The sequence below is a fragment of the Papaver somniferum genome, chromosome 2 (assembly GCF_003573695.1).
Source record: "Papaver somniferum cultivar HN1 chromosome 2, ASM357369v1, whole genome shotgun sequence".
NCBI classification, from domain to species: Eukaryota; Viridiplantae; Streptophyta; class Magnoliopsida; order Ranunculales; family Papaveraceae; genus Papaver; species Papaver somniferum.
In genome coordinates, this window is record NC_039359.1 from 12,790,595 (window position 1) to 12,862,683 (window position 72,089).

The 72,089-nt window shown below is 38.4% G+C and overlaps 3 protein-coding genes and 2 non-coding genes across 5 annotated transcripts; 1 reads left to right on the forward strand and 4 right to left on the reverse strand.

Annotated features, from left to right (window-relative positions):
- The first annotated feature begins 11,231 nt into the window (after positions 1-11,231).
- Positions 11,232-17,957, forward strand: LOC113346934. The gene is made up of 16 exons (XM_026590487.1): positions 11,232-11,564; positions 11,659-11,853; positions 12,327-12,401; positions 12,529-12,699; positions 12,856-13,019; positions 13,422-13,640; positions 14,050-14,176; positions 14,271-14,459; positions 15,032-15,118; positions 15,231-15,385; positions 15,891-16,010; positions 16,250-16,475; positions 16,995-17,054; positions 17,143-17,316; positions 17,428-17,537; positions 17,666-17,957. Exons 1-16 carry the CDS (start codon positions 11,379-11,381, stop codon positions 17,829-17,831), a joined length of 2,424 nt encoding a protein of 807 aa, XP_026446272.1. The 5' UTR covers positions 11,232-11,378; the 3' UTR covers positions 17,832-17,957.
- A 1,826-nt stretch (positions 17,958-19,783) lies between these two features.
- Positions 19,784-20,766, reverse strand: LOC113350656 (B3 domain-containing protein At2g33720-like). Its single transcript, XM_026594789.1, has one exon. The coding sequence runs from the start codon at positions 20,288-20,290 to the stop codon at positions 19,784-19,786; it is 507 nt and encodes a 168-aa protein (XP_026450574.1). The 5' UTR covers positions 20,291-20,766.
- Positions 20,767-21,299: 533 nt separating this feature from the next.
- On the reverse strand, positions 21,300-22,640 carry LOC113350657 (FHA domain-containing protein At4g14490-like). The gene has a single exon (XM_026594790.1). It carries the CDS (start codon positions 22,638-22,640, stop codon positions 21,300-21,302), a length of 1,341 nt encoding a protein of 446 aa, XP_026450575.1.
- A 26,727-nt stretch (positions 22,641-49,367) lies between these two features.
- Positions 49,368-49,452, reverse strand: LOC113354893. Its single transcript, XR_003362094.1, has one exon. It is a non-coding gene; the product is annotated as a small nucleolar RNA snoR118 (small nucleolar RNA).
- Positions 49,453-49,569: 117 nt separating this feature from the next.
- Positions 49,570-49,640, reverse strand: LOC113354787. Its single transcript, XR_003362003.1, has one exon. It is a non-coding gene; the product is annotated as a small nucleolar RNA R66 (small nucleolar RNA).
- Positions 49,641-72,089: the final 22,449 nt, after the last annotated feature.

Here is a 72,089-nt window from a genome sequence, read left to right on the forward strand (position 1 = left end):
TGATGGCTTTCATCAAATGTGAATGATTCTCCCTTTTCCTCCGAGTAGTGTGCTTACGACTTCCTCTTATAAACACACAAACTTACTTTGTTATTATGGTTTAATTAGATGATTAAACAACTTAGATTATGTATAATAAACTCTAAAAACACTTACAAATTATCGCAGAGACAAGCTTAAATGGCTACGGTTAAAGATCCTTTGTTGGATAGCTATAAAATCAACTATCACATTTTGGATAAGTTGATACCTATCATGTATTTGTTGTAGAGTTCTTCTCTTTGCATTTCCATAAGATCACACATATTGGATATATATCCTCCCCCAATAGGTTTCGGGATCTATCCTTTCGGTTTGAACATCTACACGTCAACTTTCGGCGTACCATGTTTTGATTATGGCCAAATATTCACTTGAGTCAAATGATACCATGCTTGTAGAGGTATGAAATGTGTGTTTGTAGAGTATATGAAAGTATATGTGTGTTGTTTGAGTATTGGATGAAGTATAATATGAAAGTTTAGGCCTAATTGGATCTAGGATAGAGGTCTTTCTTATAGGAAGAACCAACAACTAGTTTTTTTGAAAAGAATGACATATTGTGTATAATCAGTTGTCGTTAATCAACAACTAGAATCAGTATTTATTGTTGTCAATATCTACCGATTATGTCTTTGAACATTCCTCCTGCCAAAATCGGTTCATATTGTAATACCCGTTACCGCAAGTAGGGTTCATCGATCAGAATAAACGTAATGATTTGTACTTTCCTAATACCGGGGCCTTTTCAGCACCATTGGTTTCAGAGTTGGCGAAGAGCCCTGTAGTTAAGCGTGCTCGGGCGAGAGTGATCTAGGAATAGGTGACCTCTCGAGAAGCTGTTGTTGGATGACCGTGGTGCCCGTTAAAAATCCTACATTGCTGGATAACCGCAGTGTCTAAGTGGGGACAATATCGGTGGAAGGTCGGGTCATTACACCACCAACAACATTGAAAGCATCAGCAACAACACCAGTATTGGAAGCTTGCGCAGCAACAACTTATGCTAAAGCTTCATCACCGAGTTTAAACAATTTCTCAATCTCCAGCTGATACAAATCTTCATCACCAAGTTTAAACAACTCCTCAATCTCCAACGGATCTATAATTTCTTGTCTCTTCCTTTCTGCAAAGCTGCCGAGCACCCCAAGTTCCTCATATGCAAGCTTATCTGCATTTAAAATCCTGCTTTAGTTTGGTCTCTCGACCAAACATAACATTGTATTGCTTTACACATATTTTATCTGGCTCCCTCTCAAGATCACTTACTTGGATTTTTTAGTTTCAAAATTCAACATGGCTGAAATCCATTTGAAAATAAAATATCTAGTTAGACATCGGTACATAATGAAAAAGCGGGGGTCGAACAACACCACCCAATATTTCGCTTAGCAATCTGTATGGACAAAATCGAATACACTTTTAAGAGAATCAACAAGACTCAATCAATTAAAAGTACATCAACGAGTTTATATCTCTCTCTCTTGATTTGAATTCCTCAAACAGAAACTGCGAGTACTAATCAAATACAAGGAATAACTTGGATGGTACCAAAGACCAATATCCAAGGATCAATCAATAACAATCAACAACCAAAGGTTGGATTACTCTAATTGATGATCTAAAGCACAACCTGTATTATTTCAATTATAAAGATAAAACAATATAATGCGGAAACTGAAATAACACAGACACCAGAAATTTTGTTCCGAGGAAACTGCAAATGCAGAAAAACCCCAGGACCTAGTCCAGATTGAATACACACTGTATCAAGCTGCTACAGACACTAGACTACTCCAAGCAAACTTCGGACTGGACTGTAGTTGAACCCCAATCAGTCTCCCATTGATCCAAGGTACAGTTGTACTCCCTACGCCTATGATCCCAGCAGGATACTGCGCACTTGATTCCCTTAGTTGATCTCACCCACAACTAAGAGTTTCTACGACCCAAAATCGCAGGCTTTAACAATAAAAAAATCTGTCTCCCACAGACAAGTCTATCAAAGGATCAATCTGTCTCTCACAAAAAAACCCTAAAGTTTTTGTTCCGTCTTTTCATAATAATCAAGGTGAACAGGAACCAATTGATAATCCAGTCTTATGTTCCCAAAGAACAGCCTAGATAAATCAATCACATCACAACAATCTTAATCGTATGGTAGAGAAACAAGATGTTGCGGAATCACAAACAATGAGACGAAGATGTTTGTGACTACTTTTTATATCTTGCCTATCGGAGATATTAATCTCAAGCCAATCAATCTGATTGTACTCGTATGATAGAAGATGTAAGATCAGATCACACAACTACGATAAAAGTAGTATCGGTCTGGCTTCACAATCTCAATGAAGTCTTTAAGTCGTTAACCTGGTTTTAGAAGAAAAAAACCAAAGTTTAAAGGAGAATCGACTCTAGCACGAAAACTAGTATCACACGTAAGGTGTGGGGATTAGTTTTGCACAATACTAGATATCTCTTTTATATAGTCTTTCAAATCAGGGTTTTGCCTTGGTAACAAAGCAATCAATATCCACCGTTAGATGAAAACTTGATTTAGATTCAAGATAATATTTCTCAACCGTTAGATCGAAAACTTAGCTTGTTATACACACTTGACAATGCACATTTCTAGGTTTGTTAACCGTACCCAAACGTATGCACGTGTTGGTTCAACAATAGTTAATCAATTGGTTACCCATATGGGCATTTCATATCAACCATGTTCTTCTTCACCATAACTAATTCAAGTGACTTCAAATGAACTAGTTATAGAGTTGTTCAATTGCAAGGAAATCTCATGTACTACACAAGATACAATTGAAGCAAAGATGATTTGATTCACTTGAATCGGTTCATGAACCTTTATAGCCACGGTTTGCAAACTGCATTCCTTAGTCTTTTTAAGTTTAAGTTCAAAAATCATCTTTAGATATATAACCTTCTTAAGTTCGCACACTAGGTTCGCGGACTTAAGCAATCGGGTAGAGTTTACAAACTCCAGCGAAAAATCTCGGCAAAAGACCTTCCGCCGGTTCGCGGACTGGGTTCGGTACTCACGCAACTAGTTTGTCAACTACAGCAGAATTTCTCGGGATGAGAAGTTCGGCAGTTCGCAGACTGAGTTCGCGGACTTGGCAAAAAGCCATTCTTCCGGCTTCTCTTTATCAACAAAGTTCGCAAACTTTGGTTCAAGGAATAGGACTTATGCACATATGTGTTTCCACAACAATACTTATGTCCATCATTGGTTATGTAATTTAAACTCTCATTCCAATCATTGAAACATTCCTAGAGGACGTTATATAGTTGTTACACCATTTCTCGTCAAAGCAATTTTCAAGATGATTGAAACATACTAGGTAAAGATAAACTTGATCGAAGCGAAAAGCTTACCAACACATATGTCGAGATATAGATAGACGAGGTATACTTGGCTCGAAATACCAAATGTGTATAATCCAAGTCTATATATATAGCATACGACTTCTTGTCTCAAAGAGTAGAATATAGAGTAGGTAGACTTTTGAGTGACAGATAAGTTCAAGTCTTCACATACCTTTTTGTCGAGAAGTTCCACCGGTTCCTTGAGTAGTTCTTCTACTTGTATGATGAATCGCCATGAACTCCTTGATCTCAACTACACTTTCTATCCTAGTCCGAGACTTAGCTATAATAGACTAGAAATCAAGACTTATAGTTTTGATCACTAACATTGACAAACATGCTTGAGATAGCAATGCATGCGAGTTCGACCGAGCAATGCTCTAACAATCTCCCCCTTTATCAATTTTAGTGACAAAACTATCAATACCTATGGAATACAAAAATGATAAAGAAACTTTTGTAACTCCTATTCCACATGTATAATCTTCGACATTCCTCGAAATCTTCGTCACTTCCAAGTACTCCAATGATCCCAAAGGTTGTAAGTTTAGCATCACCGTTGTTGAAGATCCGTAGCTATAACAATGAGAAAGCATCGGTCTCGATCATTGTTATACAGTGTCATAGTATTATTACACAACGTCAAAGTTCAATTGTATCACAACTTCAACAATAATACTATGGTGATATGTATCACTCCCCCTTATTCGATACTCCATCTCACATGGAAACCACTCCCCCTTACACAATGATCCGAAAACCATATGTATTTGTAGTATGAACTACATATTAATTCTCCCCCTTTTTGTCAGTAAAATTGGCAAAGGTATAAGAACGGTATCATAATGAAATTTCCGAAAGAGACATTTCATGGCTTAAAGAAAAAAGTACATACCAACTAATTTAGATGCAATCATAAAGCCGAAGCTAAATGCATTCATCAAGGAGTATAAAGATACAAGATAACTCCTCTAAAATTCCACAGCCGCATACCCCTCAAGATATGACCATTAAGCACAAGTTCAAAAGAACTCTCCCCCATTTGATGTCATTCCGAAGGGAACAACAAGAGCGACCTTAATTTCAAAAGAAAAAAGGATTTTGATTGGACACCAAAAACCATGAGAATGTTTTTCTATATCCAAAAACTCAATCAAATTAATCACAAGTAAACCCATGATTAATTTAATCGGAATACGCAATCAAATTAAACACAAAAGTGATCAACTTAATTGATTATTCTCAACATAAGAGAACTTACGGAGCATACGACTAACATAACCATTAGGAAATGAATAGGATAGTCGTTCATATACTCAACATAAAAGGAATCTTACGGAGTATGAAAATACTCAACTAGATTAATTACAAGAGAACCTATAATTAATCTAATTGGAATACAACCAAACTAATTATAAAAGTAATCAATTTAATTGTCATTTGTTTTGCTCGGCATAAAAAGACTTATGAAGCAATAACTAAATAACCAAACAAGATGATTAATTTAGTTCAATATGCTCTACATAACATATCCCACAGAACACCAACTAAGCTAAAAAATCAACTTGGTTGTATAGTGCTCAACATAAGATACATTACGGAGCCTCACAGTAATACATAAAATATGGATCAGGGATGATCAATACTGCGGAATACACAAGGATTCATTCTATTTTCCTCCACTATTTGCATAACGATATTAATAGACATGATCCCTGAAAACAAAAGATTTTGAACCTATCTTCCATCAAATGTTTGACAATATAGGCTTAACTTTTGTATTTTTCAAAAGTCTATTCATTATTTTATCAATACATGCATATCGACATACGAAAGACTTTACTTTTGACAAGGTATGGTACAATCATAGTTCACGGACGCAAACACACATATCCCATAAGAATTGCAATATATAAAACCATAAGGATTAATACTGCAAAGATCATCTTCCAAATAAATTTAGAATTTAAACCAATAAATCTAAAAACATGAAGATGAAAACGTTGTACATAGCTATGTGTAATCACAATAATGGCTATTCCAAACTCTAGTAATCCTTCTCAAAAGAAGAATAAATTCTCATAAGAAGTTTCCTAGGCATCAATACAAACTCGTAATGCACATATAAGATGATTTGTCCTTTGAGGGTAGAATCAATCTTTTTCGCCTGGATTTACACCAAGAATAGCTACCAAAGGCGTATAAATAGATTTTCTTATCAAAGAAGAATATACAAAGTCATTAACGACCATGCACTACAGTTCACATAAGATGATTGTGAACATTCAAGAATCCCATAGTAATGCATACTACTACATGTTCTTGAATTTCCTTCTTTGTGATTCACCAACAACATTCTTGTAAAAGCTACAATGAGCTTAGAAGAGTAGTACTCAAAGAATACAAGTGCCAAGTCCAAGAGAAGTGGAACAAGTGCAACGAAACTGAGCAAAACACTCAAAAACAAGAGACAGGAAAAATACCAATCTTAACTCATCCAAATACAATAATTCTTGTATCCATTTTGAATATAATTCAAAGAGGAAGAGAATGCAAAAAGAATGTGGTCATTCCGAGTTCGGACGAAGAAGTTACGGACAAAACAAGTTTACCGAATATCGACGTCAAGTATGCATACGGGTTTGCAAACGAATTTTCAAGTCCTCGAATTTAAATCCCTGGATTATGATTTTAAAAGATGTTATGCATACCTGATAGGTGTACCATGAAGTCCAAACATCCCGAACCAAACCTAAAAGGTTAAGAACCTTAAACACAGATCAAGATAGGTAGAAAAGAACGATAAGAAAGATACGTGAATCATTATAAGTTCTCTAAACAAATAAAAGCACAAATCTTGCTCAAGTTTATAGACATACCTTTTTAGATGAATCCAATTGAATTCTACAGCCTTACCGAACATAATCTGTGCGCCCCAATTTTCGTGCTTCCCTCACCGTATACATAGCAGGGCATTCCTTGGTGAGGATGCACTTACAACACAATCAAGTTGTGTTGGGGCGAGCAATGTCTTGTTCACCACAATTGACCTTTGGATTATCATGAAAGGGATCACTTTTAGAGCCTTTCACATCCAATTCCATTTTTCCTAAAAACTTGTTAAGTTCCAACATCATGGATACTGCCTTCTCCATAGTCATGGAATTTTCTGGAAGATCGTTCCTTTTCACACTCAAAGCATCATTAGATTTCTTTGGTACCCACTTCTGAGTGCGTTTAGGAACAACCGGAACCTTCTTCCCATTACTCTCTTCAAGATTTCTCGGAAGAGAATTGGATTGACTATTCTTTTGCAAGTTAGTATTTCTCCAATTGGGAGCGTCGGATCTTATCTTCGTCTTTACGAAGTTATCCTTTTGATAACCATTACGATTATGAAAAGGCTTCGTATAACGTTTATAGGAAAATCAAAGTTTATCACATCAACGATTCCTTTTCTTAAAGGTTTCGAAAGTTACAACCTGTAATGTTAAGGGGATTAGCCTTAGTATATGATCTTGGTTTCACAACTTCTTGTGATTCCCAAACAAGAACATCATGAAGTTTCTTATTCCTTATACGAAAACGACATCTCCTTTCCAGGTGACCTTTATTTACGCAATAGTGGCAAACATAAGGAATGTTCTTACCTCGATCCGTATGTGCTGACTTTGGAGGTTGATATTCTTTGCTCTTTTGAACCTTAATTTCCGGTGAAGGTATTTCACTTTTTCCATCAGTGGAAACCTTTTTTTTTTTAGAAGAATCACTAGCCTTGACAAATTTTACCTCTTTACTAATACTTGGAGCATCTATTCCCTTATATCCCAATCCTCGTGTATCACGATGATTTTTACTTGATCCTAGCATAGTGGTTAATTTGCTTGAACTAGTATTGAACTTTTTCAAGTCATCTTCCAACATCTTGATTTTATCAAGAGCAGCAGCTAAATCAGCCTCAAGGCGTTTTTCTCGAGCGAGACAAGCACTTTCTCTGTCATCAAAACTAATTTGTTGAGAGTTAAACCTTACTTCATGTTCTGCAAGTTTCTCTTCCAACAAAAAGTACTTTTAATAAATATTATCACATTCAAGTGACTTCATACGTAGGTTTTTCTCAGAATCCTTGAGGATCAATTCGTTAGAACGATTCGAAAAGTAAACACCAGCGTAACATCTTCTCAATTTCTTGTTTTCTCGACAAAGAAGAGTCAGAAGAAGTGAGACACGAGAAGTTGTAATCTTCTTCATCTTCCACGAATCCAAAACCTTAACATACTCTGAGACTTCCTCATCAACATCTCTATCAATATCTGAATCACCTTCATCAGAAAGTTCATCCAACTATTCTTCTAGGAGAGTTTCCCAATCAACAGTTTTTACATCAAGAGAATGTTTAGATATTGAGTTAGATGTGATAGTTCTCTCAGGTGAATCCAAGCTTTTAGGATCATCTGGTAATTTCTGAACTGGTACGTTATTAGAGATAGACTCGTCCATAATCAGATCACTACAAACACAAACTTATAAGGTCTTTAACATGTTTGCCTGCTCTGATACCGATTGAAAAAGCGGGGGTCTAACAACACCACCCAATATTTCGCTTAGCAATCTGTATGAAAAAACTCGAATATACATTTAAGAGAATCAACAAGACTCAATCAATTAAAAGCACATCAACGAGTTTATATCTCTCTCTCTCTTGATTTGAATTCCTCAAACGGAAACTGCGAGTACTAATCAAATACAAGGAATAACTTGGATGGTACCAAAGACCAATATCCAAGGATCAATCAATGAAAATAAACAACCAAAGGTTGGATTACTCTAATTGATGATCTAACGCACAACCTGTATTATTTCAATTATAAAGATAAAACAATATAATGCGGAAACTGAAATAACACGGACACCAGAAATTTTGTTAACGAGGAAACTACAAATGCAGAAAAACCCCGGGACCTAGTCCAGATTGAACACGCACTGTATCAAGCCGCTACAGACACTAGCCTACTCCAAGCTAACTTCAGACTGGACTGTAGTTGAATCCCAATCAGTCTCCCACTGATCCAAGGTACAATTGTACTCCCTACGCCTCTGATCCCAGCAGGATACTACGCACTTGATTCCCTTAGCTGATCTCACCCACAACTAACAGTTGCTATGACCCAAAATCGCAGGCTTTAACAATAAACAAATCTGTCTCCCATAGACAAGTCTATCAAAGGATCAGTCTGTCTCCCACAGAAAAACCCTAAAGTTTTTGTTCCATCTTTTCATAATAATCAAGGTGAACAGGAACCAATTGATAATCCGGTCTTTTATTCTCGAAGAACAGCCTAGATAAATCAATCACCTCATAACAATCTTAATCGTATGGTAGCGAAACAAGATGTTGCGGAATCACAAACAACAAGACGAAGATGTTTGTGACTACTTTTTATATATTGCCTATCTGAGATACTAATCTCAAGCAAATCAATCTGATTGTACTCGTACGATAAAAGATGCAAAATCAGATCACACAACTACGATAAAAATAGTACCGGTCTGGCTTCACAATCCCAATGAAGTCTTTAAGTCGTTAACCTGGTTTTAGAAGAAGAAAACCAAAGGTTTAAGGAGAATCGACTCTAGCACGAAAACTAGTATCACACGTAAGGTGTGGGGATTAGTTTTGCACAATACTAGATGTCTCCTTTATATAGTCTTTCAAATCAGGGTTTTGCCTTGGTAACAAAGCAATCAATATCCACCGTTAGATGAAAACCTGATTTAGATTCAAGCTAATATTTCTCAACCGTTAGATCGAAAACTTAGATTGTTATACACACTTTACATTGCACGTTTCTAGGTTCATTTACCGTACCCAAACGTATGCACTTGTTGTTTCAACAATAATTAACCAATTGGTTAGCTATATGAGCATTTCATATCAACCATGTTCTTCTTCACCATAACTAGTTCAAGTGACTTCAAATGAACTAGTTAGAGAGTTTTTCAATTGCAAGGAAATCTCATGTACTACACAAGACACAATTGAAGCAAAGATGATTTGATTCACTTGAATCGGTTCATGAACTTTTATAGCCACGGTTTGCAAACTGCATTCCTTAGTCTTTTTAAGTTTAAGTTCAAAAATCATCTTTAGATATATAACCTTCTTAAGTTCGCACACTAAATTCGCGGACTTAAGCAACCAGGTAGAGTTTACAAACTCCAGCAAAAAATCTCGGCAAAAGACCTTCCGCCGGTTCGCGGACTGGGTTCGGTACTCACGCAACTAGTTTGTCAACTACAACAGAATTTCTCGGGATGAGAAGTTCGGCAGTTCGCAGACTGAGTTCGCGGACTTGGCAAAAATCCATTCTTCCGGCTTCTCTTGATCAACAAAGTTCGCAAACTTTGGTTCAAGGAATACGACTTATGCACATATGTGTTTCCACAACAATACTTATGTCCATCATTGGTTATGTAATTTAAACTCTCATTCCAATCATTGAAACATTCTTAGAGGACGTTATATAGTTGTTACACCATTTCTCGTCAAAACAATTTTCAAGATGATTGAAACATACTAGGTAAAGATAAACTTGATCGAACTGAAAAGCTTACCAACACATATTTCGAGATATAGATAGACGAGGTATACTTGGCTCGAAATACCAAATGTGTATAATCCAAGTCTATATATATATAGCATACGACTTCTTGTCTCAAAGAGTATGAGATAGAGTAGATAGACTTTTGAGTGACAGATAAGTTCAAGTCTTCACATACCTTTTTGTCGAGAAGTTCCACCGGTTCCTTGAGTAGTTCTTCTACTTGTATGATGAATCGCCATGAACTCCTTGATCTCAACTACACTTTTTATCCTAGTCCGAGACTTAGCTATAATATACTAGAAATCAAGACTTATAGTTTTGATCACTAACATTGACAAACATGCTTGAGATAGCAACGTATGCGAGTTCGACCGAGCAATGCTCTAACACATAAGATAATATATGCAATTTGATTCTGTCTTGAAAACTCTATAGAAAAATGAACCCTAGGAATTAGTGGATAAGACATATAAATATATACAGATTCTGATATGAGAATCTCAAAAGACAAGTGACTTAATTGGTTGATGGACCACATAAATAAAAATCGATTGTAAGAATACAATTTTTTCTTAAGAAAATAGTACCCAGATTTGGTCGATGATGATCAACTTATGAACCGATTCTGGCTATGTTATTAATAATTTCCGATTTTCTACCTAGAATTGGTGTAGTGTCCACCGGTTCCGCTGCATGTTATTCATGGACACGAAGAACATAACCCAGAATGGGTGGATACGGTGGGTTTAAAAAAACCGATTCAAGGTAATAATCAAAAAAATTGATTTTTAAAAATGGATTTTAAATGTGTAAATCAATAAATAAATTTTACTAATAGAACGGGTTGATGAGATTTACCTTACGTTAGATATTGGGTGATGGTTGAACAAAAAGATTTTCTTATTCTTTTTAGGGTTTATAGAATTTAGAAAGATTAAATGAATGTAAAAGTTTGTTCTGTTTTAGAAGGATAGATTTTTTAAATTTCAGCTGAAAATAGAAACATTCGTTTTATATGAGTCAGAATTAGAGTTAGTTCGAGGCTAACTTGGTCTTTTTGTCCATATGAAACACCCCATAACCATTTGTATAAATTGGGAGAAGAAAATATAGGCCTTAGATAGTTCTTCCAAGGCCCAAACTAGACGGGTCTCCCAAGATTCGTTACTAGTTACTACTAGTGTGCACTGTATCATTTAGAGAACCTAGACTACATATCTTCGTCGCTGACTCTTATTTCTCGAAAATCTAGACCTCCTTATTCCCCCATGGCGAATTCGCCCAAAATCTAGGGTTTCAACACACCAAGAAGGAGAGTGGGCTTGACCAAACTTCATCTAAGATCAAATGAATTCTTCCAATTTTAAATTCTGTTGTCTATTAATTTTAGGCTTGTTTGTGTTAAAATCTGAATCAGTACATCAACCTTTTAGAAGAGATCCAGGTCATCCACAATGGCATCATGGTGCGTTTCATGATATTAAAGAAAGTGTTCGATCAGATGTTCGTCGTATGCTTCATACTCGAGCTGAGGTAATAAGATTTAACTCAATTAATCATTCTAATTTCAATAATCTCATTAATTTTAGCTATTGAATTTCATTGGTGTTTGTAATTGTCTTTGTAGGTTCCATTCCAGGTCCCACTTGAAGTGAATGTAGTTCTTGTTGGTTTTAGTGGAGATGGAGGGTATAGGTATAAGTTAGATACTCATAACTTGGAAGCGTTTTTGAAATTGAGTTTCCCGACTCATAGACCAGCGTGCTTGGAGACGGGAGAACCACTTGATATCGAACATCATCTTTCATACAATGTGTTTCCAGTAAGTTTTCTGTAAAGCTGTTTATGCAATGGTTCCATTTGTGTAGTACTGAACTGGTTTCACGAGGTAGGGGCTTGTTTCAACTGAATTTTTGTTTATTCTGTGGTTTCTAGGGTAGTTGTGTTATTCAACTGTGATATATTGGATTTTGTAAGCAATGCCATGAGGTGTAACCATACCTGTTTAGCGCGCGACACTACATGTTGCGATCATTTAGCAATGCTGTTTGATCAGATGGTGTCCTGATCATTCTATTTAGTTTACATATGAGGAACATGTTATAAGTGCTGATTATGACAACCCATTGTTGGAATTAGGAGCTTGTGACTACCTTAAATCAAAGGTCTTCATTATTTATATTGTCTAGTATATGATGGCACAAAATATAAACTAATGTACTGTGAATTCAGATAAGCTTTTCTCTCTGATTTCAATAAAGAAAATACTAACATCTTTTTTTTCAATGAATGTAGGTCGGACAACAAGAGCTGATAGCACTTGAGAAGGCAGTTAAGGGGGCTATGGTTCCTGCCGGTACTGCTAGAGAGGTAAGCAGTATCTTGTTGTCGAGATGCTTTTTGTTTTCACAAATCCTCATCATATTTTATATATATAAATATAAATATGACATGAATATGTTCTTTGAAATGAATTTAACGCAAGTGCGACTTTCAGAATGAATTTGGGAGGGAGGTTCCTTTCTTTGAAGTAGACGCAAAGGCTGTGGAGCCTGTTTTTGAGCACCTATACTCCTACATCTTTGACATGGATGGTAGAAGTGGAGAATCTACAGAAGAGATGGATAGACCTGTTCCTAGTGCAATCTTTGTTGTTAATTTTGATAAGGTCTATTTACTGAACTCATTGTTATTATTCTTAATTTTCTTTCATGTTTTGCTTTATTGTTTTATTTGCTGAACTGCACTTTTTGACAGTATACAACTTGCGAATGTATGTGGTTGTGTGATTGCTTTGTAGCTGCTGCTAATACATATTTTTCAGGTCAGAATGGATCCAAGGAACAAGGAATTTGATCTCGATAGTTTGATGTATGGGACCATACCTGAGCTTACAGAGGAAGAAATGAAAAAACAGGAAGCAGAATACATTTATCGTTATCGCTACAATGGTGGAGGGGCATCTCAAGTTTGGTTAGGGTCTGGCAGGTAAGTTTGGAGCAATGCAAATGGATGGAGTAAATTGACGTTGATGTGCTTTCTGCTTAAAAGCATACCATCCTATTATTTTTCTCAAAATTTTGAATCTTTTAGCTTATCCAGATTTTTTTTATTTGTATCTCTAATATCTACACATCCCTTGGTATTCAATTTCTGGATTCTTTTGCTTTTATTTTAGTAGCTTAGGTGATGATATGCCTAGAATTCAGATCACCAGATAACATTTCTTTTTAATTTGAGTGCTGGGGAAAGTCATGAAATATATCCATATTTAATTGTCTGACGCTCTATACACTGCTTTGAAATACTACAACTGGTCACACTTGTGGCTGATATTGGTAACTTTTGTTTCCTTCCCTTTGGGTTTAATCATCTGTCTCTGTTTTCCAGATTTGTTGTTGCCGACCTCTCTGCTGGTCCTTGCACATATGGAAAGATAGAAACTGAAGAGGGAAGTGTTAGTTATAGAACACTCCCTCGGTTATCTAATTTATTGTTTCCAAAAGGTTCAATGGCTGCTAGTGTTTCATCTACTCATAATATCTTCATGGGTCAGCTTGGAGCTTTGATTTCGACTACCATTCAACATGTTATAGCTCCCGATGTTAGGTACTTTTTGTTTTATATATTCATACACTAAGAGAACATTAGGGCATTACTTTTTCAGTTTGCAAATCTCTGTAAAAGCTGTTTCCTTACAGGACTCTTCACATTTTTGGATTTACTCTATTTATGACTCGTCTTTTGGTCAATATTGATCTGACAAACATCCTGTTGCCTATATACCCCTATCTGTGTCTGATTCCTTCCTAATCAGTATTTTATTTTCTTATTTGCTGGTCTTTCTCTCCGGGCCCCTGGTAATATGGAAAGGAAGGTCATGTAACATTGAGCACTGTGTCCTTGTCAACACTTCGTATTTGGGGTTGATATTTTTCTTTGAGGATATTATGTTAGGATGTATATGTACGTCGTGTGCAAATCCTGCATTTTAAACATGTTTGCTTTCTTTGCACAGATTTGAAACTGTTGACTTGGCTAAGAGATTGCTCGTACCTATCATTGTTCTCCGTAATCATAATCGGTACAACATTATGGATGGAGGGCATAACTACAGTATAGATGTCCAAGCAATTGAAGCAGAGGTTAGTTGTATCCGCAGATGGAATTCCGGAGTGTCATAGTTTTTATGTTAAATTACTGTTTAAGAATTTCCACTCAATCTTTTTAATTTTCCAGGTGAAGAAAATGGTACATACTCACCAAGAAGTAGTTATAATTGGAGGTTCACATGCTCTACATCGCCATGAAAAGCTATCTATTGCTGTTTCTAAAGCTATGCGAGGTCATTCTCTACAAGAAACCAAGCCGGATGGACGTTTTCATGTCCATACCAAGACATATTTGGATGGTCCGATACTTAAAGAAGTTGGTGCATCTTTCTTTCGCCTTCATGTTTTTGTTTATCATCTAATCATAAAATACTTCCCATGCTATATTACATCCTGTCCTGCTTGTCACTTGCTAATCAACTCCGCAGTGAAAACCTATATAAGCGGCCAAGGAAATACCATCCTTTAGAGCTTAAAGAAATAGCTTTTATCATTTTTGGAAGGACTTGAATGATTTTCGAAAGAAGCCTACAGCTCTTCTCTTTGCGAAACAATAGTCTAGGAAAACATTTCCAATAGAGAGGAGAGGTCTAATTTTGATTTTTTAGATAATATACCTCCAGACATTCTAAGCTGGGTGGAAAAGGACTAGCATGTAGTGTCTATTTCTTAATAAAACTCATTTCTTTGGATTATGTCTTGCTCGGAAAATTTTATATAGCATGTGTTTTTCTTTTTGGTTTCTTTTTGTTATTTAATCTTATCATCTCTACTATCTATCACAGGTTATTAGGGTGTATTTACAAAGTCTGAGAAACATAATCTGTTTAAGCTTCCTAGTATAACTCCAAATTGCCTCTTCTTGATCTGTTGACTCCGATATTGTAGGAAATGGAACGTTCTGGTGATGTGCTTGCTGCAGGTTTACTTGAAGTTTCCGATCCTTCACTATCAAGTAAATTTTTCCTCCGCCAGGTTTGTCTATACGTTCCCTTTATGTATTTCTAGGTTTACCTGTTTTAAATCCTAATGGGCGCATAAACAATTCATGCGAATAGGATCAGTAACTTTACTTTGATTTCTTCAGAACTGGATGGAAAATTCCGATGGCGCAAGTGATTCCGTCATAAAGCACCGACCTATTTGGGAAACATACAGCCCTAAACGTGGCAATATAAAGAAGGACAAACAAAAGAAACTAGGAGATCTGTACAGAACTTACGGTACCAGAGTAATTCCTGTGTAAGCAAATGATGTCATCTCCCTTAAATTTCCTGCTCAGTTAGTTCTTTTGATGTTACAAACAAGAAAAGTGATGCTTTAGTTTTTGTTACACCGAATATTTTAATGATGGTAGAATAGTATAATTGCTATGGATAATGGTATAGCTTGTTGATGATGCTATACTAGTATGTAAGTGTTTCAATGATTCCGCTGGGTTAAAAGTTACAACTAGTGAAAATATGACTCCATTGTAGTGTAGACAAGACTGTTTATTGATTCAAATGAGAGTCTCTGTTATCTATTAACATCATTAAGAATGGAGTTTCCAGGAGTTGTGTAGCACATATCTTTATATGGTGTGATTTTGTAATTGCAGGATAGCTACCGAGTTATGATTACTTAGTACTTACAAATTTGATGATATGCTGTTATACATGATCTTTGTAGCTAGTGCGTTGTAATACTATTCAAATTGCATTATGTTCGGCAATAACTAGGATTCACATTTATCTTCACTTGGCAGCTTTGTACTGTCACTGGCGGATGTTGATGAGAACCTTCTAATGGAAGACGAGAGTCTTGTATGGACAAGTAAGGATGTTGTAATTGTTCTTCAGCATCAAACTGAAAAGATACCTCTGAGGTGAGTAGTAAATTGATTTTTTTTTTTTTAATTTTCGTTTTCTTTCACATGTAGTAGATGTAGACAGTGACCAAAAGTTGCCTAAAGATCTTTCTACATAGGTCCTTGAATGTAGCATGGTACAGTGTGGCATGTCCAAATTGGAAAGTTATTTCTCTTTGTAGAGCAGCATTTCTCTTAAACTTTCCTGTATCATTCCATCACAATAATTTTCTTCTTGATCAACGTTTTCCGAACAGTTATGTTTCAGAGACAGAAAGAAGGTATGCCTATCCATCACAAGCCCAACGCCACATTATAGCTGGCCTAGCTTCTGCAGTGGGAGGGTTAAGCGCACCGTACGAGAAGGCCTCACATGTCCATGAAAGGCCCATGGTCAATTGGCTCTGGGCGGCTGGGTGTCATCCATTTGGACCATTCTCTAATACTTCTGAAGTCAGTCAAATGCTTCAGGATGTTGCTCTGGTAAATGGAAATTCATCCTTGTCATCATCTTCTTTTGGTTGAAACTAAGACTTCATGTTATCCTGTCTCCAAGTCATAACTTGATCAGTGAATTCCTCGTCAGCAGTGCTGTCATATATACTATTTTCAACGAGAGAAATCTGGTGAAGTGAATATGGATTGATGTTGCACAATCTAAGATGTTAGATACTTGGATGTAATTCACGAGCGAGTCGTAGGAGTCACCCTTCCCTAGTTGTCAACCAGGGGATCCCTGAGGCCATAACTTTACCTGATACTGATATATGACTGCCTGATCAAATTATCTACTAGTCTATCGGTGAATTTCACTTGATGGTGAGTTGAAGTGAGCCATCAGCAAAACAGTTTGCACTGTGCTGATGGTAGATCACACTTTTGCCCAGATACCGCACTTAAACTCCTTTTATCCTCTACTATTTACATCTCCTTGTGTAATTTCATTAAAAGTGCACATGTTAACTGAAGCATTCCTTATTGATGAATTTCACTTTCTTGTAGAGGAGCAATATATATTCGCGGGTTGATGCTGCACTTCACAAAATTCGTGATACTTCAGAGGTAAGGACAGTGCTTCTAGGATTTTTGTTTTATAAATATTATCTATTTGATACACGTTAAGTATGCTAAAAATGTCTCATCCATTCAGACTGTCCAAAGTTTTGCTGCTGAGTATCTGAAAACACCTCTTGGTGAGCCAGTCAAAGGTAAAAAGAACAAGACAATCACTGAGCTGTGGGTGGAAAAGTTTTACAAGAAGACGACCCACTTACCAGAACCATTCCCACATGAGTTAGTTGAAAGATTAGAGAAATATTTGGATGTAAGTGATTTTTAAACGATTAACTATATTATGTTTAAGGACTCGCAATATCTTTACATATGAATCATAACAAACAACGGTATCCTTATTTCAACTGTTCTTGAATGACAGAGTCTTGAAGAACAGCTTGTAGATCTTTCGTCCTTGTTATATGATCATCGGCTAGAGGAGGCACACTTGAACAGTTCAGAAATCTTCCAGAGTACCATGTTTACCCAAAAGTAAGTATATTTTGATCTGTTCTAAATGGACCATTCTTGAAATTTAATTATTTATTCCTTTCCTTGATTAGAAAACAGTGTAGTGCGTAAACTTTGATGTTAAATTTTTTTCTGTATGTCAAATGCAGCTATGTGGATCATATCTTGGCTGCTGAAAGGGAGAAGATGAGGTGTTGCGAGATCCAGTACAATTTCCCAGTTCAATCGTCTCAAGCATTTATCTATGGGGGAATACTCATTGCCGGATTCTTTGTATATTTTGTTGTTATTTTCTTTTCTAATCCTGTTAGATGACCAGATTCATTCGAATTGTGATTAGAAAGAATTTTGCTAACATGTTGAAGTATACCATACTGTGTAATAGGAGTTGAATTTTAATTGAATTGAATTAGATGAAAATCAGATGTCTTATTGTCAGTTTATTACCAGCCCGTAAAGAGATTGTGGTGCACTCGGTTAGTACCTTGAGCTCTAAAGTAGTTGCTGAAAAAAGAAATTCGTTGAGCATACAAGGAAAGCGTGACGCTTGTTGGGTCCTAATGGAATTAGGAAAGTCTCTACAGTTCAATGTATATATGCTCAGCACAATAGGGAAATACAACTCGAGACAATATATGGCCGAGTTGGAAACACTTTCAGGAGTAAATCCCATTGATGATGACCTCGTCTCCAAGGGTTTAATTTTCTCGATTAGGTATCGCAACAACCCAAGGAGTTTGGAAGAATACATCTCTGGAAACTATTCCAGGTATCCAGAAACACAGCTTTACTATGCCGATTATGACGATATTGAGGCTAATACTGACAAGATGCATTCTTACGATGAGCTTTTAACATGGATCCCTCATCCTCCTATTAAAACACGACTCGGTTTCGATCTCATGGTCGGTTCTTGCAACGGTTTGGTTTGTCTTTCTTTACCTACTGCCAACATAAACGATCCTGTCTACATCTGTAATCCTTCCACCTTAGAATCTGTTGATCTGCCGAGATTAACATCACCCAGCAAAGTTGTGGTCAGCGGATTTGGTTACCATCATCTGACAGGGGAGTACAAAGTTGTTAGAATTTACTATACTGATGTGAAGGCTTCGGTTGGGCATGTTGAGGTATACACTATAGGAGATACTGACAATGGGTGGAGAGACAAAGGAGTAATTAACTACTCATTGTGCTCAACCCCAGGTGTTTTTGTCGATGGAGCTCTTCACTGGTTAGATTTTACAAGGACTGGAGTATTGTTGCTTTTGATTTGGAAGATGAGGAGTTCTGCTTGATGCGGTCACCACCTTATTCCTATGACCTTTCCTGCATGTATTCGTTCTGGGCAGGATATAAGTATAATGTACTCCAGGATTTTAGAGGGAAATTTCAACTCAAAGTGTTGGGAGGGTGTTTATCTTTTGTGCACCGTCGTGGTGATGATAATTGTATGGACATATGGTCATTGAATGAGACAGAGTATAACACACAAGAAAGAGATTCTTGGAGGTGGATCAGGAAGTTCAGTATTGAATGCCCGCACAAGAATGAAGAATATGAACCGTTTGCCTTGACGAAAAACAATGAAGTTCTGCTATGGAACAAATCTCTCTTGTTACGATCCTAGCACTTCAACTGTAAGATTACTCACAGACAATGATTTTGGTATGTGTTTTGAATATTTTCAGGCACTTCCTCATGTGACAACCTCTATTTCATTAAAAGCTATTGAAGAAAAGTACAAAATGCCTAGAGAAACTGATCAAGTATGTGCATCAGATCCCGAAAGCCAAGCAGAACAGCTCGGGTAAATGGCGCTGAAATTGATGTTTAGATTATATTCACGAACTTCCGGTTATTTGTGTCCTTGTTAAACAAGGATCTCCTATTAGCTGGTCATTTAGGTTGTAAAATGAAGGCACCATTGTTTCTTTCTGAACACAACTGATTTGATATACTCTTTCTATGTAAAATTTCAAGTTTCGAGCTAGCAAAAACATACCGTACTTACGGCTTTCTTGCATCAAATTTGATAAACTGCTCCAGGGTCTAGTTGAGGTCTACTAATGCTTCTGTTTTCAATCCAATAAATAAATATACAGAGATTCCTTTGTTGGTCCAAACAATGTTAAAGATTTCAAATAACCGAAGCAACCAAAATACATTCACTAGTAACAATTGCAATTCACTTAAAAGAAAGACACATGATAACAAAGAAAATGCGCAAGAAAAACCAAGACAAAACATCAAGATAATGGTGCATCTCATTCTACACCAGCGCGTTTCAAGACAGAGAAACAGAAAGAGTCAGTACGGGGATGCCAATACATCCCAATCATATCACCTTCCTTGAGATCCCTCCTGTCAACAAAATCCCTGACCCAAAATGTAGAGATTATGAAGGATTCATCAATAGTAGACTTCTTAATGAACAAAGAATGCTCACTTTTAGTATCCAAATCCCTGATGATGACCGGAATCTGCTGCCCACGTTCTATCAAGCTCAAAACCAATTGATGATTCCAATACCTAAAGATATTATTGTAAACCGGTACAGGATCCAAAACTAGCCCGCCAAGAGATCCAATATCAACCGGTGCAAGTGTTTTCCTAATCTCCCATTGTTTCATCAAGTCCAATGGTATGTTTGAATCCTCTCTTACATCCACCAAATCACAACGAATTGATTGCAGAGGAAACCTTCCACTGCCAACTCCTTTTTCTTCTTCAGCTTTGGAAGGGATCCAGTGAAAGCAAGGTTTCAAATTCATTTTGATCAAAACTAAAAAAGAAAAACTAAAGAGAGAATCAAAAGATAATGAAGCTTGAGAAGGTGGTAGAAAAATTGGGACGGGTGAGGGTTAAGAACACAATTATAGAAAAAATAAAAAAGGAAACAACAGATTTTCATAATAATATCAGAATTCATTAGTATGTGTGTTTACCAAATTTAAAGAGAATCAAAAGAGAATTAGGAAAGTCTTTATACATAGGTAATTAAGTTGCCAGTAATGTAAAGGGTTCAATTGCGTGGTGAGAATGGAAACTGAAGAGTTGCTCAGTAACCTGCAAATGCGGTACAAAATTCAAAACCCTGACCGTATTATCTGAACAGGTAAATTGTAAACCCTGGAAGATGAAGCACAACGCATTTAAAACAGGGTAACCAAATTATTACCATTAAAATGATTCAATGAATATTGGTCTAGCTTAAGGCTACTTTGCCTCAGGCCGTTGAAACACTCAATATAACTCAGTTCCATAACATAGCTTGAAAAGAATTTTATTCTTGAAATGTGAGGCTTGGTATAACTAAGCTGAAATTTTTCAAGAGTAATATTTCGTCCACACGGAGTTTGGCTTTAACTCAGGTCCAGCTTGTATGATTTTACGCCTTTCAACACTACACCAGTTAAATCTGGTATCATTAGGCGGACATGGCTTAAACTAGTCATTATTAGACAAGATGATTCGTTGTTCTACTCAAAGTTCATGTATTCGTTCTCTGGAAAATAAATCAAGTGAGACCAGACTTATGCTTGATTGAGCTTGTCACTTGAATTCATAACACAAACAAGTTCTGGCAAGCAAAACCGAAGAAATCATACAAGCAAGTGTAATGTAAACCCGCAATTTGATATAAGAGATAACTTTGCTACTTGGGGACATCAACATTTTCTCAAACATCATAATGTAACATAGAAGGCCAAGAAGATTAGCATATTCAGAAGCAAGAGTAGACCAGTTAATAAGTAAAATTACACCTAACCTGAGTTAATTCTAAACACCGGGATGTTTACCTTTACCATCTTTTTGTTGCACCTGTTGCTGTTCTGACATAAACTGACTGAATTGTCTCGATCTTTCTCTCATACTTGAAACAATCTCTGCAGTAGTTTTGCGTATTTGTTTCGGCAAATAGACTTCCATGTAATCGAACCACTCACCCAGTGTCATCTTCTCAAAATCAACTTTATTTTCCTCAACCAAGTTTTCTCTGACACCACCGTCTGAAGTACTTGCAAACTCTTCACATGATTCCTCCTCCTGCAAAATTGATTCTTCGCAATTCCTGGTATCCTCTTCAGGATCCGGAATTCGAACATCTTCGGTAGCTTTTCCTTTCTGCTGAGCAGCTCTTCGAGTTGTTGTTCTCTTCTTCCTCGCGGCAGGAGCTTCTTTCCCCTCTTCTTCACATTTCTCTAACCCCATATTCTGATCAATGTTTAAATTTAGCAGACTCTTCTGCACCTCACAAACATCATCTAGAGTGTGTTTTTGTTCATCTGCCGAAACCCTACTGCTCTCTCCAACAATACCATTAGATACTTCTACTGTACAATTCACCTGTTCCGCAGCTACATTCTCAGAAACCTCTATGTTCTCCGAAACCAGAACTGGAACGACGGTTTCCTCCTTGCAACCTCTCCCTCTTCTGGTACCTCGTCCTCCTCCTCGACGTGTTTTCTTTGGTTCCACATGAATTGCATTTTCTTGTTTCTCTGCACCAATCTCTTGCTCCAATTCTGAAATTGGCTGAACTTTTGGTTCTGGAACTTGGGGAACTTTCAGTATCTCTTCAGCTTCATCAGACTCTACTTTCTTAGGTCTTCCTCGCATCGGCCTACTCTCTGCAACAGCAGAAGAAGCTGGTACACTAGAAACAGGTGCAAAAGCTAAATTCTTTGGAGCAGCACGTCGCCTAGGATTCCTTCTCACCTGCTCTTCTTCTTCCTCTACTAAATCAACATTTTCCCTACCATTTCTAGTTTGGGGTTTCGTCAAAACCCTAACTTCTTCAATAATTTGAACTTTTAGAGAAGTACGTTCCCCAATTTTAATGATATCTTCATCTCTAAGATCAAAATCAGTTAAAGCCCTAATTTGATTTTCATTCAAAAAGGTACCATTTGATGAATCTAAATCAGAAATGACCCATTTACTATTCTTAAAAGCAATTACTAGATGGTTTGATGAAATACCAGAATCTCTAATTGCGAAAGTATTACCTTTCATAACTCTTCCAATTTTGATTACTGAAGATGATCCTGCTTTGCAATCTATGGTTTCTCCTTCTTTTGGACCTTTTTCTACTATTAATCTCAGTGTAGATCCTTCCATTATGCTTGTAGAAGAAGCGAAATTGAAAACACTAGAAATGTTGAAGTAAGGGAATTTAGAAGTTAGGGTTTTGAAGGATTTTCTATTTGGGGAGATTTTTGCATTTCTTGAGCGCGCGATTTCTCTTTCGATAGCAGGACATAGTAATTTCAAATATGTGTGGTTAAGGAAGATAAAGACTGAATTTTTTTTTTCTTTTTTTTTTTTTTTTGAAAGCAACGATGACTTAATAGACTGATATACGCTTCAGAAAAAGAAAGCGAATAATCCTATTATTGGGATTTTGAGGGGGTGTGACTTTGGGGGTTTAAAATGGTATGTGGAGACTAAATGATATAGGGGGAGATCAGATTTATGTGAAAGTTCAAAAACACTCTCATTCGTTTTCATTTAAGACACTTCTACCCTTCCATTAACTGATTAATCTCCAAAACAAAAAAAAAACAAACTGAAAGTCATTAATTTGGAAATTCATTCATTAAAACAAAAAAAGCTGACCCCTATTCATTCCCTTCTTCTTCTCTGCCCCTTTTCTTTTCTTCTTCTTCTTCTTTTTTCTTACTCTTCTTCAATTCTCTTCGTTTAATCAACGATTAATCGTCGATTCCAAAAAAATATTGTCCTCGATTAAACTCCTAGTATAAAAGCATGAAAGAAAAGAAAAAATTAGGTCAGTCTTCGTCGAATCGACCTCCTGTTGAAGCAGGGAAACCAACTTCAACTAAAGAAGTGGTAAGTGAAGATGAAGAGGAATTTAATGAAGGAGATGCACCAGCCTCCCAGACTCCTGAGATGACAACAATAAGGTATGAATTGAAATGCCCACTCTTTGTTTAAGCATTTTATTGATTATTCAGTTGGTTTCCAAAAATTTTAGGTCTGAAAAAACAGTCTCAGAATTTGATTACGGCTGGGAGTTCTTTGATTCCCAGCCGTAAATATGTATCACGGTTGGGATATGTTGGTTTCCCAACCGTTTATATTTATCACGGTTGAGAGATCTAAGAACTCCCAGCCGTTTTCATTCTCACGGATGGGAAATTGTTGAATACCCGGCCATAATGTAGTCGATGCGTACGAGATAGAATATTCCCATCCGCAAAGACTTAATCACGGCTGGGACTTTCCTAGCCGTATATGTCTCTATGTTCAAATGCATGTTTCAGCGGTAGTGGTTACGTCTAGGTTTTTCTGTCCGTAATTGGTTTTCCAAACCGTAAATAATAGTTACCTAGCCGATTTTATTAGACGGCTAGGTATTCCTATCCGTAATATGAGTAAGCAATGAGAAGAAAAAAAATCCCATCCGTTATTGTTTTTACGGCTTGGTCGATAAATCAATTTCCCATCCGTTATGCTTATTGCGGGTGGGATTTTCTATTCATCCTAGACTTTTTTCAAATACGTCTTGGTCCGTTGATAATAATCCCATCCATAATTATGTTTTCGTCTGGAACTTTGTACACATCCTAGCCGTGTTTATTTTTTCGGCTAGGTTTTGCCTAGATTTCCCAGTCGTTGTGACTTATCTTCTTTTGCATTTTGGTCTGGTTTGTCTTTGAACAGAAAATAAGAAAAGAGGAAGAGAAGATCATTAGAAGTAACACCTTCTAGTGAGCCTACTCCTCAACCACGTCACGGAAAACCATTGGGTGCAAACGCCAGGAATACAAGTGAACTTGGAGTTGGTGGAGTAAGTGAAGGTGTACTTGCTATTAGTGGAGGTGAGACTGTAGGAAATGAAGTTGGAGGAAATGATGGTGTTGTTGTTACTGGAGGAAATGAAGGTGGAGGAAATGATGGTGTTGCTGTTACTGGAGGAAATGAAGCTGGAATAAATGAAGGTGGAGGAAATCAAGGTGTAGTTGTGTTTGAGGGTGAAAACGATTTCTGCTGATTTTGGTAATTTCAGGTGTGTGGGTGAGAAACTAATTTAAACCCTAAACAATGTACTGCAAGGGAGTACTTTAGATTCGAGAGATCAATCTGTACAAATCCGTCCTAAACCAAGAAATGGTCGTTCCATACTTGCTTCGGTCACAAAGTGAAGGAGAGGGGTTGGTTTTGGGGAGGGAAGCGAAGAAAGTGTTGAGACCAGAATAGTTGATTCTGGAAGAGTAGTTGTTTCATGACTTGTATCAGAAAGTGGGAAGCTAACACATGGAAAGCTAGCAAATGTTTTCTGAGTGTTGTATCCTCTTGACCTGAACTTGTCGTTCGGTGGAAATAGATAATGCCTATTTATACAACTCGAAGTGAAAGTACTCTGGTCTCATTAAGAAATGGAAAACGGGTGAGTAAATGGGAGGAGGTGGTAACCGGTAACGCTTGGAATTGATGTTCCATAAAAGAAAGCGTTTCACCATTACTCCCTGTATTTACTAACTGCCTCATCCTTATGACACTTTCTTATAACGAGCGTAGTGTACGCCGCACGCTGTAAACCACCCAACCAATACCCAATGAGCATCCCCCAGTTTATTACATGTGTTGATGTCTCGAGTGTTTTCGTGGAAAACATGTAGCATGTTGTTGTTGTCTGGAAAATTGATATTGGGAGACTTCCCGGCTCGGTGGTGACCTTCAACGGTCGAGATTTTGCATCTTAAGAGGAAGGTAGCCGTTGATTATTGCAACCTTTAGTTTGGTGGCCAGTGGCATGAAAGTATGATCAGTATGGCTTTAATATGGCCCAGTTTAGGCGCGGCCAAAAGTTAGGGTTTTGGCTTTGTTTAGGTGCGACCAAACTAGGGCCAAAGGTTGCCATGTTTTAGCTAGTAACCTTAGACGGCTAAGATCTACATCTTAGATAAAAAAGTGGTCGTTGATTGTTGCAGGCCTTCGTTTTGGTAGCCGCATAAGGAAGGCCGGCATGGTATGACACGGCAAGGTGGTTGGCATGTCATTGGCACATGTGGCATGGCATGCCTTGGCGTGGCCAAAACTAGGGTTTTGGGCCTAAGGTTACCATGCGTTGTTTGGCGACCTTGGACGGATAGGATTTGCATCTAGGATGGAAGGGTGGTCGTTGATCGTCGCACGCCTTCGTTTTGGTAGCCGCATGGGGAAGGCCGGCATGGTATGGCGCGGAAAGGTGGTTGGCATGCCATTGGCACATGTGGCATGGCATACCTTGGCGCGGTTTGGCGTGGCCAAAACTAGGGTTTTGGGCCAAAGGTTACCATGCTTTGTTTGGCGACCTTGGACGTCTAGGATTTACATCTAGGATGGAAGGGTGGCCGTTGACCATCGCACGCCTTCGTTTTGGTAGCCGCATGGGGAAGGCCTGCATGGTATGGCGCGACAAGGTGGTTGGCATGCCATCGGCACATGTGGCATGGCATGCCTTGGCGCGGTTTGGCGTGGCCAAAACTAGGGTTTGGGCCAAAGGTTACCATGTGTTTTTTGGCGACCTTGGACGGCTAGGATTTGCATCTAGGATGGAAGGGTGGTCGTTGATCGTCGCATGCCTTCGTTTTGGTAGCCGCATGGGGAAGGCCGACATGGTATGGCGCGACAAGGTGGTTGGCATGCCATTGGCACATGTGGCATGGCATGCCTTGGCGCGGTTTGGCATGGCCAAAACTAGGGTTTTGGGCCAAAGGTTACCATGCATTGTTTGGCGACCTTGGACGGCTAGGATTTACATCTAGGATGGAATGGTGGCCGTTGATCATCACACGCCTTCCTTTTGGTATCCGCATGGGGAAGGCCGGCATGGTATGGCGCGACAAGGTGGTTGGCATGCCATTGGCACATGTGGCATGGCATGCCTTGGCGCGGTTTGGCGTGGCCAAAACTAAGGTTTTGGGCTAAAGGTTACCATGCGTTGTTTGGCGACCTTGGACGGCTAGGATTTGCATCTAGGATGGAAGGGTGGTCGTTGATCGTCGCACGCCTTCGTTTTGGTAGCCGCATGGGGAAGGCCGACATGGTATGGCGCGACAAGGTGGTTGGCATGCCATTGGCACATGTGGCATGGCATGCCTTGGTGTGGCCGAAACTAGGGTTTTGGGACAAAGGTTACCTTGCGTTGTTTTGCGACCTTGGACGGCTAGGATTTGCATCTAGGATGGAAGGGTGGTCGTTGATCGTCGCACGCCTTCGTTTTGGTAGTCGCATGGGGAAGGCCGGCATGGTATGGCGCGACAAGGTGGTTGGCATGCCATTGGCACATGTGGCATGGCATGCCTTGGCGCGGTTTGGCGTGGCCAAAACTAGGGTTTTGGGCCAAAGGTTACCATGCGTTGCTTGGCGACCTTGGACGGCTAGGATTTGCATCTAGGACGGGTGGGTGGTCGTTGATCGTCGCACGCCTTCGTTTTGGTAGCCACATAGGGAAGGCGGACATGGTGAGGCTAAGGCCAATGGTGTGGATGGCTTGGCATAGTGGGGCCAAGGGTTTGGTACGGACGGCTTGGCATGGTGGGGCCAAGGCAAGGTGCGGTTGGCTTGGCATGGTGGGGCCAAGGGTTTGGCATGCCATGGCGCATGGTGCGGCTAGCATGGTTGGGGACAAGGCAAGGTGAAGTTGGCTTGGCATGGTGGGGTCAAGGGTTTGGCATGCCATTGGCGTATGGTGCGGCTAGCATGGCATGCCTTGGCGCGGTAGACGTGGATGGCGTGGTTTGACATTGGCACAGTGGTGCGGCTGACATAGTTGGCATGCCTTGGCGCGGAGATGTGTCTGGCATGGTTTGCCATTGGCACAGTGGTGCGGCTGGCATGGTTGGCATGCCTTGGCGCGGAGATGTGGCTGGCATGGTTTGCCATTGGCACAGTGGTGCAGCTGGAATGGTTGGCATGCCTTGGCGCGGAGATGTGGCTGGCATGGTTTGTCATTGGCACAGGGGTGCGGATGGCATGGTTGGCATGCCTTGGCGCGGAGATGTGGCTGGCATGGTTTGTCATTGGCACAGTGGTATGGCTGGCATGGTTGGCATTCCTTGGCGCGGTAGCATGAGAATTAGGGTTTTGCATAGATGATGTCGGTCAATGTTAAGGGTTCTGCCGTGGAACATGACACATAAAAAAAAAGGTCCCATGGTAATTCTTACGTAGGCATTCTGATCGATTCAATTAATGTGCTAATGGTCATAGTGACGTCATGTAAGTTGTGCGGTTTTACGATTTTAACCCTAAGCTAAAAACCACCATCAACATTAAGTCCCCTGCTTAGCTCAGAACGGGAGCATCGTTGCGAGGTAAGCATAAAATGGTGACAGGCTAGGACAAAAATCGAAACAACAAGTCGTGAAAGATAGTCAGGAAGGTCCGACTAACCTTTTTCGAGAGGTAAAGAGAGTTTGTTCTTCCCGTGTTGGCGGCCTTACATAAATTGTACTGGTGGTGCAGACCGTGAAGCGGTGAGATGAAAATCGTCGGCTTAGTATGGCCATGCATCACCTTGGCTGGGTTAGGGAACATCGTGACGCTGACTTGACGAGTTTGTTGGTGTTGGCGCGACAAGTCACGGCGCGGACGGTGGTGCAAGGCATGACACAGTTTGGTGAGGCAAAGCATGCGCGGACGGCTTGGCATGGTGGTGATTTGTCTTTGCGGTCCCGATTGCATCTTTTCCTTACTTGACTCGAATATGAAGTCTTTTTCTCATTCAAATGTCAAAGTATCACGCCCTCCTGTCTCGTTTGGCTTTCATTGGGGTTTTTGATGAGGCGTTTTGTTTGAGGCTGATTTCACGGTCGTGATGTAATCACGTTCCGCTTATTCAGTCTGTGTTTCTCTTTCTTCCTTTAGGGTTTCCACAGTATTTATGCCGGTGAAGTTGCATCGTCTTCCCAGTTTTACAACAAAGATTTCTCTTGTTGAGTCCACCTCTCTTCATCATGTCGATCAGAATTGAATCATCCTCGAGTCAGCTAGATTCTTCAGTCAAACGCGTGAGGCCTGACTCTTGCAACGATTCCCCCATCCGGGTCATTCGAGTCAAGAAGATTATACCGGTATGTTTTTTTGCTCAACAGGTGTTTCATTGTTTGCCAATGAATGACAAAAGTTTTCTTCTGTGTAGAGATATCCTGTCGGAGCATGCGTTGCCATCATTGATGAAGATGATTTGGTTACCCCTTTTCCTTCAAGCTCGATCCCACCAGCTGCTGCAGATCTGGAAAACGACGACTTAGGAATTTCTTGTCATGAGTATCCCAATGTGGGTTTGTCGTTCGGAACCCGCATGAGGTGTGTTTCCTCTAACTACCGGAACGTCGGTGGTTTTCTGGTGTGGAAATAATTCGTGACTCTTTACACAAAGATATGGAGGATATATGGCTACATCGTCACCAGGAGCGTGGTGCAATATTGTCCGTCCGCTTTAGTTTCCATAGTGAATTGTCTCTTGCCGATGGTCGCCGAAATGGAGAGTATGTCTATCCGTGCTATCGCGGAATCAACTATTCAAAAGTGGGACCTGTGAATCTCTGAAGTTCAACGTTAGTTGGTTGCGAAATCGTCTTGATATTGTGAAAGTCGATAAAGCCGGTATTCTTGCTGGCGTGGTCCCTGCTACGAAAGCTATTCTGGAAGAGGAGAAAGCTCTGGCCATGGAGTCACATAAGGTGGAAGAGTCAATCCGGAACTTGAAGAGTAGGACTGAAAGGTATCAAATCCGGTTAAAGATGATGCTTTCGAGGGATTACAATCTGTTGGATGGGATTTTCTGAGTTATGTGGTTGTGAGATGTTTGGTTTCTTTCTGGGTTTTAAGTATGTTTTTGCTCTCTTTTTTTTTTGTATTTTTTTTGAAATAATAAGAGAATTTTATTGATTTACTTCAATCAAACAAAGGAAAAGAAACTTGATATTTTAGATGTGGAAGAAAAGTGGAAAGATGCCTGGATATCCGTGTTTGTGATACGGCGGGGTGCGAGGTGGCGGTCAGGTGTAGTATGGCTTAAGCCACTTTCCGTTGATGACTGCTTCCAGTTTTCCTCCGTCTTCTTTAATGACCTTGTAGTACCCACTGTTGTACGCTATCGTGACTATATAAGGCCCTTCCCACTTTGCGGAGAATTTTGGTGCGGGCGGTTCTTGCTGAATGTGTTTGGCAGTCTTCAGTACCAAATCTCCCACTTGAAAAACCCGAGGCTTCACGGTTTTGTTATATGCTCTGAAAACCCTATTTTTGTATGTTTGTGCGTGTTCTTCCGCCTTGGATCTTCTGGAATCTACAATGTCCAATTCTGCGACTCTGGCGCTTAATGCTTCAGTTTCATTCCATCGAACTCCACTTGCTTCGGCAATCCTAGCCGATGGGATTTTAACTTCTGTTGGGAGGATGACGTCTGCGCCGTAAACAAGGTAGTAGGGAGAGGCCCCGGTGGAACTTCTTGGTGATGTCCGATACGCCCAGAGCGCTATTTGCATTTGCTCATGCCATGTCCAAGGATTATCATGCACTGTCCGACTGAGGATTCAGATCAGAGTTTTGTTGGTGCTTTCAGCCTGTCCGTTCCCTTGGGGGTAGTACACGGTGGAGAAGACTTGCTTAATTCCGTATTCTTCGAGTAACTCCCGTACTTGCTTGTTTGCGAAAGGACTACCGTTGTCGGTGATGATATGTTTAGGCACGCCAAATCGGCAGATAATGCATTCCTTAATGAATGTCGCGATTGTGGTTCCATTCGTCCCTCGTAAAGGTATGGCTTCGACCCATTTGGTGAAATATTCGGTTGCTGTTTTTATGTACTCGTAATGCTTTGAGGACGGCGGATTGATATTTCCAATGATATCGAGTCCCCAGCTATGAAAGGGGCACGAACTGCTTATCGAATGCAGGGGAGTCGACGGTACATGGATAAGGTTTCCGTGAATTTGGAATTTTTTGCATCTCTGTACGAAAACAGCTGCATCATCCTCCATGGTTGTCCAGCAGTATTTCTCGTGTATCTGAAGAAATAATTTCCGTTTTCCTTGGTGTTCGCCTTCGTGCATCTCTTTTAGCATGATTGGGATTTCTGCTTCGTTCAAACATCGTAGTAAACTTCCTCCAAAGCTCTTACGATATAAGATTCCTTCGTGGGATACAAATCTCTCGGACCTTTGTTTTGTTTTGGCTGCATCCTTCCTATTGGTGGGGAGTATGTTGTCGCGAAGGTAACTGATATATGGCTCCTGCCAGTCCCCAGCGTGAATGATGATGAAAACTTCTAATTGATGTGGTGGCGCTTGACAGTTGGAACAGGTTCTTTGAAGTAATCGAGATTGAGCCTCCATTTCTGGACAGTAGTAGCCAAGGCGTTGCAAACGGCGATAGAGTGTTACCACTAATATTTTCCCGCAGATTTCATCATGGATGCGGTTGAGTTGTTGTTGTGCTTCTCCATATCCAAGACATCTTGACAAGGAACCGTCTGTATTTCGATGATATAGCACCTCTCGGATCATGAAGAAATTTTGTAAGGTTTTGAGACTGACCTTTCCCTGGAAAAGGGAGTTGTTAAGCTCTTGGATAATTGGTGTTCTCCAGTCGCCAGCTTCATCCTCTTCGGGTTGTGAAAGCCATGTTGAAGCCACGGTTCGTCTCTTCACTATCATGGTTTCCTCAAAACCTTCAAATTGCAGTTTTGATGCTAGCGTGGCTAGGTAATCAACATGTTGGTTGCCGCTGTGCCCAATATGCGTTATGGTCGCGTCAGCGAAGTAGTTTAGCAGTTTTTGTGCCTCGGCTCTGTATGGGTCCAAGGTTACTTCCTTAAGTGCGTGTACTCCGTTCACTTGGTTGACAAGTAATTTAGAATCCCCTCTTATTTCCAGACGTGTGGCTCCAGCTCGTTTAGCCAAGGACAGTACGATGAGAAAGGCTTCATATTCTGCTGAATTGTTAGTTCAGGGGAAGTCTAGCTTGAAGGAGTGCGAGAATACTTCACCGTCCAGGGATACTAAAACCACACATGATCCTCCAATACCGTTGTTAGGAGTAGCGGAGCCGTCGAAGAAAAGTAACCACGTTTCTTCTTGGATGAAAGAGATTTATGGAAAGTCTCCAGGGAGGTCCTCGTGTAGCGTCATGGTATTATCTCCCGGAACCGCCCCCAGCAAATCCCCAACTGCTTTCCATTTGATGGCTCTCGGGGAAGTGCATGTTATGTCGAACTCTGACATTTGGAGGAGCCATTTGGCCGGTCTTCCTATTAGGACCGGATTTGAGAGGAGGAACTTCACAGGATCAGACTTAGATATAAGCACCACTTTATTGGAAAGAAGGTAATGCCTGAATTTCTGGATGGAGTGGATCAAAGCTAAGCACGCCTTTTCTGCTTTGGGATATCTGAGTTCGGCATCTCTTAAAGTTCGACTGAAGTAGTAGATGGGATGCTCAATCCCTTCGTCATCTTCTTGGGCGAGGAGAGCTCCGACAGCGGTGTCACTAAAGGCAGTGTAGAGGTGCAGCGGTCTTCCTTGTATGGGAGATTTCATGATGGCTGGGGAAGATAATGTTTGCTGAATCTTCCGGAATGCTTCCTGTTGTAGTGTGGTCCAGACGAAGCTTGCTCCTTTCTTCAGTAAGGAGGTAAACGAAGCAACAAGTTGAGCCAATCCTGGTATGAAGCGGCGAATGTAGTTTATTTTACCCATGCAACTCTGGAGTTATTTCACGGTTCGCGGTGGTGGCATCGTGAGGATGGTTTGTGTTTTAACTGGGTCAACTTTAATTCCCTCGGAAGTCACCTGGAAACCTAGGAACCTGCCCGAAGAGACACCAAAAGCACACTTCAATGGATTCATCTTCAGTTTGTACTCGTGACATCTTTCGAATACCTGTCGCAGAATTCCTGCAGGGGCTGCCCGAGTTTTTGACTTAACCACTATGTCATCTACATAATATTCGACTTGCTTATGCATCATATCGTGAAAAATGGTGGTCATGGCGCGTTGGTATGTGGCGCCATCATTTTTCAAACTGAAGGACATCACAGTGTAGTAAAAGTTTCCAAGAGGAGTTCGAAAAGCCGTCTTACTTGCGTCGTGTTCGTACATCTTTATTTGGTTGTAGCCGATGTATCCATCCATGAAAGAGAACATGCCATATCCACTGGTGGCGTCTACTAGCATGTCAATGTTGGGGAGCGGAAAGTCATCTTTAGGTAAGTATTTGTTCAAATCCCTAAAATCGACACAACACCTGATCTGGACATTCTTCTTTTTTACCGGAACTACGTTGGCCAACCAAGTCGGGTGGTGAATCGGTTTGATGAAACCAACCGCTAGTAGCTTTTGAATATCTACCTTAATATGTTCTTCCACATCGTGCCGGAATTATCTCGGGGTTTGCTTGACCGGTTTGGACCTGGGTATCACGTGTAAATGATGAGTGACTAGCTTCTCGTCCAAGCCAGGCATTTCCTCTTATGTCCATGCGAATACGTCTTGATATTCCTTGAGAAGGTCTACCAGCTTTATACGTTCGTCCGCGCACAGATTAGAGCTGATCGAGATAGGTCGCGGAGATTCTTCACTCCCGACATTAAAAACCTCAAGTTCGTCCATGATAGAGTTGGTCCCGTCTTGTAGCTGTCGTGGTGCATCAGGTACTTCATCTTGCGGCTCGTTACTATGTTTGCGTTCCATTGGGCGGAGAGACTGTGCGGTAGTCTCTCCTGTTAATTGGTAACAGCGGTGCTGATATACGGTTTTCCATTTTTCATCATGACCAATGATAAAAGCCCGTCCTCGCTTGGTATGGGTGCAATCCGCACTCCGATTTGGAGGGTGGAGGCTGGCGTGTCTCTATTTCGAAGGGGTGATGTGAGACCGGGTTTCTCCGTGAAGTGGTGCAGCACCATCTCTTTCTTCAATAGACGTCCACTTTGGCAGTGGAGTGTGGTGAGATTTGTTGGTCGTGGCCTGCAGGCCCTTTTTTGGCTCAAAAATCTCCATGCCGCAGATCGGCGCATAAGGAGATAAAGATGCGGCGATGCGAACGACTTCTCCGTTTCACACGGTTTTCAAGCACTGGTGATACGTCGAAGGAATGATTCTGTTGTCGTGGATCCATGGTCTTCCCAGTATCATGTGGTAATCTGGCTCCTTTTCAATTACCTCGAACCTTACTTTTGACTGGACGGGTCCTACTGATAAATTCAAGTTGACGTACCCATACGTGCTGGTTTGGTTGCCTTCGAAATTGGTCATTGTAGTGGACTGTCGGACGACTTCGTTCGGCCGTACCCTGGCCATTCTGAGCGTCCTTAGGGTGTTGGAAGATGCTCCCCTATCGATGAGAGCCCTTTTGAATTCCATATCCTTGATACGGGCTGTGACGTGTAGGGCCCGGTTATGTCCTTCCTCTGCCATCATGTGATCGTCGGGAAACGTGATATTGTTGATGGACATCTCTGGTGTTCTTGACGTTTCCAAGCGTGAAGGAATCAAGGACGCGTTTAACGTTATTCGATTGATGGCGGTGAACGCCTCCATCCGTTGATCTTTTGAAAGATGTAAGAGTTCACATAGGTTCTCCACCAGCGAGGCCACTTCCCGGCCTACTGGTTTCTGGTTAGTAGTGAAGTTATTGACTTGGGAGTGATCGTTTGGGATGTTAGTCTCCAGTCCTGGTGTTTCCGGGGCAAGTGAATCATTCGATTCTGCCGTTAAGTTGATGAGGAAATCCAGTATGATGTTAATCGCATCTTTCATTAGACCCATGTTCTTGGTGTGGATCTCCTAAATCCGCACCAAGTCAGTCAGCCTTGGAATTCCTTCGTCGATTACATTGTTGGGAATTGCGTTGGGGGAGGAAACATTGCCGTTCGCCTGAGTGAAACTTGAGGGCACGGATTCAGCCCTAAAACCGACCATCTTCCTAAGTTATAAAAACGTGTTCTGAAATTGGTATTGGAACCGAGAGATTAATCTCCCACTGTGGTCGCCAATTGTTTGAGGGTGAAAACGATTTCTGCTGATTTTGATAATTTCGGATGTGTGGGTGAGAAACGAATTTAAACTCTAAACAATGTATTGCAAGGGAGTACTTTAGATTCGAGAGATCAATCTTTACAAATCCGGCCTAAACCAAGAAATGGCCGTTCCAGACTTGCTTCGGTCACAAAGTGAAGGAGAAGGGTTGGTTTTGGGGAGGGAAGCGAAGAAAGTGTTGAGACCAGAATAGTTGATTCTGGAAGAGTAGTTGTTTCACGACTTGTATCAGAAAGTGGGAAGCTAACATATGGAAAGACAACAAATGTTTTCTGAGTGTTGTATCCTCCTGACCTGAACTTTTCGTTCGGTGGAAATAGGTAATACCTATTTATACAAGTCGAAGTGAAACGTACTCTGGTCTCATTAAGAAATGGAAAACGGGTGAGTAAATGGGAGGAGGTGGTAACCGGTAACGTTTGGAATTGATGTTCCATAAAAGAAAGCATTTCACCATTACTCCCTGTATTTACTAACCGCCCCATCCTTATGAAACTTTCTTATAACGAGCGTAGTGTACGCCGCACGCTGTAAACCGCCAAACCTATACCCAATGAGCATCCCCCAGTTTGTGACATGTGTTCATGTCTGAAGTGTTTTCGTGGAAAAGATGTAGCATGTTGATGTTGTCTGGCAAGTTGAGCTTGGGAGACTTGCCGGCTCGGTGGTGACCTTCAATGGTCGATATTTTGCATCTTAAGAGGAAGGTAGCCGTTGATTATTGCAACCTTTCGTTTGGTATCCAGTGGCATGAAAGTATGATCAGTATGGATTTAATATGGCCCAGTTTAGGCGCGGCCAAAAGTTAGGGTTTTGGCTTTGTTTAGGCGCGACCAAACTAGGGCCAAAGGTTGCCATATGTTAGATGGTAACCTTGGACGGCTCAGATCTCCATCTTAGATGAAAAAGTGGTCGTTGATTGTTGCAGGCCATCGTTTTTGGTAGCCGCATAGGGAAGGCCGGCATGGTATAGCGCGGCAAGGTGGTTGGCATGCCATTGGCATATGTGGCATGTCATGCCTTGGCGCGGTTTGGTGTGGCCAAAACTAGGGTTTTGGACCAAAGGTTACCTTGCGTTGTTTGGCGACCTTGGACGGCTAGAATTTGCATCTAAGATGGAAGGGTGGCCGTTGATCGTTGAACGCCTTCGTTTTGGTAGCCGCATGGGGAATGCCGGCATGGTATGGCGCGACAAGGTGGTTGGCATGCCATGCCTTGGCGCGGTTTGGCGTGGCCAAAACTAGGGTTTTGGTCCAAAGGTTACCATGCGTTGTTTGATGACCTTGGACGGCTAGGATTTGCATCTAGATTGTAAGGGTGGTCGTTGATCATCGCACGCCTTCGTTTTGGTAGCCGCATGGGGAAGGCCAGCATGGTATGGCGTGGCAAGGTGGTTGGCATGCCATTGACATATGTGGCATGGCATGCCTTGGCGCGGTTTGGCGTGGCCAAAACTAGGGTTTTGGGCCAAAGGTTACCATGCATTGTTTGGCGACCTTGGACGGCTAGGATTTGCATCTAGTATGGAAGAGTGGTCGTCGATCGTCGCACGCCTTCGTTTTGGTATCCGCATGGGGAAGGCCGGCATGGTATGGCGCGACAAGGTGGTTGGCATGCCATAAGTATGTGTGGCATGGCATGCCTTGGCGCGGACAAAACTAGGGTTTTGGGCCAAAGGTTACCATGCGTTGTTTGGCGACCTTGGACGGCTAGGATTTGCATCTAGGATGGAAGGGTGGCCGTTGATCTTCGCACGCCTTCGTTTTGGTAGCCGCATTGGGAAGGTCGGCATGGTTTGGCGTGGCAAGGTGGTTGGAACGCCATTGGCACATGTGGCATGTCATGCCTTGGCGCGGTTTGGCGTGGCCAAAACTAGGGTTTTGGGCCAAAGGTTACCATGCATTGTTTGACGACCTTGGACGGATAGGATTTGCATCTAGGATGGAAGGGTGGCCGTTGATCATCGTACGCCTTCGTTTTGGTAGCCGCATAGGGAATGCCGGCATGGTGGGTCCAAGTCCAATGGCGCGGATGGCTTGGCATAGTGGGGCCAAGGGTTTGGTACGGACGGCTTGGCATGGTGGGACCAAGGCAAAGTACGGTTGGATTGGCATGGTGGGGCCAAGGGTTTGGTATTCCATTGGCGCATGGTGCGGCTAGCATGGTTGGGGCCAAGGCAAGGTGCGGTTGGCTTGGAATGGTGGGGCCAAGGGTTTGGCATGCCATTGGCGTATGGTGCGGCTAGCATGGCATGCCTTGGCGCGGTAGACGTGGCTGGCATGGTTTGCCATTGGCACAGTGGTGCGGCTGGCATGGTTGGCATGCCTTGGCGCGGAGATGTGTATGGCATGGTTTTCCATTGGCACAGTGGTGCGGCTGGTATGGTTGGCATGCCTTGGCGCCGAGATGTGGCTGGCATGGTTTTCCATTGGCACAGTGGTGCGGCTAGCATGGTTGGCATGCCTTGGCGTGGAGATGTGGATGGCATGGTTTTCCATTGGCACAGTGGTGCGGCTTGCATGGTTGGCATGCCTTGGCGCGGTAGCATGAGAATTAGGGTTTGGCATAAATGATGTCGGTCAATGTTAAGGGCTCTGGCGTGGAACATGACACATAAAAAAAGGTACCTTGGTAATTCTTACATAGGAATGCTGATCGATTCAATAAATGTGCTAATGGTCATAGTGACGTCATGTCAGTTGTGCGGTTTTACGATTTTAACCCTAAGCTAAAAACCACCATCAACAAGTTGTTACTGAAGTTGGCACTTCTAGTGGTTCGCTCTTGATAAAGGTAAAGCAGTGGTTGAGGAGGACAAGAAGGATGGAAAAAATAAGTATCCACCAAAGGAAGATGCAAGAAAAATCATTGATGCCATGGATTTTTTATCTAAGAAGATTAATGGAAGACCTTGGGGTGTGCCAAGAGATCGTTCCGTCTTGATTGGTTACGAGTCATCATGGGATGCTAGAGTATGTGCCGCAAAGGTAATAAATCAAACTTAACATATGTTTTTTTTCATTTTATTATGGATATTCAATCATAAAAACCAAAATTTTATATTATGTGTAGTTTCCCGATAAAGCGGTTCCTAAACTAAAGCACCAACAACCAAGGTTTTGGCCGTTAGAGGGTGAGCATCCAGATGTGGTAGCTTTGGTAAAAGCTTCGGGGTTATGGTCCGGAATCGAGGCACTGCAGAAGTCGTATGATGTTGTAACAGTTAGTAATTTTAGAAAAAGATTCTGGCCCGAAACCATGACTTTCCAACTCTCATTCGGCGAGATGACTATGAATCCGGATGATGGAAAGTCAATCACCGGTCTTGCTTTGGAAGGAAAGGTTGTGTTTGACGGTTTCAACAATTATCTACCTTATGATGAGCTTTATGCCTTGACTAAACATTGTATTGGATGGAGCAAAGATCAAACGAAAGAAGAGTTTGAGATTGGTTATGGAGCCCAGCCCAGAGCTAAAAGGATACTTCAAGAATCAGGTGAACGTCGTGAAACAACTAATATGTCAAGGAAGATTAACCTGGTTCGTCTGAGGGAGCAGTTTGAGGATTCTGACCGTAGGACCAAGAATGGAGAGATCGTGATGGACTCATAAAGAGCTAGACATACGCTATAACTTACTTGTTGCACGCTCTTGGGACCGTCTTTTTTCCTGATTTTTCAAGAAATAAGGTAAATGCTTGTTATTTGCAGTGGTTGAAGACTCTCAGTCTCGATCCGGAAACAAACGAGGTTCCTAGGTACTCGTGGGGCACCGCCCTCCTTGCTAGTGTGTTGGAAGTCCTTTGCAAAACTTCTAGGTGGAACATAACACAAATTAGGGGATGTGTTGCTCTTATCCAGGTACATTTTTGTGTTAATATAACAAATGCTGGTTTATTTTACTTTTATATATATTGGTCTGTATGTATAATTGATTAATTTTTTCTGTAGTCATGGGTTTACGACCATTTCAAATCCTTGAGGCCTACTCGGGATAAAAAATGGCCTCTAGACAAACCTACGGGAGGAAGATACCACTTTAGCGGGACCCAACACAAGGATAAAGAGAATGAAATGGTCGAAATGAGGATAAAATTGGATGCTTTGACAATTAATTATGTTGTGTTTGATCCATATTTGAAACTTGATGAGGATGGAGATGAGGAAGTTGGTGATAGAGTATTTTCTAATGTGGCGACCTATACGGGCCCTTTGTTTCATTCAACCGGGTTCGTCATTTTGGATCCTCGTAAAATGCTCCGCCAAATTGGTATTCTCCAGAAAATTGTACCTCAAGAATCTCGTTTTCCACTGAGCGTATCCAACTCTATTTTTAAGGAGAACTAAGTCAAATTGAACTATGCAACAACAATAGCTCCGTCGATCGAACATTGGAATGCTCGTTCCCAACAAGCAAACCAAATGAGTACAAGAGATCTTGAAGCTTCTCTTGGGACTTCCAAAGAGGATGCTAATTACATGGGATGTTATCAAGAGTGGGCTCATCCTTATGTGAAAAATATGGATCTCGAGGCGCGGAAACATTTTAAGAAGGCGGCGAAAGAGAGTTCAAAATCAGCGGAAGAGATAAATGAACAAAAAGAATGGGAGAACATGGTGGTACGTATACTACTAATTATGTTTATAAATGTTTTTTTTTGTTGATTAGTTATGAATAAGTGTATTTGATATGAAAAATAGGTTGAACGAGTTAATTGGATGTCCAAGAACATTACCGGTATGATTGATTCGGGAGAGAAGTTAACCGTCCCTGAACTAAGATTACTTTGGAATCGAGTCCAAGGCATAATACTCCCTGATAAAGGAGGTTTATATCCTAAAGAAGATGCCCGATCAAGGAGAAATAAGAGGGATAGGTTTCCTTCTTCTAACGACGACTCGAATACTCCCCGGCGTCAGCAAGCTCCATCAAAGCAAGGAAAAAGCGGTCGAGATGGAAAAGGAGGTCGTGCTGGAACAGGTGCTAAAGGTGGAAAAAGTGCTCGAGGTGGAAAAAAGGGAGGTCTTGCTGGAACAAATGCTGCTCGTGGTGGAAAAACTTGAGGTGGAACAAGTGCTCGAGGTGGACGCGGTGGAGGTAGAAAGATTACACCTCAAGCTGGCAAAGGAACATGAGGTAAAAAGGCTATATTTGTAGAACAAGTTGTTGAACCGGAGCCAGCGGACGATTTGGATGAGTTTTTGCAAGAGTCCACGGGGGAGGACTCAAGTGAATGACAATCTACTCGGTTTTTAGTATTTTACTTCATGGATATTTTGCTAGCCTTTGACATTTTAATGTTTTCGTTGTTTGGTTAAGGATTGAGATGAATGGATTTTTATAACTTTGCATTTATGAATTAATTTTAGTCTTTCAATGTGTTTAACATAAGAAAAATGAGGAAAAACACAACATCATTGTTTTTCAGGCATTTTCGGCTAGGTCGCTGCTTCACAAAACCTAGACGAAAATGCCTATAAATGTTCAAAAAAAAAACTTTCATAGCCATAAAACGTACAACGGTTAGGAACTCCTGGTTGTGAAATTTCCAGCAGTTAGGAAACCCGTCAGTGTCATGTTCACGGTTGGGAAAAACCTAGCCGTTGTTTGGTCTAAATTCCCTGAACTACAATGAGTCATGTTTACGGCTAGATATCCAAGCCGTGTTAAAATCACGGTTTGGAATTATATCCGTAAATATATTTACGTCTTGGTCGACCTAGACAATTCTCAGCCGCTATACTCTGCACGGTCCGGAAACCCATCCGTCAGGGATTACGGTTGGGACATTCCTAGCTATGTAGTACTCTGGTAAAAAAAAAGGCTCCTAGAAACGGATACATATCCAATCCGTTATTGCTTTCACGGACAGGAATCCCAACCGTTATTCTGGCTAAAAGTACAAAATCAGAATTACAGCCAAGAATCCCAAACGTAACTCTGAAAGACCACCAACTCTGCAGGTCATACATAATTACGGCTTGGTATACCTAGAATTTCCTAGCCGTAATTCTCTATAATTTCACTTGTACCACTTCAAATCGGCTATTTTTTTGAATTTTGAAAAATATATCCGTTTGAAGACTAATTTATAGAAGGTTCTAGCTATTCAACCACCTATTTAAACTTGAAATAACTCCATCTCCATATAACCACCCATTCCAAATCAAAATCACACCTACAAACTCTACTAAAACTCCTACAAACTCAATCCAATGTACTCAAAGGATAAACCCGACTTTCCTTTGGATGAAGACTTATCTCTTTGCCAAAATTTTGTGTTATGCTATCCAAAGAAGGGAGAAGAACGAATGAATGGTGGTGTACCAAGTCAATCTTATTGGAAAAAGATTTTTGAAATTTTTTGTAGTGAAACATGTAACACTAACAACCGCAATGGTATTGCATTGTGTCTAAGATTCTCAAACATACGCAAAAAAGTGGAAGAGTATATGGCTTTACTTCGTATGTGCAAGCAACTTCGACTTAGAGGTGATACTGATGAAGAAGTGGTAGTTCAAGCTAACAAGGAATGGAGAAAATGGAAAGGTTATAATTTCAACTTCGAAGCTCAAATGACCATCATCAAAGATTTCTTGATACATCGGAAGGGATGTTATCAAAATCAACTTTGTAATGGGGATATATTAAGCATGTAATGAGTTTTATTATGGTCTAGTTAATGAAAGTATCAGTAATTTTCAATCGTATTAAGAATTCATGTTGAATCAAAAAATTTCTCAACTTTCAAATCTAATTACGGCTGGGAAAGTTTGTAAACCCAGCCGTTTTACAGACTCGGGTAATTTAGGTAAGAATAACGGCCAGAAGTTCATAAATTCCCGTCCATTATTTCAAATCACAGCTGGGAGTTCCTAATATCCTAGCCGTTTTACATTATTACGGCTGGGAAATCCTAATACCCCAACTGTTATGCTGGGTTTCAGTTGGGTCGACAAGTTTTTCTCAGCCGTAACAGCAAAAATTCCAGATTTTTTTTCAGATTTTCAACGGATATGAACTGATAAAATTGATGTTGGGAGTTGATTATAAGGTTATCTTGAGTTTTGTGATGAAGGGTTTCGTCATTTGTCTTCAAAATTAGTCAAAAAAATTTCACCAAAATCACCATTTTTCCTTCTTCAAAAATCAATAAAATCAAGTTTTGATTTTCAAATGATTAATGTTTCGATTAGTCTAATCGATTCACTAAGACTGATTAGTTAACTTAATCAATTTAATTAGCACTAATCAAATGAAGTGTAGATTAGACACTAGAGAAAAATATAGATAAGGGGTCCTAATGGTTGTTATTTCATGACTCCAAAAAGCCCCCAAAAACCCATCTGTTTTAAGCCCCAATAGTAGGATTCAAAGCAAATCAGGTAAGGGGACTCGCTCTACTCGGTACATATCCCAATAATCCATCGGTCGGCCAAACTGTTGTTGGTTCTCTGCTTGGGATAAATCATGAAAAATTTCGGTGCGTCATATTTTTTTTTTCCTCGAAAAAGAGGAGAAAATCCTCATTCATATATTGATTCGGCATTCAGACCTCTAATCTGGTAAAGGTTTGAATTGGTTACAGTGTTCATCCAGAACTGATAATTTAAATTGTTTAAAACAGTTCTTAGAGTTTCATCATTCCAATGTCTATGAACTGCATTTCTATTACAATAAGAAGACAAATGCGCCGCCTCTATAATATCATATCTACTTCTTAAGAGAAAACCTCTGAAATTAATACAAGTATTGGCTTGGATTCCAAAATCTTCACTAATTGAATATCTTTTTTCTGAAGCAGTGGAATACATTCTCATCAACAGATTCAGGATGGGTTCAGAGTTAGTTTGAAAGATTACGTTAAATCCGCTCCGTTGAGTTTCCCATTTGAATGCTTCTTGAGCCCCTTTATCTTCTAGCTCTTCTCTAGTGGTGCAATCGGCATAGGTTCCCCTTCCTTCATTTTCCCCTACAAAATTTGTAAGAGTTAAGCCAATTCCAGAAGTTGATATAGGATTAGACATAGAGATTGCTATATTTATTTGCCATATAAATTGTTACTCTAGATGGTTCGATTGTACTAATTTCCATTTTTTCGTCATTCAAGGGGTTGTAATATAGATTCTGCATCATGTTATGATTTGGTTCTGTCACATACATATAACTATTGATAAATCTAGCTATGTCTCGAGCTGTGTTAGCACTGTTTTGGTTTATTTTGATAAAAACTAAATTGCATCTAGCTTTCCACACATGCCAAGTAACTATACTACAGAATTCAGATCATCTTATCTCACTTAAGTATCTATTTTGTTTATTAAACCAAGTGTTCAGCCAGTCATGAAAAGTATCTATTCCATTTGTTACACATTGTAAGTCAATATTTAGATGCATCCAAACCTGGTTGATAAAATTACATTTCATGAACAAATGAGTTAAAGTTTCATCATCGTTGCTAAAAATAGTGCAAATAGTATTTGTATCAGGCAAGATTGTTGCTACTCTCATACTATTAGGAAGTATAGAGTGAGCCGTTTTCCAAATGAAAAGTTTGACAGAGGGTGATACCTTCATACTCCATATATTGCTCCAATCCTTAGATTTTCTGCTGGTAGAGTTAATTGATTGATACAATGTTTTAACAGAAAATTTACCTGTGTTGCTTAGATTCCATTTAGCTTCATCCTTCCGAGCTATGCTGGACTTTGTCTACTGCAAACATATTTCCAAACCTTAGAATGATGAGCGTCAGTTAAAGTTCTGGATAACTGCTTCATTCCTAGAATGAAAAAATAAGGAGAAAAGGGATCTCCCTGCCTAATTCCTATGGTAGGTTCAAACTCTTCAATGGAGAACCATTAAAGTGGTATTGATGCATTGATATATCAAATGACTCTATTGATGTGAAAAACCAAAACTCTTTAGAACTTTGATAAGAAAATCTCATTATAATATGTCAAAAGCTTTACACATGTCCATCTTGAGAGCTAGCCAACCACTTTCACCTTCTTTTAGAGCATTGCTTGGTCAAACTCACAAGTGTTGCTATATCAAGTTTGTTGTCAAAACTATATCTTGATTTCTATTCTACTTAAGTCAAGTTTCGGATTTAGGATTAGAAGTGTGTAATTGAGTATGGGACATCACCGAACCCTTGAAGATTGAAGATGAAATGAAGACATCAACAAGGAATTCATCAACAAAGGTATGATGTTACTTATTTCATTTGGAATTCTTGTTCGATTCTACCTTTCTAATCTATTGAAACAAAAGCTCACTTTATGGAACAATTCCTAAATGTACATTTATGTTTATATACTCGAGGTTATTTGAGCCATGACTTTAGTGACAACAATCTGTATCCCTGGAAAGGTTCTCATGTTATAGTGAGTGGGCTTACAAATTCAACGAACCAAGAATCACTCAATTCCGAGTTATAACGAAGAAGTTATGAGTGATTTATTAAAGGAACAGTTATAAGTGTTGTTGTAACTATTGCAGTTTGTTAGTAGGAAACAAACCACGAACTGTTTAGTTCACGGACTTGAGAGCAAATACGTGACTAGAAGTCTATTTTAGTCAAGTTTTTGATGTTTCCTCATCTAGGAAAGATACATATTCTTCCAAACACAATTAATTGTCATATTAAAGTGTTTGTGATATTTTAGAATTCCTTCCTGAGTTAAATTGTGAATTATTCACAAAAATACAATTTATGCTAAAGTAATTATTTATGCAGGAGTTGTAACTTAGAAGAGACTCCAAAATTTAGGAGAGTCTTAAAAGGGAAAATAGCTCAAACTTGTTTTGGGTTCAAGCTACATTAGCTTAGCTTTCAAGATAACTTGTTCACTATAAATAAAGAGTTCGTGGATGCTAAACTTTTTATCCCTTGGAAAATCGGTGTAAGCTTCATAGGTTGTTTTCCACGTCTTTTGTTCTTCGAGAACAAGAGTGAGAAATAAGTTTTTGTATTGGGGATCACAAAGCCGAGTTGGTAATAATCTTCGTGATAGTTATGCAACTTGTAATCTAGGTTTTCAAACTCTTGTCTATTCTAAGGTCCTTATGATATAAGGCCATTCAAGAGTGTTGATCATAAACCCTAGGTTTTGATAGATTTCGGTTCACGATCTTATACCGACACTAGTTGGTCGAAATCGTAACTCGAAAAAAAACTCCGATTAAGGTATCTCATAAATTCCTTAGAAGTTTTAACAAGATATCTCTAGATTTATTCTAGTTGTTGTTGTTGTAAAGATTAGGTTTCTCTTCCAATTTTTGAGGAGTATAATAATCCATAATCTACAAGTTTTTTTGATATTATTTTTACTTAGTAATTATTTTTCTCAAAACAAACACAAGATTTCCAAAACCTTTATTCACATCTAAAGGTAAATCAAAACCGACGTTTTGTGGATTCAAAACCCAAAAAGTTTTCAATTGAGTTGAAGCAACTCTTAGTTAGTGGGACATCGGCTAAGGGAATCAAGTGCGTAGAATCCGGCATGGTTCAAGAGACGTAAGGAGAGCGGTTGTACCTGAATCGGTGTGAGACTGGGTTCGGGCTCAACTACATTCCAGTCCGAAGTTAATTGGTAGTAGGCTAGTCTTTGTGGCGGCTTAATACCGAGCGGTATTCAAACTGGATTAGGTCCCGGAGTTTTTCTGCACTTGCGTTTTCCTTGTTAACAAAATTCTATGTGTCTGTGTTATTTCTTTTTCCGCATTATATTGTTTATCTTTATAATTGAAATATCACAGGTTGTGCGTTAATCAATTAAAGTATATACATCCATCCTTGTTTGTTGGATACGAATTTATTGATACTTGAAAATTGACCTTTGCAATCACCAAGACTTGTTCTTGGAATTCGTGTCTTGAAATATAGATTACAAGATTCACTCTTGTTGAAATCCGATTCACAAATATACATATTGTCGAAGGATCATTAATTTGGTTTACTTCCAATTGTATTAGGTTCTGTCTTATAGGTCTGAACGAAAAAGTTGGTGGTATATTTTGGTACCCCCTGCGTTTTCACCTTCTTTCATCCTCGTGGAATGAATAAGCTCATGAGCTATAATAGTGTTATCATTGATCAATCTACCAGAAACATAAGCAGCTTGACAAAGAGAAACTATTTAGCTATAAGAGGTTTCATTATGTTAACCATTATCTTTGAGATAATTCTATAAGAAGTATTGGAAATCCCAATTGGCCCGAATATTCAGCAGGAGTAGATGGATTCTTGGATTGGGGAATTAAGATGATTTAAGTCTTTTCTATAGACTGCAAAAGATAACCTGAAGAAAAGAATTTTTGACCATATCACAAACTTCTGGACCAACAATGCTCCATTGAGTTTTGTAAAACCTGCTATGGAAACCTTCTAGACCTGGAGCAGACCAATTCTCCATACCTTTTAAAACACTACGAATTTCTTCATCAGAAGGAGAAGCGAGAAGTAGATTTCTATCTTTTTCAGAAACTATAGTTGGAAGACCATTATAGAAATGTTCTTGTAAAACATGATTAGATGTGGAACTAATCTCCTTGAACATAAACAGGATTATAAAAATGTTCTTGTGAGACCATTATTCATATCTTCAGGCAGTAATCCTTTTAGTTGATTCCAAAAGCGTTGGAAACCCCAAATTTCATTAATATAAACTTTTTCTGGAACATATTCATGCAACACAAGCAAGTTTCCTTTCACACTCCAAGGTCTCAAATCCCACACCACCTTCAACAACTTTTTCTTACTAAACTTTAAAACCATTATATTTGGATTAATCTCCGCCACCTTTAGATAATCAGCAGGAATGAAGTTCCACGTAAAAACAATATACTTCTCACAATTTTGTGACTTTTTATCCAATTCCTGAATAAATGACGGTTGCTCTTTATTTTTGGAGGAATTAAAATAACCATAAACACAGGATCATCTTAAATGATAAAAATGAATCATATTATTTTTACTAATTAAAATTTCACAACTAAAACCATTTTTCCATAAAATAACTAATCCCCTTAAAGACTTAATGGTTCTAGATATATAATATTTGGGATATGTGAAGGTGCTAAGCGTGGTCTTAATTTAGTTTTATGCGGTTTGATCTCTCATATTAGATTTTTTGAAACCTTAAATATTCCGAGGAATGACTTTCATGATGTTGTGTAAACTAAGGATCAGGAGACAATATAAAACTAATCTGGATGAAAAAGGCTTTTTGTTTTGAAAATAGTTAATACTAAGTTTTGACAAAATAGCAAAACAGAGAAAGATAATGACAAAAGAGCTAGAAAGAATCAGAGAAAATAAAAATCAATTAATATGATAGGATGAATGAATAATAGTTACCTGATACTCCCAAATTGCATTATATGATTGTCCATCCCTTGTTATGATCCTGTGAGTAGTTTGTGCTACTTCAAGAAGCCCATTAACTGTGTTGGAAGAGGTATTTTGATAGTTGTTGCTAGGGTACTCATCCTCAATAGGAATTCTCTTTCATATTCTAGTAATTTGAGAATTTCTGGTATAACTATTACCAAAAACAAAGTCCATATTGACAGTTACTCCATATTTTGGAGGGATAAAATTAGAGGTATTTCTAGCTTTCTTAGGCTTCTTCTTAAAAGTAGAAGTAACCTCAGTAATCTTCAGATTTTGTGAACACTTCTTGACTCTTACTTTTCCAAAGAAATATGGTTTTTCATGAGCTTTAACTAAGTAATCAACTGCATCCTTACATACATGCTTACAATGATTGATGATGGAATATTCTGAACGGATCTTGTTTGGTTGTTTTTCATAAAAAAAACTTGATCCATCTTGTGACTCTAGCATTTATTAAAGCCTTAAATCCTCTCCTCAATGGGTCTGTCAGATCAATATTCCCGCAAACTTTAACTGGATCTCCAGAACCAGGAATGTCATCAGCATGATCAATGGCAATAACTTCTCCCATAATCTCTCATATCTTCCTAACAGATTCTGGATTCATATGTTCAGGCAATAATCCTTTTAGTTGAATCCATAAGCGTTGGAAATCCCAAACTTCATTAGTATAAACTTTTTCCGGAACATATTCATGCAACACAAGAAAGTTTCCATTCACACTCCAAGGTCTCAAATCGCACACCACCTTCAACAACTCTTTCTTACTAAACTTGACAACCATTATATTTGGATTAATCTCCACCACCTTTAGATCTTCAACAAAAATGAAGGGCCACGTAAAAAAAATATATTTCTCACCATTCTGTGACTTACTTTTCCTTTTATGATAATTTTTCCAATCAAGCTTGCTTCCATTGTTCATCATCAATATCTTCAGAATTGTTCTCATCATTATAAATTACAACCTCAAAGGTATCACCTAATTCTAAGGTTGTTCTTTTTGAATTTGTTCACTGGCTCAGAAACTTGGCTGGTATTTTCAGTATCCATATCTAAATCACAGCAACAACTACTTTGATAGTTTTGACAATATGAAAAGAAATGCTCTGTGAAGTAAGATGTGAAGGAATTAGGGTTTCTAAACATAGTTTTGAGAGGATAATTTTGGAGAATATAATTTCGCAGGATATTCGGAGGAATTGTTTCAAAATGAAAGGATATTTGGAATGGCTGTCGATATTGATTGGGAGAGAAAAAAGGAAACGGTTTTTTTAAAACTAACCAATTTGACCAAGTTTAGAAATGGTCAATAGGTAGGAATTTGAATTTTTGGATGGGAACTAAGTTGAGACCGGTTTTCATTCTTCTAACTTTAGCGGCCCTCGAGCAAGCACAGATTGGTACAACGAGCTTAAAAACATACTCCCTCGAGCAAGCACAGATTGGTACAACGAGCTTAAAAACATACTATGCAGCCGTATTGATCATAACTACCAACAAGGCAAAACATAGCAAGGGGGTACGACAATTTGTAAACACATTAGAGAAGAATAGACGAGTTAATATCAAATCACAAACATAGATAAGAAGAAAAAGAAATCACTGAGTTTTGAAGATAAACTAAAATAATAGATAAAAAGAGTTGGAGTAAGCCATTTTGAGCTAATGTCTATTTCAGCGATTTTGATTTTGTTGTTATCTTTCGATGTCCTTGTAAGAAAGAATTGCTTATTGAGTTCAAAAATTCTATTCAAACCGTCCAAATGGACAGAAAAAAAATATCCCAAAGACACACGTCGAAAACCAAAAGCCCATATTTGATTGGTGTATTCATGAAAAGTTTCACCAATTTAGGTATCTCTTGATGTAATTGGTGTATTCATGAAATTTAGCAACAGAAGGAATCCTTCTTGTTGGCAGTCAGAGTGGATAGTTTCCAGGAAGATCGGGTAACACCATGGTGAGTTTAATGTTATATTATTCTTAACAGTTCTTATTAGCAATGTCTTCTTTTTAGTTCTGTTTTTCTTAATAGTTTTGTTTAAATTTATGTATATCCTATTCAATTTCTTCATTGGTCAGCAAACCATAATATACATAAAAGAGGGGGTAATTAAGCAAGCAACCCCAAGGGACTTTTGATAAATCAAAGTCAAAATCTCTGTTTAAATGCTCATACAAAGCTTACACTACCTACTCGACAAGAGAAGGCCCTCTGGTATTAAAACCACACGAAATTAAATTTAAAAAAAAAAATACAGTCTTGAGAGGGTCTGTGTAAACCCAAAAAGAACACAATCTCTACAAGATTTAAGTTATTATCCTCAAGGTCATGTGATGTGGAATTAAGCAGACAACAGAAGTGAGTTCAATAATTATTGTTAAGTATCAGAAAAGGCTTTCTAGGACGCATATCGATCAGTTAGCGCAGAATTTCTGCTCAGAGCCCAGTGCAAACTTCATCATGTACTCAACACAATTAACTGGTCCATAAATTTAATCGAACCTAACAAAATCAGAACAAACAAAACCACGACAGCATTCAGCAGATCAAATCAACGAATAAGTAATTTGTTTTATCAAAAGGATCCTCAGAAAATGCTTATAGCTGTCATCAATAGATAATCAGGTCTCAAAGATTACATTACCATCATCGGATCCTAAAAATATAAAAACATAATTTCTAAAAAAGATTTTGCAGTACGTTATTCACTCCGCCTGTAGAAAAATCGAGGGCGTAGAGACTCAATTTCCGCAAAACTTTAAGCCTTCATTAATCTTTCAAAGAAGATCTAAAGAGATCTTCTACAAGGCTATTATTAGAAAATTTAGGTTTCGAAATTAAAATTAAGCGAAAGAGAAATTAAAAATATGTGAAAAAGAAAGAGATACTACCAGAACAGGAGATGAAGAAGAACACAGCAGACTTATTCATCCATTATCAGAGTTCGATATATATATAAATTGCAAATTAGGGTTTTAGTTTGTAGAATGACGGATACATCCTCCATTGTTCACGTTCTCTTTCTCCTTTAGCAAAACTGGGCCTAGTCTTCTAGGCGGCGATGAACAAGCATTTCGAGTGAGCCTGGTTCATAGATAATAAGCTAGTTTGGCATTGCCGCGAGTTTTGGAAAATTGCTTTTCTGTTGTGTACTTGTGTTGTATTATGTGTGGTTATGCTGTGTTGTGGAACTTGGTAAACTATAATTTAAAAAACATTGTGAAATTAACAAACTGTAAATTTTGTTTGGTAAGTGCTGGTGATGAAGTTGTCGACGAAAATAGACATATTTCAAAAATTAGTTTTAAATACAATTTAATTATAACAAATTATACTTTTACTTCTAATATATTTTACAAATATTAGTAATATTTTTTATAATTATTTAAAAAAAATTATGATTATGTTTGCTTAAAAAAATATTATTATATTGTAATTATGATTATGTTTTCGCTTAAAAAAATATTTTTATGTAAATACTAAAATTGGTGATTTTAGTTATTTGTATTTGTAATTATTATTTACTATTATAAAATGAAAAGTAGATAAATAAAATAGAAGTTAGAAATATAATGATAAGTATACGATATTCAAGGGTAAAGCTTGTCTTCATATTAAAATAACAAGGTTAAAATAGAGAATCAAATTAATCAAATTATGTGGGTCCATAATTTCTACTTTTCTAGCTTTTAAAAGCTAGTGCTGAATAGCTTTTAAAAGCACGCCTAAAATGAAAGTGTTTCTCTCCAAAAGCACTTTGAAAAAAGTTACCAAACACAATTTTTGGTAAAAGTTTGTTAGAAAGTGCTTTTGGTTGAAAAATAGCAATCCCAAACGGGGCATTAGTGTGAGCATGGCCGGGGATTGATTTTAAAATAAAATCAATACAATGCAAGAGATTTTTGGCGGGGAAAAGAAACTGGAAGTAAAGGCTTCTACCCTAAGGCCTGGCCAAACCTCTACAAACCAATACAGAAAGGGAGTTTAGGATTTAAGGATGCTCGTAAATTTAATCTCGCAATGCATGCTAAACTGGCTTGGTGGTTAGTTAAGGAACCAGATGCCCTTTGGGTAAAAACTATGGGTTCTAAATACTTGAGAACTATACCGCCACTTATGGCAAAAGCTAAAACTAATGGATATTGGACTTGGAATTGTATTAGTCAATGACTAGATATTATTCATAAATAAGGGAGGATCCATGGAAACTTTTAGATGGACAAGGTCAGACAAGATTTGCACCACTTTCTCCGCAAAATCCAAACGACAATGAATTTAAGTGTAATATTTTGATGATATGTTCCTCTTATAAGACTCTACATTCCTGCAAAAAATGAACACAATTCGAGATGTATAAAATGACCATCTACTCCTTTGAATATCAGTCGTTCAAATCTAATAGTTGAAATTAAGATCGGTAGATGATGAGGTTTGCTATCTCGAATTGTATTCATTTTTTTTTTGTAGGAATGGAATAGTTTTATAAGAGGAACATATCATCAAAATATTACACTTACATTCATTGTCGTTTGGGTTTTGCAGAAAAAATGTCGCAAATCTTGTCTGACCTTGTCCATTTAAGAGTGTCCATGGATCCAACCTCTTCATAAATATAGTATCTGAGAAGTAGGAAATGGACATGATATCAATATTTGGAATGATAAATGGATACGTGCAATGACTGAAACCCTAGAGAACTTTCGCACCATACAAAACAATCATGTAACCTTAGTCTCATATTTAATAGACCCTGAAACTAGTTCTTGGAACTTTACCATCTTCAACTCAATTCTACCTGTTGACATTGCTTCCAAAATTAGAAAAATTTAGCTTTTTAAAGATAAGAATCACACTCTTAATAAAAATCAACTTAGATAGACCTTAACTAAATCAGGAGATTACACAGTTAAATCCTTATATGATAAATTGGATGAAACTTGTATTGAAATTGTTAGCCTAGCTTTACCTGATTCATTTTGGATAGCTATGTGGAAACAAGATATATCTCTAAGAATTAAATTATTTCTATAGAAATTCTTGCAAAATGTTTTATCTACAAACTCCAAACTGTGTGGAAAGGTGAAAGATGTTGAACCTCATTGCACTATGTGGAATTAAAATAGAAATTACCGAACACCTTTTATTTCAGTGCCCTTATGCCAAGGAAGTATGGAATTTAGCACCTAATCCTATTTCACTAAATATAGATAGCTCAAGTATTATTTTAGACCTATGCAAGGATTGGATTAATGCTTGCTAAGATGTGGTTTATTTGGAAAGAGGGATGCAACATGGATTTTGAGGACAAATCCAAACCAACTAGGAACTTTACTCTAGAAATACAAAGACACATTTCTTTCTGGTCCAAAATAATTAGTAAACCTAACAAAACTAAAAAACTGTATAAAACACTAAATCTTGTATGGCAGGCACCTCAGAAGGACACTTTCAAAATCAATGTTGATGTTGCATGGATTTCTAACATTTTACCTTCAAGTTATGCTATAATTTTGAGAGATGATGCAGGAAATTCAGGAGGAGGAAGAGAAGAACAATCAGCAACCTCAGACCCTCAAGAAGTGGAGGCAATAGGAGTGTTGCAAGCAGCTATTTGGGCGCAGGAAAAAGGTCTTGAAAAATCTAACATTGACAGAGACTGAGAAATCCTTTTCAACTATCTTCAAGGAAAGAACTCGGATATCTCTTGGCGTTCCAAAGCCTATCTAGACGAAGCAGACAAAATAGCTCAATTATGCAATAACTTTTTGGGTTTTCATTTTGTCCCAAGATTAGGAAATATGGTAGCAAACACTTTAGCAAAATTTGTTAGGAATTTAAATTCAACTGTTTCATGGGAAACTATCCATTTTTCTTGTATTCAGCATCATCTATCAGTAGATAAATCTAATATTAAGAGATCTCCTCATGGATCGATATTATATGTCTCTACTCCTTTGTAATGCAGGCTTCTCTGGAGTCTTAGTTTGCTTTAATGAAATGCCTTATTTACAAAAAAAAAAAAAGAAAGAAAGAAAAAGATGCCGGGGATGGACATTTTCACCTCATCCGCATCTAACCAAAATTTAAATCTCTCATCGTGTATGGATGGTTAGATTGGATGCATATAATCCAATGGATGTGTTTGGTTAGGAGTGAGAAGAGAATTAGGCATCACACCATCTTTTGGCTATGTGGAAACGTAATATGTGTTTTATGAGAAAATTCATAACGCAGCGTGTACCACTTGATCAAAACTCTAATTCCATGGGAGACACAACACTAAGGTGCTAATGCACATAAATGTGAATTGTATGAATAAAATATACATTTGTACCAAATGAAAATGGTGGAGATAGCATTATGTGAAAACCAACAAAAGTCTCAATTAGTTATCTTGTCTCCTAATATATCTAAACATAATGCAGTTCCGCTGGAAATAATAATCGATTTATATAAATATAATCACTATAATTTACATAAGTGCCATAAATCAGACGTGTTCGGATACCCAACGGATTTTCATGGTTGAACATGGCCTTAATCCGTAATTCCTTGGATTTTAAAAATGTCATCCGCATTCAGCACACTTGTGAACAGTCCGGAAATCCACCCACAAAAATACGGCTGGACTGGGTCGAATCCGCGGGTTCCAGGACAAATGAACATTTTTTTCGGAATCCGCAGATTCAGATCGACCTACCCATTTTTTGAGGGTGGGTGTATGGTCCTTAGACTAAAGGATTGGGTGCATGTGTAGAGTTAAAAATTCATTGGTCATCCTACATCCACTAATTTAATAGTTATTATCGGTATGTACTTGTATTATTGACATTAGCCTGGTTGAAGTATCGATATATAAACTTGCAAACATTATTATATAAGATAAAATTAGAAATCTTATTGCTAAATGAAATTGATGTGTTTCGTTACTAGTATTTGATGGAGATAGTATCTTTACTAGTATTATGGGTGGGTGACGAAAATCTTGTTGCCGTACACATGCCAAATCACGAGTTTTACCACTTTTGCACCCACTATGAGTATAGCAAAGTGGCAAACATAACTGACTAGGTAACAAATATACCACTTTGTTATACTCAATTGGAACTAAGTTGTGTGTGTCGAATTAATATTAGAAATCATGATAATGATAATGGGATCTTAATTCATTTTTATTAATGCTGTCTTCTGATAACTTAGTTAGCATATCTTATAAAGGGAATCCTTATACTTGGACAAACAGAAGAAGTGACAATGATTTCATCTTAGAAAGACTGCATAATATTTTGATGGAAACGATACTTATTCTAATACAACTTTGTACCATCTGATGTTATATGCAGTGACTATGTTGCTAACTAGCAAACCTGAAAACAACACCAAAAAACCATTTAGGGTTAAAAAGATCTGGTTTAGAGATTCTAGCTGCTCTAAACTCATTAAGACTGAGTGGAAATGTCAATCCAATGGATCTATTTCTTATCAACTTGTTGATTGTCTCAAAAACACAAAACGTTGGCGTAGGCACTGAAGTTAGCATCACTTTGGTAATATAAACACTCAAATTGCTAATCTTGAATGTTATTTATTTATTCATACTAGTAGTGACAGTTCTCAAAACTCTAGCAGAGTCAGTGATCGATTCCGGGGTGGGTCAATCGGAATACCTTAGACGGTTGGAAAGCAAAGTGCTCCTTCCTCGGTCGCTGGATTCGCGCGTTAACTCAAAATCTCAAGTATTGGTATGATATATAAGTTTCCTTTTGGAGACAAATAGGTTAGGATGATGCTTTGTTGTTGGATGATAAAAATACTGCTTATTTTCATCAGAAAGCCAACTTTAGAAGACAAAAAGTGACTTTATGTGATGTGATGTGCGTTGTTGTGATGTGCTTTAAAAAGAGCAGCAGGACGTTTGGTAAACTATTATTTATAAAACGTCGTGAAATTAAAAATATGTAGATTATATCTGGTAAATTGTAATTTTAAAGGTGATATGACGAAAATAGACATGCTTTAAAAATTAATTTGAACAATGTAGTTATAATACACTGTCGTGAAAATGGGTAGCTAGCTCAGCTGGTCATCCCCGTTCCTCAAAGGTTTAATACGCTTAAGCTCCAGGAGGTCCTAGGTTCGAGTCCCCAATGACGCAGTATTGCATAATTTGACGTGGAAGGTAGAGTTAGCTTTCTCCCCTTGCGACATAATCATCCCCTCTATCCTCTTCGGTTCCCTTGGATGGTTTCTCATGAGGCTCGCTGGTAAGTTAGCATGGCAACCTGTTCAATTTACGTAGTAGTACGTTGTTGGAGCTCAGCTAGTTGGGTTTCCAACTAGTTTCTCGTAATAGTCTTTATCTAATAATAACATAATTCATTAATTTAATACAAATATTTTTTTAATATGGTTCCAATAGCTTACAAAATAAATTACAAATTTAAAAATATCCATCTTCTTCAACTACAGCAACGATAGTCGGTAACCTCGCAACAAGCTGCGCACCGACCCCCTCTTGAATAACAATACATATCCCATGGAAAATAAAATTCCTAAGTTTGTCATTGAAATCATGACTGGCTATGCAACATCTCAATCTTTTCAGGAAAACCACCATGTCCTCCCCAAGCTCACCAAGAGTGGAGAAAGCTAAGACACCAATACCATAACCTTGAGCATTACACTTCTCCAAATATTTCTTGTGCTTGCGAGTGGCGGCATTAGAGATAGCAAGGCCAGGTACTAAAGCACGAACCCCAGCACCAGTAAAAGGAGAAACCCCTGTGACATCAAAACACATATCCTTACCGTTCTCCCAATTATAAAGAAAGATGTCGGCGGGCCTCAATGCAATGCCATCATCAACTAAAAGTCCCAAGGAAACTTCCTTTCTAGCAGGGACACCAGCCCTATAACACGCGTCAGCCGAGGTATCTCGAACAAGGTCATGCCGAAACTTAAGGCCTATATCGCTGGCACAGTGCAGAGCATGGTCACCAAAAACATCCATATCTCTATTACAACTAGAACAAGAGCTACCTTCTTCAAAAAGTGGGATACCAAAACGCTAGCGTAGGACTGAGGCAAACCGCCGAGACCCAATATGTTGATTAAGCCCAATAATAGGAATGGCCATAAGATAGTCCTGAGCATGGTTTATCTTGTTGCATTGCCATAAAACCAAGTCATGCTCTGACATGGAATACTTCATAGGCATTTATTTCTTCACAGCGTCGAAGTATGGAACTGCCAGGGTTCTCATAAGATGGGGGGCAATATCAGCGACGCTAAAAGAAGAAGGAAGAGAGCCACAAAATTGTATATAATTGTCAACAGCAGACTGGAAAGTGGAGCTAGTACCTGTAACAAAGGCATTGCGTAGAATGCTGTCCTGAAGATTTTTAGTTTGATCCACGAAGAAAGGAAACAATAATACACAATATCATCCATGGTATAAATACCCAGTCCACCATCTCTGAGAGGGATTGAAGCAAGGCGCTACTGCAAAGGGCCAAAACCAGGACCATCACCAGTAATCAATTGGCGTAAGTGCAGGAAAATGTGATTATCAAATTGGGCTTGAGCTTGCTGCACAGCTGCTGGACAAGTTGTACGCATGGCGAAATATAACCAAGAGGCACCCGAGCAACACGAAGAAGCAGCAACTCGCTTTGAGGGTCCCTCAGCGTGCAGATTGAATCCATCAGCTGTATGGTCTTGTTCACCCTGTCCAACACCATTTGAGCACAAAACTGGATATCCAGATTAACAGGCACACCAAGAAGCTTAATCCCACTAGAAGGCCTGCCGATATTAACTGGAAAAGCACCTGGTATAATGCTACGTGGATCAACTGTAGCCCAAAACAACTCCGTTTTGGAAACATTTAGATGTGAACCCCTGAGATGTCCGTCCATCTGGATAATGGAGACGCCTTAGAGACCTCTTCGGTATCACCAATTAGAGTACCATCATCCAAATACCAAGCCTGGAGGTCTAAAGCACACAAGCTATCGATTTTCTTCACTAAAGGGTGCAAAACAAGAGCAAAAATAAGAGGTCCAAGAGGGTCACCTTGTTGAACGCCCTGCGTAGAAGGACATTGTCCCTGTAATACAGACGAGCAGGCTTAGCATAGCAGAATTCAACCCACTTCGAGATGGCAGGACAGCTGCGTCTGGCTTCAACGATCAAGGTCGTTCTATCCACCAAGTTAAAAGCGTTGCTGAAATCCACAAGGACCATGGACATATTGTCTTGATGACCTCTAATCTCAAGGAGCCTGTTAACAGATTGCAGAATACCCCCACCACCACATGGAACACCTACACCAAACTGAAAATCTCCAAGATATAGTGCCATCTCCTTACCCACTGCGGATGCAGCTAATTTCAAAACTAACCTTCTCCGGATAGTCCCGTAATGAGTCTAATACCACCTCCAGGTTTCAACAATGGTGTGAGAGGAGCACTCGCAATAAACTCTCCCAACTCACTAGGATATTGTCCGGTAAGCCATAGATTCACTAGATTGGTAATGGAGGTAAGAAGGTCATCTGAAACAGCCGCTGCGGGGCCACTAAGAGCGTCAACCAGGTGTTGTGATCGCAGTCCGTCTCAACCACAAGATGTTCCTTTAGGAAAACTTTTCAAACCTCCTAGAACTGCAGAGACGTTGACAGAGATAGCAGGAGTGTTGATGTTTATCTCTGGAATGGTGGGTGGCGAAGCAAAAGGGTGCTTGAGCTTCAACTCAGAAAGGGACACCGGAGAAGGAGGCGCAACACCATTCGAACTGAGTACCCTAATGGCGGCAGTGAAGTGGCCATTACTAATCTTCTTCCGGACTGTATTCAGATTCGTTTTGTGCTTCTTTTTTGGTTTCCTGGAGGACTGTTTGTCTTCCTGCGAAGAAAGCTTGAGTAACTTGTGAACTAAAGTAACACACCCGTTACTTTCCGTCCATACACTCAAAGCCTGATTAATACTCGCAATCTGCAACTTCTTGCGATTGCCAGACCTTTCCTCTGTTGATTTTGTAGGAGTGTAAACACCAAGAGTACACATAGGGAGCAGGAGAGTTGAACCAAGCATTTAAATCTCGAGGTTTAAGCAATACACTGTCCACTGCCAACTTCAAAGTCCGTGAAAAATTGAGTCTACAGGGGACTGGAATGCTGGAAACAGTTTGAAACTGTTTCTGGTACATGAGATCGAGAAGGTCTAAACTGAGTGAATCAGAGTCGTCTGCATCAATCAACCCTAGAACTGAAGTGCAGACAAGGAGGGAACGTACAGGCTTATCAATACCATGAATAAGAACTCAATTCGAAGGCCCTTGTATAGAGTATTATTATTTTTAATATTTTTTTATTTTTTTTATAAAATGATGCCACTCGGGGCTTTTATTAAAAATAGAAGAGTATTATTATTTTTTATTAGTATTATCGGTCCGCGGGTTATAACCCCAAAGGGGTTATAACCCATCTACAAAAAACCCATCCAAACAAAAGTGATACAAAAACCCCAAATATCATAAACTGTCTAAACTACCCTCCCCTAATTCAACCCAAAAAAAACTGAGAAAGAAAACGACCCACTAACGGAAAAAGTTTCTTAAAACCTCCGCTCCTGTTCGTTCAAAATCATTCTGTTCGTTCAAAAATCAATCCGCTCCTGTATTCATTCAAAATCAATCTGCTCATCCCTAAGCCAAAATCGTTCAAAATCAATCTGTATTCGTCATCATCTTCTCGATTTTACCTTCTTCTCTTATTCTAAGGTTGCGTATTTCAACCACTGCTACAAAATCTGACCTAATTTTTCAACCACAAATGGTGAAGAAACAAAATCAACAGGCGAAAAAGAAAGATGAAAAGCTAAAGAAAATAGCGAAACCATCTCTTAAAGGTAAGAAATCGAACTTGCTTTCAAGTTGATTTCGAGTTTGAATTCAAAAGATTATTAAGGTTTCATTTGATTTATGGTTGGTTTTCTGTTTGCTTTTAGGTTTCATTTCTTAGGTTAGGTTCTGTTTTCATTTGGTTACATCGTTTCTTTGGTTTAGGTTTAGGTTTCAGTTTGTTTGATGTAACCAAATGAAAACAGATTTCAATTGTTTGTATACTTGATGCAACCAGATATTTTTTTTCTATTTGATGAAACCATATTTCATTTGTTGTTTATTTGATGAAACCAAAGTATAATCTGTTTTTTTTATGAAACAATTCTGGGTTTCATCACTTTTCATTTGTTAGGTTTAGGTCTGCAAGAATGATGTAACAGATTTGCGATGAAACCAGATATCATTTTCTGTTTCTTAATGAAACCCAAAATTGGTTTCATCATTTTTAGTTATTGGTTTACTTCTAGAGTTGTTATTGGCTGTTGATTTGAATTCAAACTGTGGAGATTGGCGCTATGTTACGTAATCTTATGGTTTCATACAAGTTTCAATTATGCTTATGGTTTCATCACTTTGTTCGTGCTTATGGTTTCATCATTACAAGTTTATGTCTTATGGTTTCATCATTATTATTTATTATTCTCTTATGGTTTAATTTTGGTTTCACAATAGGTAAAAAAAGAGATAAGGAACCATACAGGTGCTCGTTGCATCATTTGTGCGAGCTAGCAGTGAAAATTAAGGAGTTGATAAAAAATAAGCAACTGCATTTGAAAGCTCTTAAATCATGTCCTTTCTGGCGTTTCTTTGAGCCGTTCTATGATGGCGTAATGAGCAAAGATGAGCTCATCAAAAAGACAAAAGCAGTAATAATGTTTTTAAGTACAATTGAAAACAGACTTGATGGTAAGCTCCCGTATTGTTTCAAATTAGCAAGATCAAGGAAAATGATTTTGCGGACAATTCCAGAACATTTTGCTGTGACTTTTGGTTTCCAAATGGTGAATTATGTAGAAGCAGACGACATTGATGAAGATCTGGTTAAAAAGGTTAACGTCTTTGTGGCTAATTATTTTGCTGGAAATAAAAAGACAAAAAAAAACCGATATTGAAAAGCGTATGCTGGAAGCCGCAAATGATGAAACCAGAGCGGATGACTTTGTCAAGTTTTTCGTAATGTTTCTGTTGGTTTCAGTATTTGTCCCTAACAAATGTGGGCAGACTCTCGCAGCAAAGTACTTGTATATGGTGTTTGATATGAACAAGGTGTGCTGGCCGGAAGTCTTCCATGACTATGTACTTGATTCGATAATGACAAACAGAACAGACGTAGAAAATGTTGTTGGTTGTGTAATATACCCTCTGGTAAGTTAAGATTTGTTCTTTTTTTCATAAGTTCAGTATTTTTTTTCAATAATGGTTGTTGAATATTAAGCGACTTGTTTTTGATGATTAATTTGAATATTGGTTTTTTTTTTTTTTTGCAGTATTGGTTGGCAGAGATGACAAAGATCGCACAAAGAAAGCATGGGCTAGACAAGTATCCGAGGTTTGCTAGATGGAACCTTAGCAACATCTGTCAACAAGTATTGTCTAACTTTGAGAATCTTGAAGAAAAAACAGAACTTTGGTCTAAGGTAAATATTTACTTAGAAGATTTACTTTTCTGATGGAACCAATTTTGGTTTCATCAAAAATTCTAGCTGAATTTTTGTTTCTTAGATAACTTCGAGGGTTTTATTTGATATTTTTGTTAGACAATATTCGAAATCTTCGAGGGTTTTATTAGATTATTGCTATGAGTTGTTACCATTACTTGTTACCATTAAAAATGCTATGCTTGGTATGTCGTCTGTTTTATTTTAAACGAATTTTGGTAAATATTTTCTTGTTCAGATTTACTTTTTTGATGAAACCAGTTTTGGATTCATCAAATTTTTTAGCTGAAACCAATTTTTCTTGTGTACTGCAGGAGAATATTGGTCACCGAAAGGGATCATTCTTGCTTCAGTATGACGAATCAGAAATGCGCTTGGCTGATCCCGTAGATGAAGTGGAAATTGTTGTGCCAGATGAAGAAAATGAAGTGCCGGTCAAAGTGCAAGATGAAGAAAATGTTGGTGCTAGCAGTGAAGCTAACTCCTTCAAAGCCAAATACCAATTTGCGCGATCATTGATTGAAAAGCTTAGGACCAATGCTACATATGTTCTTTCTGAAGAAGAAGAATCACTGCTAGCAAAATATGATGCCGAGGACAGGGAACAACAACTGGTACAAAGATAGATTTGATTTTTCTTAGTAACAATTGAATTACTCGCATATATTACAATTTTCTTATACATTTCATCATTTTTTTGATGAAACCAGATTTGGTTCCATCATTCTTTTGATGAAACCAGATTTGGTTTCATCATTTCAAGTTAATGTTTGTTTGATGAATTGGCCAGTTCTTTTTATTCTTTCAGAAGTTTTTGATTTTTACAGCATTAGGTTTTGACACAGGAAGATGAAAAGTAAAATAACTTAGGTATCTTAATATTGCAGGTGATAACAAGGGATGTTAACATGATAAATCAACAAGAATCTGAACAAGAGCAGGTCATATTCTTCGTCGAAGACAGTCACCGATGATGAACAAGAAGGAGATGGTACTGAGTTGACTCCAAATAATATCGAGGATATCAAGGTGGCAGAGCGGGTTGAATCTGAAATGGAGAAAGCTACTTCATCGATGCCAGTCACCAATGATGAACAAGAAGGAGAGGGTACTGAGTTGACTCCAAATACCGTTGAGGATATCAAGGTGGCAGAGCGGGTTGAATCTGAAATGGAGAAAGCTACTTCATCGATGCCAGTCACCAATGATGAACAAGAAGGAGAGGGTACTGAGTTGACTCCAAATACCATTGAGGATATCAAGGTGGCAGAGCGGGTGGAATCTGAAATGAGCAAAGCTTCTTCGTCGATGCCAGTCACCAATGATGAACAAGAAGGAGAGGGTACTGAGTTGACTCCAAATACCGTTGAGGATATCAAGGTGGCAGAGCGGCTAGGTAGAATCTGAAATGAAGCAAATTATTGAACAAGAAGAAAACGAAACTCAATTTGTAATTGATGAAGATGTTATCAGGAAAATGGAATATGAATACAATAAGAAAGGTTGTTCGTCGTCAAAGCCAAATGTTGGAAGCGTATACTACTACTCAGCTGTAAAGATGGCGAATGATTTACTTGAGTTAGAGAATGAACAACCTGGATTTGATTTAGGACTGTCGCAGTGTGACAGTCAAGAGAAAGGACATGGAGAACTCAGTGCTGCGCAAAGGATGAGTAACATGGTTACAAGAATGAGGGAAGACAGAAGGAATTTGGTTCCACCTATCAGAATGCAGGATTACAACACCAGTGTGAAAAAAAGAAGAAAGGTTACAGCTCGTAAGTGCAAGGAGAACAAGAAGGTGCAGGAAGTACAGGGGGTGAAGTTGAAACCAGTTGATAACTTGAAGATCTTGAAAGTACTCAACAGAAATGAGAAACCCCTCGTGACCACTTTTTTCAGAAAGAATAATGAAAGGTAATTGGGAAATAACTGATGTAACCAAGACTGGTTTCATCAAAATTTTGTTCCAAGTTATGCATTGTTTCTCCTTTTTTTATCCATCATTGACTAGCTTTTTAAAAAATAAAATTAACAGGTCAACGGCGTGGGAGCATTTAAATCTTCAATTACATATATCGGGGAAGATGATGGATAATTTGATGAGAGAGGGTGACGTCGCAGGAGACATTATAGAGTTCTACATTTTGAAGCTGCAAAACAACATCAAAAAAATAAGTTGAAACAAGATGGTTCTCCAAAGTACCAGAGAGCTGTGTTTATAAGCACATTTGCCTATGTAAGTTTACTCCGAAATTTTTAATGTAAATTTTTTGGCATAAAAAATAGTTGTGGAAAACAAAAAATGATGTTGTTTATATGGTTAATTTTGATGGAACAAAGTTTGGTTTCATCAAACTTGCATGTCTGTAACTAATTAAGGAGCTTTTATCTGGTATTTTGTTTCAGACATGTCACTCATTAGGAAAGAAATGTGGTGCTGTAATAGAAGGCTTCATCGACAAAATGGATTATAGCGTGCGGTTTTTGTTCGTTCCGTTGCTGACATCACTTGGAGATGTAAACCATTGGACATTGCTTACTTTTGATTTTGAAACCGGGGAATTTTATCACTACAACTCCTTGGCTTCCACGGGAGAGGAATGCAGAAAAAGTGCTGAAAGCATGAAACAACGTATAGTATCAGCATTTGCACAGCACGACGCAAAGCTCCCCTGTGATCAGCAGGCAAGTCAGCCAACAACATACTCTTTGCACAACCCTACATGTTGTGAACAAATAGGGTAAGTTATGTTTGGAAGTTTATATTTCACATATGCATATGCTTGAAATCATTACATCACTTGTAACCGAATGCTTTACATATAGATACTAATATCAGAACACTCTCAGCTAGTCACTTTGTAACAATTGAGACATTGTTTTGGTTTTTCAGGAACGATTGTGGCCTGCATGTTTGCTATTACATGAAGAGCCTCTTGAAAGGAAACATGTCTACAGATGATATACGAGAAAAGGTGCATAATATGAGACCAAAGTTGGCGTTGAAGATACTCCTTGACAATATAGAATAATACTCGCATGTCGTGCCAGTCCTATTGAACATTCAGTTTTAGTTGAATTTTAAATTACTTTTGAAATGGTTATTGATGATACTCCTTGACATACAGTTCTCCTTGCAGATTCAAGTTTTAGTTGAAGTTTAATGTACTTGTGAAATGGTTACAGTTTATATAAAAAACGATTTCGTGCTATTTCAGTTGTATTTCCTTAAAAGCTTATGTCTAAAAATATGATGTCTCATTTTTATAAAAACTATCCATAAATGATGTGTCATATATTTGCGGCACCAATAAACAGTAGACAAAACATCATCTACTGTGTTGTCAAAAAATATAGAAGAAAAAGTGACAGTAAAACAATGGTTCCACCAAAAATAAGATAAAACCCTTTCTGGTTTCATCAAAAAAATGATGAAACCCTTTGTGGTTTCATCAAAAAATGATGAAACCTGATTCGGTTACACCAAACTATAAAGGCCTGTAAAAATTCTGAAAAACTTAAACTTAATCAAAATTATTATTCTTAGTCAAAATATAAAATGAAAACACCTGCAGCATATTAACTTCTAAAACAAAAAATATGAAATAGTAAATGAAACACATATTGTAGTCTAGCAAACGAAACTAAGAGTAAAATTCGATGACTTGCAGGAACCACATATTGTAGTCTAGTCGAAATGACCCCAAGTTCTCATGAAATCTGACGAGAAGGGCATGTCCGTTTATTATGGGTGGTCAAAACCTTGCAGGAACCACAGGTTCTCATCTTCTTATTGGCAACTGAACCTGTATTAGGAATCCTCTTCTTCTTCGATGGACGTCCTGGTTGTGGTCCATTATTCGGACCAAAAACCATCGATTTCGGCGACACTGTCACGGGCTTTTCGACTGTGGGAACAGGATTGATTGCATGTTTATACGATTCTCGGTAGAACTTTACTGTAAAATAGTGCTCAACATAATTGTAAGGATCTTCTCCATTCACCATGATGCAACGGACAGCATGGGCACACGGGAAACCGTCAATACGCCAACGGTTGCAAGAACATGTTCTTCTTTTCAAATCGACAGTCTGTGTTAATGAAGCATGAACTTCAAACACATATTCCGACGACTTGGTGACTTGGTAGTTACATCCATGCATCTTGTTGTCGTGGAGTAGAGCTTCATATTCTGGACATAGAGTTTGACGCCATTTCATTAAGTTAGCAGAGTCCTCACGACGTTTACACATTTGGTCCATTAGCTTCACCCTGATCTCATCAACCATGATGGCTATAGGCTTCTCTCTCTCTTCAACGACCGAACCATTGAAACTCTCAGCAATATTTGAACACAACCTACCATATCGTCGACCCTTGAAGAAAAAACTTGCCCATTTATCAAGAGGAGCTCTACTTAGATAGTCTTGTAACTTCTGATTTTGAACCTTCCTCAACTTATCCCAATTCTCTGAAAATTCTTTATGAGTAGAAGCATACGCACATTTCTTAAACAGTCCCAATACATATTTGTTATAAACTTTGCAACTCTTTGGTAAGCATGTATTGATATTGCATTCCATATGCCAGTAGCACCAACCATGAAAAGCCTCAGGAAAAACAATAGGAATTTGTGTTACCAATCCAATACCTCGATCACTCACAAAAGTAAGCTTTGGTCGCAAAGGAGAAAGGACTTTCTTCAAATTATCCAAAAACCATTTCCAGTTCGCTTCATTCTCCGATGAAACCACACCATAAGCAAGAGGGAAGATTTCTGTAACATGAACAGAAAGCATAACACAAGCATAAGATGGGATGAAAACCAAACATAAAAAATGATGAAACCAAAAAAAAATGATGAAACCAACATAAAAAAATGATAAAAACCTTACCATCATTTCCGGTTAGACCTGTTGCTGCCATCATATGACCAAGGTACTTGCTTTTCAAGTGAGCCGCATCAACGAATAATACAGGACGACAGAAATTGAATCCACGACTACAAGCTTCAAAACAGATAAACATCCTCTGAAATTTATGGGTCCCTTCTTCAACTTCCAAAACCACGTGAGAACCAGGATTAGTTTCAATCAACTTGTTTTTATACCAGTTCAAGAACATAAAAGATTTCTCGTTCTCTCCCCATGAAGTATTCAGTGCATGCTTCTTACCTGCGTATGCATAATAACGACTAATGTCAAAGCCGAAGTCTCTCGTAAAAGATTCCATAATATGCTTAGTTTTCTTATTAGGATCCTGTTTAATTTCATCAATAATCAAGCTACTAACTAGTTTCTTCGATATCCGTGGCATGTTAACAAATCCACCAACACAAGTATGCTGATTATTTAGTTCCTTGATAATAAAAGGACTTCCTACAACACCATCAACAGACACAGCATATAAATGCCAGTCACATTTCTCCTCTTTGTTCTTATTAGCACAACGTGCACCAATCCTCAACTTCTCATTCCTATATACCATGTATTCATAACCAGCTGCTGCGTGATACTTCTGTAAATCACAACGAACTTGTTCAACACCTCCCGGAAACAACTGTTCAACTCCTTGAAAGAGATGTAACCAGTGAGCAGACTTCAACGGTTCCTTAATTTTATCTGGAACATCATAATCAATCCGTGGCTTCTCAAAAGGTATAATTCCAGAACTTTGTGGCTGGTCATCAAAAGCTATAATTCCTGAACTTATTGAACCAGAAATCTCAGTTTTATGACTAACGAGTAACTCCATAATCCCTTCTTTATTATACATACTAAATAGAGCCAAACATTGAAGATCAAAATCAGAATGAATGACCTTTTGCTGATCATCAACCATGTGAAAAATTTCCATAGAAGGAGGAGAGAATTCACACCAACTTGAGCATATACTAGTCTTCAAATTAGCAAAAGACTCTTGGAGGCCAATACGAAGAGTTAAACAATCTTCTTTGTGACATACAAGTGCGAGAACAGAATCCATAATCTACAGAACAAAATGATGAAACCAAAAACAGTTTCACCAGATGTGAATATCAACAACAATTTTTTTTTTTTTTTGAAAAACAGTTCCAAAGAGATGGAATCCTTCATAAGAACATCAACACAAACATAAAAAAACATATGCTAACATCAATTCAGTTTATTCGACAAGAGTGACTAGCAAATTCACACAAACAAAATCAAAAATCAACACAAAAAAGAGAATTGAATACCTGAAAAGTTGATTGATTCTTTGAAGACGAAGATGATCAACAAGAAGTTGATTGATTGTTCATCTGGATTCTTCAATTCGAGATTCAATTTCAACTTGAAAAGCGGAAATATGATTTCAGCTAAACTGAATTGCAACCAGATCTCGAATAACGAATTGGATTCTTCTCTTCTTCGAACAACTACATTTATCTTCTCTTCTTCGAACAACTGAATTGGATTCTTCTACGTATCTCGAATAAACAGATCTCAAAACTTGTAGCTTCTCCTCCGGTTCTTCAATCAAACAAACCTAAAATTGCTCTCTCAATTTTTGAATTGAAATTGGGAGAAGATGATGACGAATCTTTGAATTGAAACGAAAAAAACGAAGAAAACTAGGAAAGAAGAATCACACTGTCATCTGATATGTTCGGTTCAGAGAGGAAATTTTTTTCTTTCTTGTTTCCGCCAAACTTTCCTTTGAAAGTGTTTTTATATGCGGAAGGTTAATTTTGGAATTTAGAAATCAAATAAAAACTGAATTTTAAAATTTTTATTTGAATTGGGGTTTTTGTCCCAGTTTTGTTTGAAACGGTTTTTATTTGTTAAAAATAAAATGACCGGTTTTTTCTTATCACTAGTTTGTTCACCTAGGGGTTTTGTCACTAGTTTTGTAGTATTATTTGTTTTTTTTATGAATAGAGTGCTACCAAGGTCTTTTATTGAGAAACAAAGAGTAATTTACACGAGGTTGGTTGGGAGCCTAGCAACAATTTACGCCCCAACACCTTTCTGGATAGCTAAGCCACCCTATGAGAAAGAGAACTGTCTACCTTATGGTTTACATCATAGTTTGCTAAACAAATCTCTCAATCTCTTTAAAAAGATAATCATGTCATCTCCTAATTCCCCCAAAGTTGAAAACGCCAAAACCCCGAAACCGTATACCTGGGATGTACATTTATCCAAATATTTATTGCGTTTGCGACTAACAGTTGCGGATATGGCATGTCCCGGTATGAAGCTATGAATCACTTTACCAGTAAAAGGTGAGACCCCAGTAACATCGAAGCGATTGTCCCGGATATTTTCCTAATTGTAGATAATATTGTCAGTTGGACGTGCCCTTTATCTCTGTTCAACAAGAAGCCCAACGACACTTCTTTTCTGGCCGCAACACCTGATTTAATACAAATATCCATAACAACATATTGAACCAAATTATTCCTAAATTTTCATATCATGGTTTTCTTCAATAAATAAATAAATTAATTGGTGTAGTTACTATTATATTATTATTTATTATTACAAAAGAAAAAAAATGAAAAATAGAAGTTGGAACTACGATAATAAGTGTACAATATTCTATGGTAAAATTTGTCTTTAGAATAACATAATAAGGTCTAAAATAGAGAACCAATTAAATCAAATTATGTGGGTCCACATCTTATGCTTTTCCAGCTTTTAAAAGCTACTATTGAATAACTTTTAAAAGCAAGCCTAAAACAGAAGTGTTTTTCTCGAAAAACACTTTAAAATTTTTTACCAAAAATATTTTTTTGGTAAAAGTATGTTACAAAGTGCTTTTAATACAAAAAAAACAAAACAATCCCAGACGGGGCTTCTAGCTGCTCTGAACTCATGAAGACAAAGTGAAAATGCCAATCCAATGGATCGGTTGCTTATCAACTTGCTAATTGCCTCAAATTCACAAAACATTGTCTTAGTGATGTGATTTGTAGATAGTGGTGAAAAGTGATTCGATTCTCGAACTTGTGAAGGATAACTTTAGACTTAAATTCAAAACTAAATAGAAAACTCGCTAATAATTATAACAAACACTGACAAAGTTGGTATCAATATTAAAAGAACACTGAGGCTAAGATTCCACTATTTTCCAAGTTCAAAGTGATTTGGTCCAAATATTTATATTCATGCAATTTTCTCGTTTAATTTGATTCTAAAAATTGCAACTAATAGATTTTCAAAAGTAATAATTGTAAATACCAAGTATGAAGCATCAAGAGTCTATAAACTAAGCATACTCCATCAAAATAGATCACAATCACTCAAATAAAAATCATATTCAATAATAGTTCAAGGCAAATAATCATAATAATAATTGCAATAAATTAAATAAAATAGATTGTACCGCTTTTTGTTGGAAAAATAGCTTCCTCTATCGCCTCAGCAATGGGGTTTATCTCCTCATATTAATCATGATCTCAAAATAATTGTTTATGGCTCAAAAGATGATTAAAAAGATGAAAAGTGATAATACAGACGATTCGCAACAGTTTGTTGGTGTTGCAGAATCACTGTTACAGGGAGAAATAGTAGCTAAAGACCTAATGCAACCGCTGTGATGAACGACACATAGGTACTGCTGTGAAACAACGATAGTTTGTTGCGACAGTTGCTTGTGCGTCAATGTTCTTCGTGTTCTTCCTCTTCAACAACAGCAACAGAATAAGGTATTTTCCTGCAACTCGATCTCTGAAGCTCTGTGGTATTCTAAACTTCTCTGAAAGGCTTCGTACCTCTTATATGACTTATCCCCTCTCCTTTTATAGGCCACAACTCGATTAAATATCCCCCAAAATCTTGGTTTATCTCCACAACAAGTTTCGGAGTTTTCTTTCTTCCAAACTCTCTTCACGCGTATTTGACCTCTCTCAATACTTCCAAACTCTTTACTAGATAACTACGAATGTTGGGGAAGTTTTTCAATCCTTTAATCTCCCTGAATTGTCGAAAAATACTTCAACAACAACCCGTGACCAAAACTCTTTATTTTATTTTTTTCTCTTTTTTTTTTATGGCTATCTCAATCACTCTATTTCACCTAGCAATGGTAACAACTTGAATCGTGATCCCCACCTAATCACTTAGAGAAACATATTTTAAAAATAAAAAATAAAAATAGAAGTGAAAAGGACTCAATGAGACATGGCGAAACTACCATGTTATTTCTAACACCTGAGCTCTGTGCTTTTATGAATAGACTCTTTAGATGTTTCCATCTAATCAGATTGGTCCCTCAACTCCTACAACTAAAATTCTTCCATCCACTTAGATTGGGTAGTGCCATCCTTAATAAGGATAAATTTCTAGGCTCTGGAGTTTATTTATTGCAACGAAAAGGTAACAAAAAGTTCTACCCCACCCCCAAACTTAAATCTAACATTGTCCTCAATGTTTCTAATTAAAGAACAATACCAAAAATATAAGTAACATGAGGAAATAGTAAAGAGAGAAGTCGGACAGATAGTACCTGGATGAAGTGTAACTAAAAACCTACAAAAATAATATACAACATACAAAATCGCCTCGATGGTCAATCAAGGTAAACAGGATCCTCCAGAGGGACCTCCTCAACATCACCTGTAGGAAAAAGCTCTATAAAGGGCTTCAATCGCTTACCGTTAACCTTCGAAGAACTACTACCATCTGGTGTCTCAATCTCAACAGCGCCGTGAGAAAAAACAGTACGGACCACAAAAGGACCGGTCCATCGAGAGCGCAACTTCCCGGGGAATAGATGCAACCGAATGTGATGTAGAAAAACTTTTTGACCTGGAGAAAATGACTTTCGTAAAATATTCCTATGATGCACAAGTTTCATTTTGTTCTTATACTACTTAGCACTATCGTATGCATCTCTACGAATCTCGTCCAACTCATCGAGCTGGAGCTTTCTTTGAGCTCCTTCCTTGTCAAGTGAAAAGTTTAAGTTCTTAATAGCCCAATAGGCTCGATGCTCTAACTCAACAGGCAGGTGACATGCCTTGCCAAACACTAAACGATAAGGTGACATTCCAATGGGTGTTTTAAACGTAGTACGGTAAGCCCATAAGGCATCACTAAGCCTCGACGACCAGTCTTTCCTATTTGGATTAAATGTTTTCTCTAGAATACGTTTAATTTCCCTATTGGAAACCTCTACCTGACCACTAGTCTGAGAGTGATATGGGGTTGCTACTTTATGGGTAATACCATATTGTTTCATTAAAAGAGCAAACGGTCTATTACAAAAGTGTGAACCTCCATCACTAATTATAGCTCGCGGCGTACCGAAACGTGTAAGTATATTCTCTTTCAAAAACTGGACTACAACCCTGTGGTCATTTGTTTTACACAGAACCGCCTCAATCCACTTAGACACATAGTCTACAGCGACAAGTATGTAAAGATAACCAAACGAAATAGGAAATGGACCCATAAAATCAATGCCACACACATCAAAGACCTCAATCACTAAAATAGGGTTCAAAGGCATCATATTTCTACGGGAAATGGTTCCTAACTTCTGGCAACGCTCACAAGAAACACAATGACTATGGGAATCTTTAAACAACGAATGCCAGTAAAATCCACACTGCAAAATCTTAGCAGCAGTCTTATTAGCACTAAAATGACCCCCACATGCATGTTCATGACAAAAGGAGATAATACTAGACTGGTCACTCTCAGATACACATCTCCTAATAATCTGGTCCGGACAATACTTAAACAGATAAGGATTGTCCCAAAAGAAATGCTTAACCTCGGCTAAAAACCTAGAACGATTTTGCTTACCCCAATGTTGAGGCATTCGACCAGTAACAAGATAATTCACTATATTTGCATACCAACGTAATTAGGAAACAGAGAACAAATGTTCATCAGGAAAACTATCCCTTATAGGAAGGGAATTATTAGGGGAACTAACAACTAGCCTAGACAAGTGGTCCGCTACCACATTATCTGCACCCTTTTTGTCTCTAATGTCTGGAAAAATTCTTGTAACAAAAGGATCCATCTAATAAATCTAGGTTTGGTATCCTTCTTAGACAAAAGGTATTTCAAAGCAGCATGATCAGTATAGATTACGATCTTAGAACCTAATAAATAGGATCTAAACTTATCCAAGGCAAACACGATGGCTAGAAATTCCTTCTCGGTAGTTGTATAGTTGATTTGGGCATCATTCAGAGTTTTGCTAGCATAGTAAATCACATGGAGTAATTTGTTTTCTCGCTGACCTAACACAATGCCTATAGCATAATCTGAAGCATCACACATGATCTCAATGGGTAGGTTCCAGTTGGGTGCCTGGACTATCGGGGCAGTAGTGAGTAAAGTTTTAAGCTTATCAAAAGCCTTTAAGCAAGCATCATCAAAGACAAACTTAACATATTTTGCAAGCAAATTGCAAAGAGGTCTAGAATTCAAGCTAAAATCCTTAATGAATCGACGGTAAAAACATGCATGCCCTAAGAATGACCTAATATATTTTACGGTTTTTGGGACCTGTAGAGTCTTAATAAGGTCAATTTTGGCCTTGTCTACCTCTATACC

Coding starts and splice junctions, on each gene's coding strand:
- LOC113346934 (XM_026590487.1), top strand. CDS start 11,379: ATGAATTCTTCCAATTTTAAATTCTGTTGTCTATTAATTTTAGGCTTG. Junction 13,641..14,049: donor GTTATAGCTCCCGATGTTAG/GTACTTTTTGTT, acceptor TTCTTTGCACAG/ATTTGAAACTGTTGACTTGG. Junction 17,538..17,665: donor AGTACCATGTTTACCCAAAA/GTAAGTATATTT, acceptor TGTCAAATGCAG/CTATGTGGATCATATCTTGG.
- LOC113350656 (XM_026594789.1), bottom strand. CDS start 20,290: ATGAATTTGAAACCTTGCTTTCACTGGATCCCTTCCAAAGCTGAAGAA.
- LOC113350657 (XM_026594790.1), bottom strand. CDS start 22,640: ATGGAAGGATCTACACTGAGATTAATAGTAGAAAAAGGTCCAAAAGAA.